Here is a 72089-nt window from a genome sequence, read left to right on the forward strand (position 1 = left end):
TTATTCATTCAAAGAAACACTTTCACCCACTTATATATAAAAAATGAGTAAGACTGATAAATTTATTGTAATGCCTCGAAATAATTACGATATACCCATCTCATAATAACCAATAAATAACAGAATAATTAGATTGAGAAGCTTTCATTAATCAAAATTTAATACACAAAAAGTGACACATGCGATATACATTCACAAACAGTACATCTTGAATCTATAGCATGTGTTACGAGATAGTGAATAGAAATGAAAGCTAAATAAATAATCATATACCCTAACGACTTACATCTTTCTAAGTCAATACTTGAGTAAATCAAAAGCGAGTTTTAAGCTCAATACAAATAAAACCCTATGCTTATACCAAATTAAATACAAAAAGACAAAAATGAAGTTCTTGCTCCAGTCCTCCCAAGCTACTGCTTGGTGAAGACATCTCACCAACAATTGAAAATGTTTTCCCATATAGGGCGAGCCAAAGTCCAATAGAAATAATCAAACATAATATATGAATCTTAATAAAGATATGAGGGTGAAATGCATATGCAATACTCATGTCAAAATGTTTTACATTCCCTTTTCAAAGACTATGCCATGCTCAAGTTATATCACAACTCTCAATTTATGTCTTTTACAACAGAAAACCAAGGGGATTCTCAACCAATGCAACCTTTCATAGATATTTCGTCTACGGGATATCGTTAAACGGCACCTATGTAAACGTAGTATATACAAGCATTACTGTTGCCATTTTACGGATATTTCGTACGCGGGAACCGACACCCATGGATACGTGCGTTTTTTGGTACGTTTACCCTGGACACCCAGGCCAACTTAATTTGGTGATACACACCTTTTTCCAATATTCACTCATTTTCCCTCAAAATCATATACATTTGCAATGTATTAACTGAGCAACAATGTTCAATGCACACGAATGAGAAATTAGTTTCAATTCACCTAATCCTCATTCAATTTCTACAACAATTATAGTTATCCTCCCCCGATAACCCAAAACAGATATAAAATCTCCAATACAAATAAACTTTCCAAAATTTAAGATGGGAGCGATAATACATATCCAACTCCACCATCCATGACAATAACCATCCCACTTCAAATTTCCAATATTAATTTCATTTATTTGTACAAAATAAATATTTGAGACATTTAGGTCAAACCCCCCTCCCCCTCTTTTTTTTCCAAATCTTACTCCAAGTATCAAAATCAATGAGTTAGTCACAACTCTACCTCATTCCCACTCCCACAACCATTTTTAATACAAATATTTGAAAACTCCTATTTTGATTTTAAACCAAAACCTTGTTCAAAATCCTCCAAAATCACAAGATTATTTTATAAAAACAAATATCTAAGTTAAAAATTATAAAAGAGTGTAGAAAATCTCCACCTCAAAGCTAGAAGATGAGATAAACACCAATGAAACTCAGATGAAGCCGAAACCCAATTCTACTTGGATGAAAATAAAGCTCTAGGTGAGCTCTACCTTTTTAACGAAGGGAGTAAGGGGGAGAAATGAGTAGATCTTAGTGTATTTGTAGAGAGAGAGAGAAGCTCTAGATTTGGAGTTTTGAAATGTTTTAGAGAGAGAGAGAGAGATGAAAAAGTGATGTAAAAAGTGAATTTTACGAACTGATATATGCACAGTCCGGTCGAGCGCCCAAACACAATAAGTTGTTTCGCTCAAGCGCAAGAAGTCTTGCTCGAGCGTAGAATACACACCCCCAGCAGTTTTGTAAACAAAAGACCAATGCTAAAGCGCAAGAAGGGCCACTCAAGTCAAGACCGCTCAAGTGCAAGAAGCACCGTCTGAGCATAGAATACATTTTTCCAGTAGTTTTGTAGACCTGCAAAAGTACTGAGAGTTTACAAAGAACACTCAAGTGCAAGAAGTGGCACTCGAGCGTAGAAGCAAAATTCTAGGCAATAAGGTTTTTGAAAAACAAGGTACTAACCTATTCTAAACACAACCAACACATCCCAATAGCCAAACTCAATGAGGGAAAAGAGGAATAAGACATGAATAACAATGCAAAACTATGAAACCCGAGTCCAGAATATCGAATGAGTCGGGTCTAAACCAGAATCGCTATAATCTCCCTCCTTAAAGAATTTCGTCCCCAATTATAAATCAAACTTCAAAACCATGATTAAACCAATTACAACAATGATAATCTATCAATCCCAATACCATGACCTATATACCGATCATTTATTCTCATCAACATGATGAACAAATTCTCAATACTAAATATACAATTCACATTTCCAAAACATATACAATGTTTATATTAAGTCAACATAACAAAAGTTTCAATACATGGTCAAACATTAACAAATAGGTCCGTATACTTCTCACAGACTTCCGACTCACATTCCTAAGTTGCTTCCTCAACTCCGTGATGTCGCCACAATACCTTAACCAAAGGAATTGTCTTGCATCACAAGACTTGGTGTTGAGTATCTAAGACTCTTACCAGTCTCTCCTCATACGAGGCATCCTTATCTACCTCTAAGTCGGTCCAATCCAACAAGTGCGACATATCCGGCTTATACTTCTGAAGCATACAAATATGAAACACATCATAAACTCTGGAAAGCTGTGGTGGCAAGGCCAAACGATAAGCTATCTCTTCAATCCACTCTAGGATCTCAAAAGGTCCAATAAATCTAGGAGACAACTTCCTACTCTTCTCAAACCTCATCAAACCCTGCCTAAGTGATATCTTCAAGAAGACATGATCTCCTATCTCAAAAGACAAAGGTCTCCTCCTACAGTCGGCATAACTTTTTTGATCTCAAAAGGTCCAATAAATCTAGGAGACAACTTCTTACTTTTCACAAACCTCATCAAACCCCGCATAGGTGATATCTTCAAGAAGACATAATCTCCTATATCAAAAGACAAAGGTACAGTCGGCATAACTTTTCTGGCGACTCTAGGTAGTAGCCAACCTCTTACAAATAAGAGTGACTTTCTCAATCATTTCTCGGACTAACTCTGGACCCAACATAGGTGCATCTCCCACCTCGGCCTAACACACAGGAGATCTACACAATCAGCCTTACAAAGCTCAAACAGTGCCATGACAATACTCGACTGGAAGCTGTTATTATACGCAAACTCCACGAAGGGAAAGTGCCTCTTCCATAACCCTTTAAAGTCAAGAACACAACCCCGAAGTATAACCTCTAGAATTTGAATGATGCGCTCTGACTGTCCGTCAATTTGAGGATGATACGAGGTGCAAAAAGTCAATCTTACGCCCAAGGCATTTTGTAGGCTCTGTCACAAACGAACCGTAAAACACGGATCTCTATCCGAAACAATCGTTACAGGGGACCCATGCAACCTCACTATGTCCCTAATAAAAAGGTCGATTAAAAAATCTACCGAGTCATTCACGCTCATAAGTATAAAGTACGCCGACTTAGTTAATCGGTCAACTACCACCCAAATCACATCACTACCTCGATAAGTCCTTGGAAGACCCACAACAAATTCCATCGTGACATGCTTCCATTTCTACTCAACTATAGACAAGGGTTACAACAAATCCACTAGTCTCTAATGTTCGGCCTTCGCTTGTTGACAAGTAAGGCACCTCGATACAAACACGGTCACATCCTTCTTCATTCCCCTCCACCAAAATTGGCGACTAAGGTCGTGATACATCTTTATGCCTCCCAAATGCACCGTAAGGCGTGAATGGTGAAACGCTTGAATTACTTCCTCTCGATAAGACTCTGGCACGAAAAAACGGTCCCGATATCTAACACTCGAATCGGGATACACATTCAAGCCTTTCTCTACCTTCCCACTAGAGATCTTCTCGCGAAGGGTTTCTACCTCAAGATCATTCCTTTGCACTTTTATCACTCAGTTCACAAGTATCGGTTGTGCAACTACCGAAAACAACGTTGCAGACTTAACGGACTCGCCAAGATACAAGTCAAACTCACCAATAGCACGCAACATCTCCTATTCCCGAATGGCAATACTAGCCACACTGCCAATGGATTTTTTACTTAAGGCATTGGCCACAACATTGGCCTTCCCCGGATGATGATGCAACTCAAAGTTATAATCTTCTATAAACTCCATCCACCTCATCTGCCTCAGATTCAAGTCTTTTTGTGTAAATAGATAGTTCAGACTCTTGTGATCAGAAAACACGTCAAACTTCTCTCCATACAAATAATGCCTCCAAATCTTCAAGGCAAAGATCACAGCTGCTAACTCTAGGTCATGAGTAGGCCAGTTCCTCTCATGTGTTTTCAACTGTCGTAAGCCATAAGCTACTATTTTCCTTTCTTGCATCAATACGCAACCCAAACCTTCCCGAGAAGCATCACAATATATTGAATAGCCCAAACCCCTCTTCAAAATGATTAATACTGGAGCAGTGGTAAGTCTAACCTTAAGCTCTTGAAATGATTTCTCACAAGTCTCACTCCACACAAATTTGATCATTTTCCTCGTCAGTCTAGTTAATAGTGAGGCTAGCCTAGAGAAATCCTTCACAAACCGACGATAATACCCAGCCAACCCCAAGAAACTACGGATCTCAAACGCATTCTTAGGTTGTTCCCAATCTTGTACTACTTCTATTTTGGATGAATCTACGGTCACCCCTCTCTTGGATACCACATGGCCTAGGAACTTTACTTCTCCCAACCAAAATTCACACTTTCCGAACTTAGCATAAAGTTTGTGAGCTCTAAGTAACTCAAATACTACTCGTAAATGTTCTTCGTGTTCCTCCTTAAAGGGTGAGTAAATCAGAATATCATCAACAAAGACCATTACAAAACGGTTTAGGAATTCGCAAAAGATCTAATTCATCAAATCCATAAATATGGCTGGTGCATTGGTTAACCCAAAAGGCATCATTAGGAACTCATAATGGCCATACCGTGTACGGAATGCCATCTTCAGGATATCCTCCCCCCTTACTCTCAACTGGTAATAACCCGATCTCAGGTTTATTTTAGAAAAGTAACAAGACCCTTTCAACTTATCAAACAGATCATCTATGTGAGGCATTAGGTACTTGTTCTTAATAGTTACCTAGTTCAACTTCTGATAATCAATACAAACTCGCAATGCACCATCTTTCGTTTTGGCAAAAAGAGCCGGTACTCCCTAAGGCAAAGTTCTAGAGCAAATAAAACCCTTATCTAGCAGTTCTTGGAGTTGAATCTTCAACTCACTCAACTCAGCGGGTGCAAATCTATATGGTGCCATAGAAATCGGTGTCGTCTCTCATTTTTGGGGACATTACATCTAACCAACTACTATCCCCATTAGTTAATATAATACAAGGAATTCCTCCTCTAATGGTGAGATCTGGTTGAAATTTAATGAATACGTGGAAGTCTCTCTGGCATCTAACTAGATTTTTCATTAATTCTGTCGGGACAGAAGGCAAAAATATCGAAGCTAAAGTGTCTAAACAGAAGGGTTAACAGAGGTAACAGATCTTGTAGAAGTGTTCGTATAAAAGATTTGGAGTTTTTTATAAAAAAATGGAAGGAGTAGTAAGCAGCCAATATTGGACCACCCTTGCGTACCGGAGGTCAAGGACACCGGCGGCTAGTGGATATAAGGGTAGTTATCGTGGTCGTGCACCTTTTAGGGCCCAGTATGTTCACAAGTGGTACGTTCAGAATATTTCTTGATATATTAAGAAGACTAAGAGGGGAGTAAAGAAGTTGCAACTGTACGATGAATAACTAAGGGACGTTAAATTTGATAATAAATGTGTAGCGAGATTGCTTAATGGTATTGAGTTGGGTAATAAAAGATGTGATCATTAATCAGACAAGATCGTGGTTAATGGTATAAAATCAATTGGGAATGTTCAATTGGGACAAGAGGCTAAAGAGGAAGCTGTGGTCCACCACGTTTTATTTTTTGTCATAAGTGATAATAGTTCGTCAGATTCTGTCCCCACACCTGACAAGATTTTATTGGAGTTGGTGAGGGTGTAACACGTCCGCGAGGGATCCCGCTACAGTTCGGACTCGATTTGTGTCACGGTTCTTAATCTTAAACCAAAGAGTCCAAATCTGGCAAATCATTTTTTTGAGAAAACAGATTTTAGGAAAGAAGCGCCAAACATGGACTGCTTTGCCAGATACAGAGTCGCTACCTAAATATTTTAAAATGGGAGAATTTAGGAAACCCTGACTCGGTGCCGAAGGCCACATGTCCGTCATCACCGGAGTTGTCTCGGCTCGAGAGCTAGGGTACGATTGGGGAAGGTCAGCTATGAGCACCCCCTCTCGCCCGATCCGAAGATCGGCCTCTACTAACCGTGATATCCGTTTTTGAAAACGTTATGTGTTCTTATTCCAGTTATTAGCCTAGAATTACTATATTATGCGCACAGCAAACAAGTATAGACTAGATTGCCTAATTTGGAAATAAGCATTGCATATCCGTTTGTTTTGGAAAAATGTTTTCGAATTTGCTACTCGCAAGTAGGCTAAAATACGGATTTTCAATGAACCTTTCCAACTCAGGCGGTCCAACCTTCACCCACAGGCATCCAAACAGTTTATCACATAAGCATTTAGCCGCATGGCAAGCATGCTATCATGTTAACATTCACACGCATGCGAGATGCTAAAGCATAAACACTTACATCGTACTCCGTGCTAAAACAATAAACTAGTTAGCCAACATGCATGGTCCTAGTTCATGTCAAATTGCCTAATGTAACACATACAGAATGCAATCAAAGTAGGCTCGGCTAACCTAAGCATGGCATGTGAAATGTGATCAATTGATGCACGTATTCAATTTGGAATTGAAGTACAAATGCAGTTAGCGTGATGTACCGAGCCTGATGCATGCAATACGAATGCATGAATGCACGCATGCATAGCATAAGGTATGCTAATTTTAAAAATGCCCTAGCCTACCATCATAAGCAGGTAAATAAAAGGGAAGAAAGACGTGGGGTTGGAAGACATACACACACTCACGCACACTTATTACAACATTGCCCTCACTCGGAGGGTCCGAATAAATATTACAGTCCGAATGATAAGCAAATAAATTATTACAGAATTTCTAGTTTACTTAACAGAACAAATGTAAAAAAGAAAGGAAGGTGGCCACAGCCCCCCGCCTCGGGATGCGCGAGTGATGCATGCTCGAACCCGTCTCGTCCGGAAAGCCCGCACCATACCATTGCTGCCTCTGTTTTTACTGCCTTGCTTCTCTGAAAAATGCCAAAAATTCTAGGACAGGTTCCTTGCGCACTGCAGAATACCACCGGCTGGAGGAAATGCCCACCGGTAGTGTATAACTCCCATCGGCTGCTAATTGAGTAATCGGCCATTCACCAATGGCCGGTCGGCATTGAATTCTGCCGATCGGCAGAAACTTCCTGCAGAAGACAGTTTTGACAGCAACAGAGGACAGACAGCATATGGCATAGGATTTCAGGCACATGTGAGCTTGGTCATGCTTCCCATCATGTGTTGAACTCAGGGAAGCATGGCCCTCGATCCTCGAGCCATCAATGGTGCATGATAGCCCAAGGGATCAAGCTTGCCATTTGATGCAAAAATGCATGCAATCACACAAATGAGGACCAAGACCCTATCATGCCGAAGTCAAGGGTCCCGATGACCGAGAGTCAAGGCGCATTACATCACTTATAGTATGAACACTCCTTGACCCTCACACTTGGTTTGACACCCCAAACCAAGTAATGCAATGCGTGTTATGCAAACAATGACTCAAAGGTACAACATGAGATTGAAAATGCAAGGCATGCCAAATGCCATGCAACTAATATGGCAAGTATGCAATGCTAGGCATGCAAGATGCGAATGCGATGCAAACATGGACAATTTAAGCAATGGGATCAACATATTACAACATTTAATGAAGCAATTATGCAATGGACATGAGAAAAGCATGCGAAGGGGCCTTAAACCATAAGGGGGGCAGACCTTGATCCACCCCAAAACAGTGGCCAAAAGTGCCCAAAAAGGTGGACAAATACTCATGCCAACAAGCAAGCCAATAGTCCTAAGGTTAAGGCACAAAAGGAGGCACTTCACTTCCAAGAACACGACCACTCATAGCATGAATTGGACAAGCCAAAACAGTAACTTAGCATGCAAAATGGACTCCAAACCTACTGATATGGCAGCTTGAATGGCTCCAATGGGATGTATGCACCGAAGCTCATTTCAAGGCATAAAAGGGCACACCCTCAAGGCATGAAAGAGGTCACACATGCACACATATAAACGTGATTTATGGACTGAAATATGGTCCTAAATGATGCCAAATCATGAGGATGGTCAAAGCTACACATGCTAGAGGCCAAAATGCTCAAAGCTTACAAGCCAAAACACAAAGAGATGACACCAAACAAGGCAAGCATGGCTGAAATAGATGGCCAACAGACCTTAAACATGGTAAAATAATGCCAACACCTTCATGAAACTAAGCCAACACATGCAAGAATCATGGCCTAAACATAAGATACATTTCTAGGCCAAATGGAGGAATGTAAAGCAAGTATGTTAAGCATGCAAAAGGACACAAATCCGACCAAAAACAGAGATTACATATGACCTAAAAACACCCAAAAACCTCTGAAAAAGGGCCAAAACCAATCAAGCATGCATGTTACCCTTTAAGCCAAAATGCAAGGAAATAAAACAATGAAGGGAGAGGGGTGTCCCTCCCCTATGCAAGACTTCAAACCACCTTCCTCACCACTGAAAATCCACTGGTTTTCCACTGGTTTTCAGTGGTGAGAAGACCAAAACACTTAAGCAAACAAGGCCTTACAAAGGAAGCACCAAAAGGGCCAAATGAGGCCTAAGAGGGTGAGTTCGAACTCAAACCACAAAAGACCCTTAATGAAAGTTCTAAAGCATGAAAATATAAGCCTTTTTTATGTTATGCACAAAAACTAAATCAGCAAGAAAGATAGGTAAAAGACTAGTGCAAGTTTGGGGAAACTAAAGCAAGATGCTCACCCCTGAAGCACACCTCAAGAACAGCCAATGCAGCCCTCTTCTTCTAATCAAAAACAGCCCCAAAACTCAAGAATCAACCCTCAAAGTCCCTCAATCTCGGAGCAAGGTGTAATAGTGTGTGTATTAGTGCAAAAGTAAGGTAAAAGCACACTTTTAGGCCAAGAAACACACACAAGGGAGGAGAGAGAGGGAAATATAGAGAGAGGGTGTATCTATATGTATAAGCCCTGGTTTTGCCTTCAAAATTTCTAACCTAGAACAAGGAGAAGACCTCTCCTCTTATAGAAGTCCCTCTTGCCAAGCTTACACAACAAGCTTGCTTAGAGGGAGATCCCTCCATACACGTGTATGGAGGGAAGCAGAGTTGGTGCCAGCTATCACAGCTGGCACAAAATATCTACATAAAGTAGATGAACAGTAGTCGGCTACTCAAAATTGCCATTTTGACAAAAATGAGTGCCGACCGGCAACAAATAGTGCCGACCGGCAATATATATTGCCGACGCAGACAAAAACCAGCCGGTGGCCTCTGGCCATGGCCGGTGGTGTGTGGGGATGCCTCACAAGGCATTCCCTACCCCTCCAAGGCAAAATGCAAGTGTTTGGTGCAAAACCAGACACTAAACGGTCGAGTTCGGAGATCCTAAGGCAAGGCGCGTAGCCGAGACCTCCGGGAACTCCAAACGAACACAATCATGGATGATCACCGAGTGTTCAAACGGTGACGTCCAAGTCTTGAGGACGGTCAAAAATGGGGTGTCTACAGAGGGTAATCTTGAGGCCTGGATTGTTGATCCTGACCAGTCCAACAGGTTTTGGATGCTAAAGAAAATGAGATTCAAGCTCGTTGGTGGGAAGGACAAAGAGTATGTTCATCACGGAATAAAGGTTGTGGATTGGTTCTTCCCAGTTGATATTTGGACAGACTACAAAGATACGTTATTGGGAAATGTTGAAAGTATTCAGAAGGGTGCTATATATTAGTGATTGCTACTGTTAGTGGAAAAGAATACAAAATTACGTTAAGGAGTCAAATATACTTTAAAATCGCTTAGAATTATAATTTTTATTTGTAATATTTAGGTGAATGGATGTGGACGATATAAAAATTGGCGTTGTTGAAGGTGTTTCAGCAAGTGATTTCAGTTGTATTGAACTTGCTTTGCCTACAACTGAAATCACTTTGTGAAACACCTTCAACAAAACCAGTTTTTATATCATCCACCTCTATTCACCTGAATATTACAAATAAAAATACATAAAATTATAATTCTAAACATTTTTAAAGTACATTTGACTCCTTAACATGATTTTGCATTCTTTTCCACTAACAATAGCAGCCACTAAATATATGACACCCTTTTGAATACTTCCAACATTTTCCAATAACGTATCTTTCTAGTCCGTCCAAACATCAACTATGAAGAACCGGTCCATAACCCCTATTCCATGACAAATATACTCTTTGTCCTCACCACCCATGAGCTTGAATCTCATTGTCTTTAGCATCCGAAACCTGTTGGACTGGTCAGGATCAACAATCCAGGTCTTAAGATTACCCTCACCAACTGCAGTAAATATCTTATCAAGTGTGAGGATGGAATCTGATGGGCTATTATCACTTATGACGAAAAACAAAAGGTGGTGGACCACAACTTCCTCTTTAGCCTCTTGTTCCAATTGAACATTCCCAATTAATTGTATACCCTTAACCACGATCTTGTCTGATTGGCGGTCACATCTTTTATTACCCAACACAATACCATTTAGCAATCTCGCCACACCTTTATTATCAAATTTAACGTCCTTTAATTGTTCATCGTACAGTTGCAACTTTCTTACTCCTCTTGTAGTCTTCTTAATATATCAAGGAATATTCTGAACGTACCATTTGTAAACATACTGGGCCGTAAAAGGTGCACGAGCACGATAATTACACTTATATCCACTGGCTGCCAGTGCCTTTGACCTACGGTACGTAAGGGGGGTCCAATACTGGCTGCTTACTACTCCTTCCATTTTTTATAAAAAAACTCCAAATCTTTTACACAAACACTTCTACAGGATTTGTTACATTTGTTAACCCATCTGTTTAGACACCTTAGCTTTGATATTTTTTCCCTCTACTCTTCGTACCCACGAACAAACTTCGTCGGAGCTGACCACCGACTCTTTTCCCATAGTCCTATTTAGCACGTCAAAAAACGATCTACACACATTTGAGTGAACTACCCGTAATTCTTGGGATACTCTTCTAAAAAGTACAACATTGTATACCAATACAGTTAACAAAAAAGAAAGACATAAAATGAGGGACAAAACAAGGTACTAGAAAACAACGTCACCACAATAGCTATCCCATTGCAAAAACATATTCCTCTATACCATCAAATATTTTATGGTATCAAATAAATAGCAAAATTGGCCTGTGAGTAAGGACAAAGATTCTACATTCAAAATAATTCAAAAGCATAATCATTTTCCTACCTTTGCAATATGTCACTCATTTTGAAAATATCTTTACTTTACAACCACGCCAACCACCACAAATGTGACACGTGTATAGCACTACCAGGCACTAAATCAATTGAGAACTAAATCTCACGATGAGGTGGTAAACTAGTGAGATCCTCAGGAAAAACATAAGGGGATTCACAAACTACCCTTGGTAAATCAACTCTGACTTCATCACACTTACTACCCAAGAAGTTGGCAAGAAGACAACTAAGCTCACTTCGTCTATGAGGATTATACACTAGTAATAAGACTCTATCGACTCTGTCTCGTATGAAATAAAAACAATCACTACTCAAGGTACATACAATAACCCTTTGACGGAAACAATCTATAATAGCCTGATACGATAACAACCAGCCCATATCCAAAATACCATCAAAACTAGACATGTCAATCAACACAAATGCAAAGAGAAGTCGACGACTGGTGACCTCTATGTCACAACCCTGACACCCTTGTTCCAAAACAATCTCACCATTAATAGGTGACTCTACATTGAGTGGAGATGCTAACCGAGCCAACTCTAACCCCAATGCCAATACAAATGCATATGAGATAAATGAATGGGATGCACCGATATCAATCAACACATAGAATTGCATAACAAAAAGGTATCTCTCACAACTAAAGGTGCTAGCACTAAGTCTGGCATGGTAATAGCATACACACGCCCTGAAGGTCTCTCTCTGCTCACTTGCTCACCCCTCGGAGCATAAGCCTGATGCACTGTCTGAGCTAAAGAGACTCCCTAATTGGCCCTCAAGGCCTAAACCGATTATGCAGGTGTAGACGCGCCTGTGGGCCTCACGCTACAGTTCGGACTCAAATTGTCACGGTTCTGAATCTAGTCTTGCAAAGTGCAATGCAAGACTGATAAATCACCAAAGAGTCCAAATCCGGCAAATCATTTTGAAATCAGATTTTTAGAAAGAAGTGCCAAACATGGACTGCTTTGCCAGATACAGAGTCGCCACCTAAATATTTTATTTTTGGAGAATTTAGGAAACCCTGACTCGTTTGCCTAAGGCCACGTGTCGTCATCACCAAAATTGCCTCGGCTCGGGAACTTGGGTATGATTGGGGAAGGTCAGCTATGAGCACCCCCGCTCGCCCGATCCGAAGGTCGGCCTCTACTAACCATGATATCTTGTTTTTTAAAACACATGCGTCCTTATTCCGGTTATTAGCCTAGAATTACTATGTGATGCGCACAGCAAAACAAGTATAGACTAGATCGTCTAATTTGGAACAAAGCATCGCATATCCGTTTGTTTTGAAAACAGTTTGAAGTTTGCTGCTCGCAAGTAGGCTAAAGCACGGATTTCGATGAATTATCCCAATTCAAACAATCCAGCCTTCACCCACAGGCATTCAGGCAGTTATAACACATAAGCAATTAGCCTCATGGCAAGCATGCTGTCATGTTAACACTCACATACATGCAAGATGCTAAAGCATAAACACTTACAGTGTACTCTAGTAATCAAATGCATGATCCAAGTCCATGTCAAAATGGCTAACGCAACGCATACAAAAATGTAACGAGAATAGGCTTGGCTAATCTATAATGGCATATGAAATGCAACAATTCAACACATATTCAAGTTAGAATTGAAATACTTATGCAATTAGTATGATGCATCGAGCCCGGTGCATGCAATGCAGATGAATGATGCAAACATGCATAGCATAAGGACGCTAAATCAAACATGCCCTAATACTAACCATCAAAAGCAGGTAAGTAAAAGGGAGAAAGAAGTGGGGGTTAGAAGACATGCATCACACACACGCACGCTTATTACACAATTGTACCCTCTCTCGGAGGGACCGAAAGAATAATACAAATTAATTAACCTACAAGCTAATTAAATATTTACAACACTTAACTAGCTAACGAATCAATTAAGCTAAGAAAAGCAGTAAAGAGGCCTCGGGAAGAGGGATGAATGCACGCGTGCTCGATTCCGCCCGGAAATCCATCGCCATGCCATAGTTGCCTTTGTTTACACTGCTCTGCACCTCTGAAAACAGCACAAGTCCTAGGGATGCTTCAAAATCACTCCCTGATGGTTGTGGGATACCACCGGCCAAGAGGAATGGTCACGGGCCATGAGGAGGTGGTCATCGGCCACAAATGAAGCTCTCGACCAACAATTCATGGTCGGCCGGCACTAAATGTGGTCGGTCGGCCATCTCTTTCTGCAGAACCCTGTTTTGACAGCAGCAGAGGATAGACAAGACATGGCAAGGCATTTCAAAGCAATGTTTGCACAACCAACCTCCCTATCATGTCATGAACTCAATGGAGTATGGTACTCGACCCTCAGGCCACCAATCACGCATTTCAATGCATGATGGTCCAAGAGGACAAAGTGTGTAATTTCAATGTCAAATGGAATGCACACAAAACACATAAAGGACCCAACCTCTATCATGCTTGATCAAGAGGCAAGGCATGCATGATATGCACAATGTTATGCATCCTAAGCATGCAAGCTAAGTATACAACATGAACATACAAACAAGCGATGTGTACTAGGCACACAACCTAAGCAAACAAGCATGCGAGGCATGTAACAACAATGCTAATGACAAACATGCAACAACATGTGTAGGGGACTTAGCATGGAACCATGTAAAGCAACTTAACGAAGAAAATGTATGCCAAATGCAAAGTGATTCAAGCATGCAACAACATGCGATAGGCCAAGCATGCAATAACACGCAAGGCGAGCATGCAACAACATGCAAAGGATGGACTTACACCAAGATGGACAGCTCTCTACTAGGTCCAAAACAGTGGCCAATATGCCAAGGAAATGAAGGCAAATGTACATACAAACATGCATGCAAACATGGTCCAATACCTAAGCATAAAGAGGCAACTTTTAAGCACACTTAAAAGGAACAAATATGGACAAATGGCATATATTGTAAGCTCTGAAATCACATGAAAGATGATGCCAAATCAACTAATCAAGACAAACATAGCATGTTAATGGACTTAAAGCTCGAATCTAGCCAAAGGAATTGAACTATGGCCATATGACACATGAAGCAAATGACCAAGGTGGACCAAAACAGTCCTCAAGCATGCCAAAATAAGCCTAAAAAACATGCAAAGACCTAAGCCAAAGCAAGCTAAATCAAAGCATCAAAGCATGAGGCATGCAAGGCTATCAAAGAGGCATTATACTACACCTAATACAACCAAACATGGCATGACTTAGGCAAATAGAATCAGAGTTATAACATGCTAAAATAAGCCCCGAAACCCACTTAGATAGCATCTAAATGGTCTAAACATGAAGGCACATACAATGATCCAAACATGGAGCATAAGACTACAACTCTTCAAGTCATTGAAAGGGCAGTAGATGCAATCATACAAGCATAGAACATGGACTAACATAGCCATAGAAATGATTCCAAATCACTGAAATAGCCTAAGTAAGGCACGCTCAAGACTCACACACCCGAAGCCAATAAGCTAGAATGCAAAGAGGCTATACAAAGCATGGAAAATATGACTAAATCAACACCAAAAAGAGCTTAAACATGTTAAAACATGACTAAAAACTTCACAAAGCTAAGTCAAAACATGCAAGCATGGTGGTCCAAATGCAAGATGCATTTCTAGGCAAAATAGAGGAATGCAAGGCAAGTGTATGGCGCATGCAAGGGGTCAACAAACCAATCTAAAACAGAGGTAAAGCATGACCAAATAACACCAAATACTCACTAAAATAGAGCCAAACAAGGCTAAGCATACAAGCTACCACACAAGCCATTTGTGCTAGCATTAAAGACAACATGGAGAGGGGATGACCCTCTCCCATTTAGGACACCAAAACCACCTCTCCACCACTGAAGATCCTCTGGATTTCAGTGGTAGAGAGGTCATGCAAAGACCAAAACAATGGCCAAAAGGTATGGCCTTAAACAAGGCCTAACAAGGCCTTGGAGGGGGGAAACAACCTCAAAACTCAAAGTAACCTTAAAAAAAGTTCTAAAACATACAAAATCAGAACTTTTATTAGTTATACACTAAGCTCAAAAACAGATGCAAGATAGGTCAAAAGCTTGTGCAAAAATGGGGAATAAAGGGTTAAGGTTCTTACCCTTGAAGACCTTCTTCAAGAAGACCACTCCAGCAGCCTCCTTAGGTCAAAACCAGCTCAAAAACTCCAAGAACAACCCTTTGGCACCTCAGCAACCAAGGTATAGTGTAATACTAGGTGTCTTAGTGCAAAACTAAGAACAAAACAACCTTATACACACACAAATCAAAAGGGGAGGGAGATATAGAGATAGATAGATATAGGACTTCTCTAACCCTAATATCAGACCTCTGGAACTTCTTGGAACCCTTGAGGAGGGAGGAGAAGCCCTCCCTTTATAGGAATTCCAATCTTGCAAAGCTTACAAAACAAGCTAAGCCAGAGGGAAATCCCTTCATACACGTGTATGGAGGGGGTGTATTGTGGATGCCAGCTATCACAGCTGGCATAAAGTATCTGCCAAAAGCAGATGAACAGTGGTCAGCCAGCCAAAAATGACAAATTGACCAAAACAATGGTCGACCGACCACAAAGAGTGCCGGCCGGCCATCACCAATGGCCGGTAGCAACAAAACATGGCCGGTGGCCTCAAGCCATGGCCGGTGAGGTGTGGGGATGGCCAACAAGCCATTCCCTGCCCTCAGAAGCAAAACAACAAGTGTTTGGTGCAAAACCAAACACAAAACAAGCAAGTCGAGAGATCCTAAGGCAAGGCGCGTAGCCGAGACCTCCGAGAACTCAAAACGAACACGAACATGGATGATCACCGAGTGTTCAAACGGTGACGTCCAAGTCTTGAGGACAGTCAAAAATGGGGTGTCTACAGTAGGCTAGTGACTCTGTGTCTGACTCAAACCAGACGCACTAGGCGTACCACCCAACTAAGGGCAAAACTTCTTTAAGTGCCCTGCCTGCCCACACTGATAACAAGTGAGCGGTTGCCTTCTCCATTGACTCTGGCCCTAAGAACGAGCCGCAGAAGAACCAGACCGTTGCCTTCCTCCCCTTTGCGGGCCTTGAAACAAGTAACATCTCCCTTACCACCTTTACCAGGACCCGAACTCGGCACTGGAAAAATTGGCATTATCTGTGCTCTCTGGGACTGTTGTGGAGAAAGAACCCATTTACCTCTCACTATCCCCATGAACATCCTGACTCCTACTGGAGCCCCTCATCCGCTCCTTATCCATCTGTATCACGATCTCAAGATGAGCTACCAACTCTACAAGTCGCCCGTAATCTTTAATCATCGACCTAGCTACTTTGAAAAGAAGCCCAGTCCTCAGTCTCTTCTTGAACTCGATACAACGGCGTTCCTCTGTCACCACGAGTTTTGATGCAAATCTAGAGAGGCTTGTGAAAGTTACCTCAAACTCAGCTACTGGCAAACTAAGCTGCTTGAGCTTCAAAAACTAGTCTCTCAACTTCTTCCTAGCAGTGGGAGGTAAGAACTTTTCCTTGAAAGCGTTGACAAAAGCCTCCCAAGTCAATCTAATGCGCCCACGCACATACTTCCACCATTGACCCGCATCTCCCTTCAGCTAGAAGGATGCCAATGTCACTCTTAGTCCATCATCCTAGATGCCAAGCATCTCTAACGTCTTCACTATTTGCTCCAACCACTCATCCGCCTTCAGTGGCTCCCTAGGATCACCCACAAACTCGTTTAGATTAGATCGGAAGAACTCCCTCTTCAAAAAGGATGACCTTGTCTCGGCAACATAGGCTTGGACTTGATTCTCAGCTCTGAGAATGTCCATGGATTCCAGCAGTGCTCCGGCCATCTTGCGAGCTAAGGCGCCCATGGCTTGCTAATCAACTGGTTCGACCACATTAGCCTGACCAACCCCTTTTTCTTGCACCGGAATCTCATCTAGTAAAGGCACCTTATGCCTTCTTGATCTACCACGCCTACCACCACCACGTCCACATCCTGACATCATAATAAAGGTAACAAAAGAGATTAGCATATTTACAAATGTGTCAAAGCTAACTCACTCGCGTCCTAATGCGGTGGACAACGGTAATTCACTCCACACAAGCACATAGTCACATAAACACATTCGAATTTCCTTCCTGGATAATGACCATCCCACGGCGTTGCCAAAGTTCCAATTAGAAACAGTAGTGATCAGATGTTTTTCTAATAGGACTTCTAGAAACCCGTAGACCCAATCAGTACCCTAGAAATTAAATTCCATACCCATATAATCACATTAGCGTATTATCACATGGTATACCATACATACAAATGTCTCTATCAAGCGAGACAAACCCATTGTAATAATAACCACTTCTCCACGTACCCAAAGTATTCAAACCCGGTACGCTCTAATACCAAGTTGTAACGCCTTGAAATAATTATGATTTACCCATCTCATAACAACCAATAAATAGCAAAATAATTAGATTGAGAAGCTTTCATCAATCACAGTTTAATATACAAAATGTGACATATGCGATATATATTCACAAATAGTATAACCTGAATCTACAACATATATTACGAGGTAGTGAATAGAAATGAAAGATAAATAGATAATCATATGCCCTAATGACTTATATCTTTCCAAGTCAATGTTTGGGTATATGAAAAGTGAGTCTTAAGCTTAATACAAATAAAGTCCTAGGCTTGTACCAAATTATATACAAAAAGACAAAAAATGAAGCTCTTGCTCCAGTCCTTCCAAGCTACTGCCTTGGCATAGGCATCTCACCAACTTCTGAAAATGTTTTTCCCATATAAGGTGAACCAAATCCCAGTAGAAATAATCCAACATAATATATAAATCTTAACAAAACTATAAGGGTAAAATGCATATGCAATGCTCATGTCAAAATGTTTTACATTCACAACTCTCAATTTATGTCTTTTACAACAGAAAACCAAGGGGATTCTCAACCAATGCAACCTTTCACGGATATTTCATACGCGAAAAATCGTTAAACGACACCTATGTAAACGTAGCCTATACAAGCACTACTGTTGCATTTTACAAATATTTCGTACGCAGGAGCCAGCACCCATATATATGCGCATTTTTCGAGACATTTACCCTAGACACACAGGCCAACTTAATTTGGTGATACACACCTCTTTCCAATATTCACCTATTTTTCCTTAAAATCATATACATTTACAATGTATTAACTAAGCAACAATGTTCAATGCACACGAATGAGAAATTAGTTCCAATTCACCTAATCCTCATACAATTTCTACAACAATCATAACTATCTTCCACCGATAACCCAAAACAGATATTTGTAAATAGATATAAAATCTCCAATACAAATAAAATTTCCAAACTTTAAGATGAGAGCGATAATACATATCCAACTCCACCATCCATGGCAATAACCATCCCATTTCACATTTCCAACATCAATTTCATTTATATTTAAGACATTTAGGTCAAAACCCCCTCCCTTTTCTTTTTTTTTTGTTCCCCAAATCTTACTCCAAGTATCAAAATCAACGAGTTAGTCACAACTATACCTCATTCCCACTCCTACAACCATTTTCAATACAACCATTTGAAAACTCCTATTTTGATTTTAAACCACAACCTTAGGTTTGTTCAAAATCCTCCAAAATCACAAGATTGTTTTATAAAAACAAATAACTAAGTTAAAAATCATAAAAAAGTGTAGAGAATCCCTTCCGCAAAGCTAAAAGATGAGATAAGCAGGGATAAAACTCGGATGAAGTAGAAACCCAACTCTACTTGGATGAACATGAAGCTCTAGGTGAGCTCTACCTTTTTAACAAAGGGAGTAGGGTGGAGAAATGGGTAGATCTTGGTGTATTTGTAGAGAGAGAGTAAGTTTTAGAGAGAGAAGCTCCAGATTTAGGGTTTTGAAATGTTTAAGAGAGAGCGAGGGAGAGGGAGAGATGAAAAAGTGATGTAAAAAGTGACTTTTACGTACTGATATACGCACAGTCCACTCGAGCGCAAGAAGTGACACTCGAGCGCCCAAACACAATAAGTTGTTCAGCTCGAGCGCAAGAAAGGCCGCTCGAGCCAAGACCGCTCAAGCATAGGAAGCCCTGCCTGAGCGTAGAATACATTCTCCCAGTAGTTTTGCAAACCTACAAAAGTACTGAGAGTTTACAAAGATCACTCAAGCGCAAAAAGTAACGCTCAAACATAGAAGCAAAATTCTGGGCAACAAAGTTTTTGAAAAACAAGGTTCCAACATGTTCTAAACACAACCAACACATCCCAATAGCCAAACTCAAGGAGGGAAAAGAGGAATAAGACATGAACAACAATACAAAACCATGAAACCCAAGTCCAGAATATTGAATGGGTCGAGTCTAAACCAGAATTGCTATATTTATCATTTTAATAGATTTATCTAGATTTATCTTTGTATCAATATTTATCAAACAATTAATCACTTACTCTCTTTCACTATCACACTCACACTTACATACATTCACACTCCTTCAATTATTCAAAAAAACACATTCACACACTTATATATAAAAAAAAAATAGTTTCCACTGTGATAAAACACAAATTCTTTCAAAACAAAAGTTTACAAGCAATTCATAGAGACAATAAAATAGAGAGGTGTGGTTTGAATAATCTTTGTATCTTTCATCATTATAATCATCACATTACAAAACAAAAAAAACCAAAAAAACCAAAAAAAAATTAATTATTAAAAAGTAAATCCAAACAAAACCAAAAACATCTCTAACCGGGAAGTTTTTTCAAATTCCGGCGTGATTTTCAAAGTTTGTCCAAAAGATTTTTTATGATAGAGTATAAATTGGCGATGGTGGAGTATAGATCGGAGAAGATAAAGTGTAAATAGAAGATAGTAAAACGTAATCAGAGAAAAAAGTGTAGATCAATGACAATGGAGATAGATCGGCTATGGTGGTGGTAGATCGATGATGATAGAGTATAGATCGACGATAATGAAGGTGATTGATGACAATGGCAGTCGGCTATAGATGGTAGTGGTAATGATAGCTGGCGTAAATGGATGGTGACAGTAAGTGTGGTGGCGGTGGTAGTGGTGGTGTAAAGCTTCAGAAATGATTAAAAGAGAGAGGAAGAGAGAGAGAGAGAGAGAGAGAGAGCAAAAAGATCTCTACCAAATATTTAAGAGAGAAGAGAAGATATTTAATGAGAGTAATATAGACAGTTGAGGAGTTATTGGTGCATCTAAAGAGTCAATAGGATTTAATGATAATTAAGTTCACTTTATGGGACTTGCCCGTAATAAACCCTAAAATTTATGCACAGAATGTATAGAAACTCTCATACAGGGCTGGCTTTGGCCCAAAGAAGACAAAGCGGCCACTTTGGGCCTTCAAAAATTGAGGAGAAAAAAGGCCAATTTTGAAGTTCTTGATAAAAGACCCTCATAAAATTTGGTGCAAATTCAAAACTAATAGATGGTCGATATAGTATTTAAAACTCATGGATAATTGTTTTTATCGGGAAAAAAATTAGAAACTCGATTGATATTGTGAGTTATTTGAAATTAATAGAGGGTTGTTTCTCAAATACATGAATTGTGTATGTAATACAATTATTTATACTAGTTACAGTTATTAATGGGAAAAGAACTTTTTGAATTTAAAGTTGATTAAATATTACTTTCGGTCAATTATGACACACACAAAAAAAAAATATGAATGAATAGAAATTTTATCCATTGAAAATGATTTAGTTGATAAATTGAATTATGCAAGCTTGATTAGTAATTTTGTAGTTAAAAATATGAGAATGGTGATACTCAAGTGATATTTTGTTACATTTGTTTACTTTTTATTTAGTTCTCGATTTTGGAATATTTTGAATTTTTTTTTTTTTTTTAGGGATTGTTGGCTTTGTATATATTTAAGTAAATTTTAGGACCTAGCTCATCTCTAGTAATTGAAGGGTGTTATTCGACACTATTGGGCCTTGATTTGGGACCATAGCAATAATCCAAACCATTCAATGCGTAAAACTCATCGAGTATATCATTCCTGTAAAAAATCACGTTGATCGGATATCAATAACTACTTAATTATATCACATTTTAAATAATTTTCAAAATAAATTAATTTAAAAATTATTTTAAAATGTGATCTTTTCAAGTGGTTATCGATATCCAATCAATGTGATTTTTTTTTTTTTTTTTTGCAGGAATAATGTACTCGACGGGTTCTACACATTAAACGATTTGAATTATTGTCACACATCCAAATCAAACCCACTAGTGCCGCCAATTATTGGAGAGGAGCAATTATATATGGAAGTAATCTTTTTATAGGGGTTTTGGTTTAAGATTCCTAATATTAAGATTTTATAAGATAAAAGACATGCAATATTTTTATAGTAGTTGGGACCCCTCAATATTTTTACAGAAAAATTCCGCTACAGAGAAATTTTAGAACAAATAAATTTATTTTCATAGAGAAATTTCAACTTTTCAAAACGAAATTTAAGCTCAATTTGTGAAATTTTTCTATGACGAACTGAAATTTCTCTAATAAATATATTGATGGATCTTAACTAATAAGAAAAAAATATATTGAATCTCTTCTACTATCAAAAGTTGGAAAATGATGTTCCACTAATTTCATTCTTTTTAGAAGCAGGATTAAAATAAAAAGGGTAAATTACACTGACATCCCCTAAAGTATATGTTTATTACAGTTCCTCCTCACCTTTTAGAAATTATATCTCCCTCCTTGAGATTTAAAGTTTCATTACAGATTCCCCCCTCAGCAATTTAATTTTTTTAAATACCAATTTTGCCCTCACTAGGTAAATTACGTTGACAACCCTCACATTTTAGAAATTACAATCACCTCCCTAAGGTTTAAAGTAGCATTACCAATTGGCCCATCGGTTAGTATTAGTTGGAAAAAAAATTCATTGAAAAAAATTAATTGGAAAAAAATTATTTTAAAAAATATATTTGAAAAAAAAATTAATTGAAAAAAAATTTGTTAGAAAAATTTTTAAATTTCTGTTTAAAAACCAACGTAAACTCATTTTTTTGAATTTACGTTTTTTTCTTCAAATTTACAAACTGAGACAACAATTTATAAACCAAAAAAAATTATCAAACCAGTTTTTATGACAGTTTTTTAAAATTTTTGTAAATATAAATTAAAAACTGAAAATGAAATGGTTACCAAATAGGCCTCAAATGGTAAAAATGTCATAAAATTAACAAATAATTAAATAAGTTACCAACGTAAAAAATAACTTATCAAAAGATTCTTAGGCTATGTATTGTTTGATTTTTAGAATTTTTTTAAAAAATTTAAAATTAATTTGGTTAAGAAATAAAAAATAAAAAATAATTATCATTTAAGAGTAAAAAATAATTATCATTTTAACTTTTGGACAGGTTATATACATACGTATGGTTGTTTCAATTTAATTTGTAAAAACTTATTTTTAGCCACTCGAAAGATAAAAATTATATAAATATGATAATAATTTTATACTTTTTATTTCTTAACCAAATTAATTTTTAATTTTTAAAAAAAAATCTAAAAATCAAACCATATATAGTCTCAGAATCTTTTGATAAGTCATTTCTTACATTGGTAACTTATTTAATTATTTGTTAATTTTACGACATTTTTACTATCTGAACCATGTTTGGTAACCATTTCGTTTTCAGTTTTCAATTTATATTTACAAAAATTTTAAAAACTATCATAAAAATTTGTTTAATAATTTTTTTGGTTTATAAATGGTTGTCTCAGTTTGTAAATTTGAGGAAAAAACGTAAATTCAAAAAATGAGTTCACATTGATTTTTAAACAGAAATTTAAAAATTTTACTAATAAAAAAAAATTTCAAAAAAAATTTTTTTTTAATTATTTTTTTTTCCCCAATTATTTTTTTTTCAATGAATTTTTTTTTCCAACTAATACTAACCGATGGAGCAATTGATAATGCTACTTTAAACCTTAGGAAGGGGATTGTAATTTCCAAAATGTGAGGGGTGTCAATGTAATTTACCCAGTGAGGGTAAAATTGGTGTTTAAAAAAATTAAATTACTGAGGGGGAATCTGTAATGAAACTTTAAACCTATGGAAGGGAGATGTAATTTCTAAAAGGTGAGGAAAAATTGTAATAAATATAAATCTCAGAAGGTATCAGTATAATTTATCCAAATAAAAAAAAAAACATTATTTTCTAACCATAATTTTTTTTTTAAATATATAAAAAGGCCTATATCAAGCCTTAAAGCCGGCAGAGCCGACCGTAATCTCACATCAAAACAAAGATAGGTGACTAGTCTTTGTTGCTGGACCCACACCCGCTTATTTCCTTGGGTTGGTAGCTCGTTCTTGCCGCTGACCGTCTAGCGGCAGATGACCTTCGGCAACTCCACGACTATTTGTCTTGGTTTTGATTGATTTTTTTGAAATTAAATTTTTCATTTTTTGTAATTTTTTTTAATATTTTAAATAAATTTTTTACGGGTAAATTGTGCTTACATCCTTTGAAATTTGGGTTTAATACATATCACTCCTGACGTTTGGGAAGCTATACTAATCCCTTATCATTGTAGATATTTAGACGGAATGAAGATATTGAACTCGTACACTCTCTTTTCTTATTTTGCTTTGCTTCCTCTATTTTTTTATTTTTATTTTTTTTTAATGTAATTTCCTTTGTTTTCTATTAAGAGTTGTTACCTTTTATATAAGTAGGACGTTTGTGAAATGAGACTATTAATCACAGAAGGTGAAAATGTAATTTTCAAAATGTCAAGGGGTGTTAGTGTAATTTATCCATTTTTTATTTTCTAAATACACATAGCTTATATGCACTTAAAAAGTAAGTGTTTGTGGAAAAAAAAATATTTAAAAATTTTAATAAATAAACAAGAATATGATATGTATTAAATTTTTATATTTTTGTATTTAACGAATTTTTTAAAAATTTCTTCATAAATATTATACTTCTGAAAAGTTGACTCAATTTTTTAAACCAAACAAGGTGATTTATTTAAAAAAATACTTTTAGATTTTTAATTTGTATTTTTTTTTTATTTTAATAGATTTTTTATAAAAAAAATCACTTAATATTAAAAATATATATAAAAATTGCAAGTTTTCATATATATATATATATATATATTTATATTTACTAAATTTTTGTAATATTTTTTTTTATAAATATTTTACTTTTCAAGTACATCTACATTGGATGCATATAGAAAGTTAAAAAAAAAAAAATGACCAATATATTTTTAAAAATTCACTAGAAATAAAAAAAAAAATGAATTCAAGATTCAAAATCAAATAGAGACTTTCTTTATTATAAACGACAACTTATTTGATATATTATTTTTATTTTTAAGAAAATAAAATTGATTTCAAAAATTTTGGAAATAGAAAAAAATGTTTTTATTTGTTTTCAAAACAAGTTTTTAATCTCTCATTCTTCTTTCACTACCCACTGGCACCATCAACCACCTCTGGCTAGCCACCAATGATCCTACGACAAGCACCCTATGATCTCCAACGGCACCCTATTACCAACTCCAACAACCACTGCCAGCCACCCCAAACATCAATTACCACATCAGTCCATTGTCTACCGTTGGCCACCACTTTTGACAACTCACGAAACATAGGCTAACAAAGTATGTTGTTTTTCTTTTTAAAGAACTTTTTTTTTCCAAAAATTGACAATGTGACCAATTATTTAAATATATATATATATATATATATTTAATCTCAAGTACGAAATAATAAGATTTTGAAATTTGAAACAAAACGCACTAAAATAACATGGAGGTGTTGTAGTACTTATACCCTTTTAAAACTTTTGAGAAGTTTATTTGAATCCTTTATTTTATTTTGGGAATCCTTGGTGTTGTTGTATCTTGGTTTTGGAGGAGTATAAATTGATTTAAATTTGTTGAGATTGTTCGTTCACGCTTGTTTACGTTAAAAAGTTGTTTGGGAACTTAAAAATCTTGTTCTGGGGTCGACACCGGTCTTGGTGGTATTGACACCTGCCTTTTATTGTTGACCTCAAGGGTCGATACCAGTCTGGGAAGGGTTGACCCTTGTCCTTGAATTGCTTGCTAAAATTTGGTATCGACACTAGTCTAGAAAGAGTCGACACCTTGCCTGTTGCACACTTTGCTTTTCTACCTGAAGGGTCGACACCTCTGTCCGAACGGTCGACCCTTGCGTGTAAATTTCAGCTTTTTGGGTCAGTTTGGGCCCTACTTTTGGGGAGTTTTTGACTTGTTCTTTCCATTTGACTTTGGGACTATTGTTCTATTATTACATTGCTACTATAAATAGGCTCCAAACACTTGTTCATTTCATTTTTTTTCCTTCTCTTTTCCTTCTCTACATCATGACCTCTCTCTTCTCTCTCCAAAACTTCACTTTTTCGCCCAAGATCTTTAGATCTACTCACCTAGAGTGATCTTTTCGCCTTGGTCCTTTGAGAAAGATTAAATCTCGTCAAGGGCTTTCTTTTGATCCGAATAGTTTATGGTTTCATCGCCGGTGATTTTTTGATTGTTTTCTCTTCGCTTCAAGAGGTAAGGATTTCTTTAATCCTTTCCAATACCTCGTCTATAGATAGATATGTGGTAAATTTTATTGCATAAAAATCATATTTGAGAGGGTAATTTTTGGTAAAAATTGGGCCGAGCTATGTGGTGGGCTTCGTGGCCCAAAGTACCAAGGACTTGGTGAAAAGGCCGCAAAGTTATTCCGGCCCAGGAGAGACAGGGTTACTCCGGCCGAGGAGAGGCAAAGCTATTCCGGCATAAAGAGGGACAAAGTTACTTCGGCACAGTGACTATAGAGGTACTTCGGTCCGAAAGCAACTTGGAGTTGTGCCGGTCTTGGGGTTATACCGGTCGAAAGTCGTTGGTTCGGTCTAAAACTGTACTATGGGTTCTACATGGAAAGCCGAGGTAAGAAAGGGAAGACAAAAGAACCGAACTATGAATGAGTTCGGTCCACTCGGTGGTTCAGTATAGCCAAGTTTTACTTCGGTCAAATGGTAGTTCGGCCATAGAGGAAACCATCCCACTTTGTTTAAGCAGTGGGGGAGGGTGTAAAAGGATAAGCATTATCCTTAGGAGAATGAATCCTAGGAGGACTCTGCATGGAGAAATACAAGTCCTACTAGGATTGTGCCACGGGAAACTTATAAAAGCCCACAAGCACCACCTTGGAGGAGGTAATTGAACATAATTCTTTCTGAGAGCATAAAACTTTGTCTATTTGTCAAGCTTACTGACTTAGACATCGGAGGGGTTTCCGGCACACACCCGCCGGCTAGCTCACGTTTGTGTTTTCAGATAACGAAGCGACGTCGTACGGAGGAGCGTGGACTTGGTCAACAGGATTATACGAGGAGAATTATTTCCTCCCCGTACAATATTCATTATGGATTTTCTTGAAAGCCATGAAAGGGGATCTAGGGTTTGATATTTGTGATTGGAGTTGTTAAGTTGTTTGTTGTTTGGGTTAATTGAGAAATGATTTAATATGTTTGTGAAGAGATGGAGGAAAGGCCGAATTTAATACTATTGATTTAATGGATTTAAAAGGAGGAAGTTGAATAATCTTTGTATTTTGCTAATATGGGTTGTATAATTGTGTTTAGATCAAAAGAAAATAAAAAGAGAAGTAACCAAGGTATTGGTATTGTTTTAGACTAATCATGTGTAGTTGAGTTGAGTTATGGTTTTGATACCAATGGAATCGGTTTTGTAAAATAAAGAGAATGGATTTGGTTTTGGTTTTGTAAAATGACAAGAATAAATTTTAGAAAATGGTTGGATGTGGGGAAAAATGGGGTTTTTCCCTAATAATGTTTCACACAATTATTTTGTATAAACCATGAAATTGGTATGGGAAATGTGAGATTGGATAGATATATATATGTAAATGATGGAGTTGGATACTTGTCATCTCTTATCTATGGAAATATGGTTAGTTTACCTATTGTGGACATTGTATATTTGTTAGAAATATCTATTTTGGGCTATCGATGGAGAATAGCTATGATTGTTGTAAAAATGGCATGAGGATTAGGTGAATTAAAAATAATCTCTTATCAATTGTGATTGAATATGACTGTGTTTTTAATACATTGTATATGTCTGATGTGTGGGAAGAGAAAGGGGATGTACTCCATGTTCGGGAGGAGAAAAGGGATGGACTCCATTAAATTAAGTTGATCTGTGTGTCCAGGGTGAAAGTCTCGAAAATCGTGCGTACAGACATGGGTGTTGAATCCCGCTGACGAAATTTCCGTAAAATGACAGATTGATTTGTTTGTGTGATGATTGTATTAGTAGAGGACCACTAGGTTGTAATCTTAGTTGGGTGGTTTGAGTTGTGGATTGAGATGAAATGAATTGTCATGAAATGAAGTAAGACTAAAATGGCTTGAGGTGTTTCCGTGGCCTGGCATTTCGTTATGGAAATGTGTATCCTTAGTTTACTGTGTTTAAGGCAGGTAAAGTAGAACTTATTTATCATTATTGTCTCAGTGTATCTGTGTATATTATGGGTGATGGTGGTTATGGTTCTGAAAGGCCGAGTTGCCTCATTCGTTAAGTAGATAGTTGTTGGTTGCTTGTTGTTTTCCCTTCGTACTGAATGTATATACGTATAGATATGAATGTGTTGGAAATGGACGTAAGTACTGTATCGAGATTGTAAATAATGTGAAGAACATCAAATACATATGAACATGTTTCAAAAAGACAAATCAGGTGTACGTCCAGAAAGTGGGAGAAAATGTAATGGGCTTTGTGAAATTGTTTTCAGGAACTTGTTATTGTCATATGAAATTTGGAAAAAGGTAACAAGAAGAAAGAAAAGTAAATTGCTTATGTTGTTGAATGAAATGAATGATTTTGAGAAAAGTTCTTATATAAGTATACTTTTGTATAAAGCGTTACATTATGTATATGATATGATTTAAAGCATTCATGATCATAGCTATCTGTATGTTATTATTGTTCAAGATCGAGGATCTTCTTTATGTGTTGGCCACAGGACCTTTTATTTGTAGGCAGACTGCCATTGATGTAAAAAGGTTAAATCCTTTCTTTTAATTTAAAAGATGTAAGGCTATGGGCAATTTATATATTTTTAACTCATGTTGCATTCATTTCTTATTCGAATGAGAGAACCTTTAATAATGGTACTCGTTATTGCATTGAATTTCCGCGCATGATCTCTGAAATTGTGTTATAAAGGATTTGGTAATGGTATCTATTGGCATAAAAAGTGGGGCGAGACAAAACAACTCAAATACTTTTTTTTTTAATTTTTTTTTAACAAAGTTTACTAATTTCCATAATATTACTCGAAACGATATAATTAGACATTCAATAATTCAAATCAAATTACGAAGCTAAAATATTGCGAAGTTTGTACTAAGTTTATTTTTATTATATTTTTTTGTAATTTACATTTTCATTTCATTTTTCTTTTGAATTGTATGTTACTAAAATTTCTCACCAACTTTTGTCACTATTTTGACACTTCCATATGTGAGACTTGCAATCTCACAGAGGGCACTGATATGTTGCTTCTTGAGCTCCATGCTCCATCATCGATAGGATTGTTCAATGAATCGAATTATTTGATTTTGACTTATCTTCAGTTTATTAAAAACTCATTAAAGATTGAGTTAAGTTGAAATATTATTTTAAATTCGTTACGTTTTCAAGTCAAACTTAAACAAGTTACTACTTAGCTCGATAAACTTATATGTACAATAAAAAAAAATTAAGCGATTCAAACTTGATTCTCGTTTGACTCATTAAAATTTCATTCGAGAGTCAACAAGCCAAACTAAAACATATTTTAAAACTTGCTATGTTTTTAAACTAAATTTGAACAACTTTATTGCATTGTTCAACTAGGCTTGTTTATAGTCACAACCGTTGAGTCACTTGCATTCAATACTACTGAGCACTCCTACGAGCACATAACCTACTAATAGTGGTGTTGGTGTAGTTACCACCATAAGATAAATTTAGGGAAAAAATAAATATTGAAAGTAAAACCATCACAGTGAGAACACACAAAATTTAATATGATTCGGCTAATTAAGTCTATGTTCACATATCTTTCCACGTTGTCCACAATAAATTATGTGATTACACATCATTCACTATCACTAAAATAACATGTTAATATTATTTTCTCTGAGGAGATTCAAGTTCTCTGCGATTAGCAAATCTTTCAAACCATCTGACGTAGTAGACCATTTCAAATAAGTTATCTCTCCCAAGATACAACCCGATTACAAATCATGTGGGTTAAACCATCTATGTACAAGAGTTAAATCCAAAGCTTCACTATAGAAACACCTTCACAAGTTGTTTGAAAATTTGTATAAATTACATAACACAAAATAATAATAAAGAGACAATTGAAACAAAGAGAAGTTTTTATCTTGATCAATTACTCCATACTCTTTTGCAAAGCACAACAAGATATATATAGAACATGAGTGCAACTTCACCGGGACAAGCAAACGCGGAATAAGAAATTCTAATTAGGGGGATGAGGAGTGTGCCAAAAAATAAAAAATAAAAATAATAATAATAATAATAAATAAATAAAAATTGATGCATAATTAATTGGAAATAATTTGTTATATGAATATTGTGAAAATAATATTTCATAAATAAATAAAAAAAGTTAAATAAATCTTGAAAGCCATTTTTTTCATTCTTTTCTAAAATTTTGAACTATAAATTAGAACTCAATATATAATTGATTAGACTAAAATTTTGAATTATAAATTAGAACTCAATACATAATCGATTAGACTACATTTTAAATCATTTTGTTAGTTTGCATTATCTAATAAGTAGTGATGGACATGGCCTAGAAAGGCCCAATCCATGGTTGTCCTGAGTTGTCCAAACAGTCACTTAGCTAAAGCCCAGCAGCAGGCCCAATAAAGAACCCACAGTGGTCCAACCCTAGTTGTAGTTAGCCATGTGTCAAGAAAGGAATTAGCCATGTAGCAGACAAAGATTCTATAGAGTTATTGAGCCCACGCGCTAGGCATTAAATGAGATTGTCATGGCATTAAATGCAACAAGACCTCTTGCTCTAGGGAAAGGTGAAACCACCATGGCCGACAACAAATAGGCTGTAGACTTTCGGCCAATGGGGACAACATGAATGGATAAGGAAATGATTAGTAAGAGATATAAGGAAGTTTTTGAAAAACATTTGGTAACAAGTTACTCACTCTCTCTCTACCCTCAGCTTTCTTTCTAAGTTCTTGTTCATTCCATACAGTCAGCTAACTTGATCGTCGGAGGGTCCATGGGAAGGAACCATCCCCACTTCGGGACCTTCCTACTGGACTTATTGCAAGCGCGACTGGAAGACGAAGGCTAGTTGACCTGTGGAGTGCTTGGATCAGTCCGACCCATCTCTAGCCGATCTACCTACATTATCAGTTGGCGCCGTCTATGGGAAGCAATCCGGCTAACAGTCGTGTTCATTATCGCCGAAAACAGTGTTCTTCTCACTCACCTTCGAAGTTGGATTGAATGATTACGACCAGATCCATGGCTTCACAACATAATACCGAAAACGCTCAAGCCAAGTCCTCCAACCCAAACAACCCACCTCCACACTTCACAGAACTCACTAATAGCATCAACTGTCTGACTGAACAGAACCAAGCCCTGATTAGCGCTTTACTCCAGTGTGATCGACCTGCTCTCATCGTCCACCACTACTAGACATTCCTCTAAATCAAGAATAAGCCCAAAATCATCACGCCTACCAACCACATGTGTCCCAAGGGCCGTTTCTCCCACCATTCACCCCACAAACTCAGTCGTCAAACCCCGAAGGTTTGCATGCCCCTCCTCAGGGCTCGCAACTTAACTAGAAGGAGCCTCCACTTTTCTATAATCACCATCCACAACACCATGCTGCCATCCATGAAGGAGAAGCCATCAGTGTTTAACCTCACCCCTCGTTAGAGGAGACAATATTCCCATTTGGGATGAAGAATTGCGGGCCATGAAACTTCAGCTTCAGGGGGTCATACAGAACATGCAAAACAAACCGTCCTCCACCTCCAACTCCCTTTTTGCTGCTTCTATCAGGGATAAACCTCTATCTCCCAAGTTCAAGATGCCATCAACTGACACCTTCGACGGTACCACCGACCCTGTTGATCATTTAGAGGATTACAAAATGCTCATGATCCTTCATGCCTTCCCTGTCGCGTCTTCCTAGTCACATTAAAGGAATCAACACGACTCTGGTTTAGCCTGCTTAAGCTGGACTCTATAACTTCTTTTGACCAACTGAGCGAGTCATTCTTTAGCCATTTTATTGGCACTCAGCATCAACGACGACCCAGCTGCTAAATATTCGACAAACAAAATGAGAGTCTTTTACGCAGCTTTGTAACTCGCTTCAACACAGAAGCGCTACAAGTCGAGGAGAATGATGACAAGGTCATCCTAACAGCCTTTATGACTGGTTTGCACCCATCCAATTTCCTCTTTTCCCTCTCTAAAAACCCTCCGACCACCATAGCAACCCTCATCGCCAAAACCCAAAAGTATATGAATGCTGAAGACTCTTTGGTAGCTCGCCAAGATTCTACCCTTAGCCCTTACAGTCCAAAGAAAAATGAAAAGAACCTGAGCCTCGACACTCTCAATACTCCAACCGACCTCCCTGCTTTTTCGACCGACTTCCGCGCTCTGATCGATCGGCCCCCTCTTGCCCACCAGGCCACTTCGAGCGGTGCACCCCACTCAACTCACCAATGGAACAATTCTAAACCAAATCCAACATGACTATAACCTCAAGTGGCCCCAACCCTTAAAAACCACCTTAGCCAGGCAAGACCAGTCTAAGTATTGTCACTTCCGCCGAGTCCATGGCCATAACAGAGAGGAATGCATCAACCTTAAAGATAAAATAGAAGAGTTGGTTCGCCAAGGCCGCCTGAGCCAATTTACCACGGCTCGACCCCACTAGAGGGCTAGAGGTGACACCCTGAGATGGAACGGCAGATGAACCCTCGCTAGGTATGTAGATCTGCCTAAACGAAATGATGATAGAACTCAGCAACAACCTCGAGCTCAAGACGGACCCCCATCTCCTTTGGGGTAAATCAGAGTCATTGTGGGAGGGCTCACATGCAGTGGACCCTCACGATCGACACAATGAGCAGCTCTCAAGAAGATCAAATAAGGGTTGGATAAGGAGGTGACGACGGTCAACCGACGCCATAAGCAACCCAAATAATTGTCAGAACCCATCACTTTCACCGATGTAGATTGCTCAGTAGTATGATACCCTCATGACAATCCTTTGGTCATTTCCTCTCTCGTCTCCAACTACAAAGTCAAGCGTGTACTCATCGATAACGACAGCTCATCAGATATCATCTTCCTCACCGCCTTCAAGCAACTCAAGATTGGGGAAGAAAAACTGTTGCCCCTGAAGACCCTCTTGGTTGGCTTTACCGGTGACCAAGTAACCTCCGTAGGGTCAATTGATCTCCCAATCACCATAGGGGAATACCCTAGGCAGGCCACCAAAATCCTTACTTTCTTGGTCATTTATTGCCCCTCCACTTATAATATCATCCTTGGACGCACAACTCTCAATGACTCCCAAGTTGTGACATCCACTTATCATTTGGCGATGAAATTTCCTATCGAGCATAGGGTCGGTATTGTAAAGGGAGAACAGATCATTGCCAAGGAATGTTATGCTACCTCGTTGAAGGAGGTAAAAATGAATGAGGCCATGATCATTAAGGACCTTGATGCTAAGGACGAAGAAGAGGTAATTCGGGGTAAGACATTGGAAGAGTTAATCGTAGTATCTATTAACCCTATAGACGTTATGAAAACAACCAAGATAGGTAGCCAACTAAGTCCCCAGGCCAAAGCTGATCTTACAGCTCTCCTTACCAAGCATAAGGACGTCTTTGCTTGGACTCATGCAGATATGCCTGGCATTGATCCCTCTATCATCACTCATCGGCTGAGCATCAAACTGCAGTTTAGATCAGTCCGCTAAAAACAGCGCATCTTTCACCAAGAGTGCAACAATCTCATTGTTAAAGAGGTAGACAAGCTATTGAAAGCCAAATTCATCCAAAATGTAGACTACCCTAGATGGTTATCAAATATGGTCCTAGTCCGTAAGAGTAAAGGCAAGTGGCAGCTTTATGTAGACTATTCAGACCTCAACTGAGCCTGTCTAAAAGATAGCTACTCGTTGCCCAGAATAGACCTGCTAGTTGATGCAATGGCAGGTCATCAGATGCTCAGTTTTATGGATGTTTTTTTCGGGTGACAACCTGACCCTTATGTACGCTGCAGACCAAGAGCATACGTATTTCATTACGACCGAGGCACCTACCACTACTACGGGATACCATTCGATCTGAAGAATACAAGGGCCACTTACCAGGAGCTGGTCGATGCAATGTTTAAAAGTTAGATAGGTCAGAATATGGAAGTTTATGTTTATGATATGTTAGTTAAAAGCAAACTCATTTCAGATCACTTATCTAACCTGAAAAGGACCTTTCAGAACTTGTACAAGTATAAGATGAAGTTAAATCCAGAGAAATGTACCTTTGGCATAAGATCTGGCAAATTTTTGGGTTACATGTTCAGCCACAGGGGAATTGAAGCCAATCTAGAGAAAATCAAGGCCTTAATGGAAATAAAATCTCCTATAATTGTAAAGGAGGTCCAACGGCTCACTGGTAGGGTGGCCGCCCTTAATCATTTCATTTCTAGGGCTACGGATAAGTGCTTTCCATTCTTCAAAGTGCTCAAGAAAGCTTTTACTTGGAATGATGAGTGCGATAAGGCATTTCAACAACTGAAGTAATGCATGGCCAATCCTCCTCTCCTCTCTTAAACAATCCTAGGGGAGGCACTCTTTCTTTACTTGGCTATTTCCAACATCGCGGTCAATGCTGATTAGAGAAGAAGGTTTAGTCAAGCGCCCAATTTACTACATTAGTCGAGCGTTCAGAGGGGCAGAGCAGAACTATCTCCTGTTGGAAAAATTGGCATTACCTCTAGTCATCGCCTCTAGATGACTCCGACCATATTTTCACGTCCATTCCATCATGGTTTTCCTGGACCAACCTTTGAAAAAAGTCATGCAACAACTGGAGTCCTCTGGCAGGCTCATGTAATGGTTTGTTGAATTAAGCCAGTATGAAATCTCTTATATACCTCGGACAACTGTCAAGGGCCAAGCCGTTGTAGATTTCATTCTTGAGTTCACCAATGTCACCCCAGACCTACCTCTCCCATCGGTCAGCACATTGCCTTAGGAGATCGACCCCCACTCCTGGACTCTGAACGTTGATGGTTCTTTCAGGAAGGAAGGAAGTTGAGCCAGACTAATCCTCACCACCCCAGAAGACGAAGAGTTTAAATGTGCTCTCCGCTTCCAGTTTGAAACAAGTAATAATGAGGCAGAATATGAAACTTTGATAGCCTCAGGTTGGCAAAAGATATTGGGGTCCACCGTATTCAACTATTTAGTGAAATGGGGACTTTGATACGAAAGAGAAGAAAATGAGATCATACAGGGACATTGCTCTACCCTTCACACATTTTTTTAACAGCTTCCACATCAGACAGATCCCAAGATCTAAGAATTCCAAGTGGATGAGATAGCCCAACTAGCCTCGGCCGACTAGTCAAACCTCAGTCGTGGAGTCAGAATAAAGTATTTGGCACACCATCAATTTCACAAGACTAGCAAGAAGTTCATCTACTCCAGAATGAACATATCCCCTAGGCACAGGACATAATCCAATTCTTAGAGCAGGGGCGAACTCAACATCGCAAATGTGAAAGACACAATCACAGGCACAGACAACCATTCCACGGGCAGGATTCCAAATCGCAGCCTACCCCTTTTCAGCCCCTCGCGAGCCACACAACTTCTCCATACTAAGGACCTGAATGTATGTTTTGGTCCCAGGTGAAAGCGCAAGTGCAATCACATGGATCGCGACCTGGGCCACCACAAGCCACGCAATTCTGCTAGGCCAACAGACCTTAAGGTCATAATTGGTCGCGGCCCTGGTTACAACCTCTAACGAGAGCGACCTAGCGCTATCGTGGGTGCAACCTTCCAAACAGGTAAAAAATTCTGCTAATGTGTTAAGTACAAACCAAGGTTCCCTGTGACAATAAACTCAAAGAAGAGACAATACAATCCAAAATAATCACCAACCCAATATCAAAAATATAAAAAAAATCGGGTGTAAACCCGAGCCGCCATGTCAGATCTCTTCGTTGAGATCGTAGGAACTAAGTCGTAGAGCACGTGCAAGAATATAGAAGCCCAAAACCTGCATACAAAGAGAAACAAGACCGGTGGCTCTTCCACCCAGGGGCACTCCGACGACCAAGTCAGTCAAACGATCTCACAAATATCTCGGCTCAAGTAAACAAATAACTCTAAAGTAAAGTGTTCCTTAGACCCATGGCAGTGCCTTCTTTATAAAATGTTTAGTATCCACTTCCCCCTAAAAGTCTTACTTCATAAAACTCTATCCCTTATAAGGATAAGGACTCCTCCAATTTGAAATAGCATTAACTCTCTCAAAAGTTCAACCTTACCCAAACAAGTAGTTTGATATCATCTAGGACTTTTGTCCTCTATCCGAATATCTTAGATTTTAGTATGATCGCATCGTACCTCAACAACCCTGCATCTTGGCTAACAATCTAGGCCACGTGGATAATCCAGGCCACGTGGACAACCCAAAATTATATCCCCACACAGTCATCATCACTATGCTAAAATGAAAAAGATTTAAGAAAAAAAAATAAACAAAAGGCTTTAAAAATAATAGAAAAGAAAATAGTTAAAAATTATATATATATATATATATGTATATGTATATATATAAGAATTCTCTCTTCTACTATAACTTCTACTTTTGGCCAAGCCATGAACAATAGCAAGGGAGGTAGATGGTAGGAGAAGGATAGGGGTGGATTCCCATGCATAATCACTACTGTACAAAAAGAAAAAGTGGGGCCATTTCCCAATATAAGCCATTTTTGTATTGTATTTCCAAAACTAGGCCAACTTCCGACGGAATTCCAAAACTAAGTTAAAACGCCATTACTATTCGCGCTTTTACTGTTAGGAGCGTAAAAGTAGGTGAACAGTAAAATCGCTATTACAAATAGCGACTTTGATTAATAAGTCGCTATTACAAATAGCGCTTCTAGTGTTTGTTAAAAACGCTTTTCCTAACAGCGCTTTTTTTAAAATTGCATAAAAACGCTATTCGTAATAGCGATTTTAAGAAAAAATTTTCCCCGGAAAAAACGCTATCTCTAATAGCGATTTCAGTTCAAATTTTGTTGCCAAAAAACGCTATTTGTAATAGCGATTTCATTTAAATGAAATCGCTTTTTAGATCAGCGTTTTCAAAGTCCTCATATATACGAACAAACCCCCCCCTCATTTGCATACTCAGACTTAGGTTTTTGGCTCTCTCTGCTCTCTGCTCTCGCTCGCTCTCTCTCTCTCTGCTCTCGCTCGCTCTCTCTCTCTCTGCTCTCGCTCCATCTCAGCTCGCTCTCGCTCTCTGTCTCTGCTCTCTCTCTCTCTCCGTGGTATGACATTAACCCTAATTTTATGTATTTACTTTTTGTGTTTGTAAATGTGTTGTATTTTTTTGTCAATGTTAGGGTTTTACTTGTGAATTATTAAATGTGTTAGGGTTTTTATCATTGTGGTTATGAAATTAGGGTTTGGAATTTTTTGGCATACGGGTTAGGGTTTTTCTGTCAATGTTAGGGTTTTGAAATGAAATTGAATTTTTTGGAATCATGGTTAGTTTTTGAATTTTTCTGAATTTTTTATTGGTTTATCAAAATAAAGTATTTTTAATTTGAAACATATACTGTCATTATATAATTTTAAATAAAGTATTTTTATTTATTTGGTTTTTTATTTTTTGGAATAAATTGAAATGCTTTATTTTTTTTGTAATATTATAGCATCAATGGATTTTATTTTTTTGGTTCTAATATTATAAAATTAATAGATTAAAATCTAATTGTAAGTGAAATTCAATAATCTATTTCAAAGAATTGTTTCAAGTTAAATGAGCTTCCAAATAAAGAAAGTAATATTATTTATATGATTTATAAATTTATATTTTATTTATAATGAAATATTAATGTTTTTTGTTTTTTTATTCAAGAGGATACTATCATTTTATTTTGTTATGTTTTTTTTTATAAATTAGTTAATTTCATTATTTCAAATGTGAGAACATTTTTGTCTATGTACAAAAATATCTAAGTTTCATCATATTTATTTCTATTTATGTTTTACATTCTCCTATACAAATGAAGATAGTTAAAATAGAAATCAAAGCATGTAAATGTCATTAATTTGGGAGAAATTGTAGAGGTCAAGACTCGAGACCTGCATTGTGATACCCAAGAGACAAAGGATCCATGTTTCTTTGGGACTATTTAGGGGTTTTGTTTATTGGGTTTTGAATGTGTTAGGATCACATATGGATGACCTACCCCAAAAAACAAATTAAATTAAAATTTAAAAAAAAAAAATAGGAAAGTTTTGTCACATATGTATACTCTGATTAATTTAAGGCAGAGAGAATTACATGGAGGATCAAAATATTTTACATATCCTCATCTCTTGAAAACGTGATAAGATTCACTAAATGCTAGATTTAATATAATTTGATCATCCCAAAATTTCATGGACCGTTACAACAAAACCAAAATATTAATAGGGCTACCCAAAAATAAAATAAAAAATAAAATGAACATAAACAAATTTCAAGGTTTCAAGTCAAAGAAAGGGCACAACAACTCAATCTGGCTTTGCTCCCGTTTGGGATATTAGTTTGGGCGTGGGAGAGATTGATTCGCATTGCCCCGGCTAGGCGGCAAGTAGTTGCTCCTGGTAAGGTTCCCATCGGGCAGGGAGACATGCAGATGCCGGCCGGACCTCGAGGTAGCCGATGGAGGGTTGACATGAGCCACGAGGTCGTATCGACCCACGTAGTGGTCGTGTATAGAGACCAGCTTGACCGGATGATAGACGGCGAGGTATCAAATTTAAATACCTAAATTTTAATTGTCATATGGACTGTATACGTTTATGACCGATTTTTAATAGACTTGTCGTTATTGTAGTTTATCTGGCAGCCTTATGCTGATGTCCTCCACACGCTCCCAGACTACTGCCGCCTAGGTGAGGATATATGGATGGCGAGAGTACCACTCATTTGTTATGACGTGGTTGAGTGGCATCTCCCTGATCGTGTCCTCCGACAGTTTGGTCGGGTCCAGCCCGTACCGGATCGATGTGACACCGAGTGGCGGTTGCATGCGACGGATAGACGTGGCCGAGCCAGCACTGACTGGAGTCAGCATCATATGCGATACATACAGTTGTGGGATGCCCGTCGCGACACTATTGTACAGGCTGACTGGAGCGATGGGGTCCTCCCCTCTCCCGACCCTTACATGTTGTGGTATCGGCGACATACACACCTACTTGTCGGTAATCCGAGCCACCTGTCCGAGGACGGATATCAGGGAGTTGGGCCTTCTCTCGAGTCATTGGTGAGTAGCGTACTATATCTCCGATAATTGTTAATATCATAATTGATTATTTTCAGTCAACTATAGCCTAATATATCTATTTTTTTGACAGGTGGTTCGAGCTGGGAGGTCATATCACTTGGCTGAGGATGCTATTTTCAGACGTGATGGACAGCTTGGTCTGCAGGCCCTTGTAGAGATCAGAGAGTTATTGTACGAGGGGATCCAGCATGCCCATCGGGTAGATCGTCTGCATTTTGGGGACTACGGTGTACACACTGCAGCAGCTGCTCCAGACACATCAGTCCCGTCCACGTCAGTGCCTTCCAGTTCAGCGCCAGCCACAGCAGGTCCTTCGACTTCAGGCACCCCACCACATGATACCCCATACATTTCTCCATATTCCCCACACGTACATCTTACCCAGCATGCTGACCCTGACCCTGATTGGTCACCGCCCCGCTTCATACATGATGTTATTACCCCATCCACCTAGTTACATCCTACTTTTCTGGGGAGTACTTCGACCGCCCCCCGGTTCATGCATGATGTTGCTACCCCACCCACCCAGTTACCACCTGCTTTTATGGGGACTACTTCGACCGCGCCCAGGAGTACACATGATGCAGTTCTCACTGACATCTCACACATTGATGATGAGGGCCATATTGAGCCCCCCCCCCAGAGCGCGAGGGAGAGGTTATGGTCGTGGGGGACGTCGCGGCCGAGGTCGGGGTGCGGGCAGAGGCAGAGGTCGTGGTCGATCTGCAGATCGTGATACAGTTGCACCAGACGAGGGAGTGGGAGTTTCACAGCTCACAGCAGTATATGATCTACAGGCACAGGCAGGATCAGGGGCATCAGATGCAGGAGAGGGGGGGTCACACTCACACTCACAGGCTCCGCAGGCAGTCAGTGGAGGGCAGCATGCAGGGGAGAGAGTGCCAGATATTCAGAGAGTCTACCGTAGGAGACCGAGGAGGGAGATCCACGGTCGGGGTTGTGGGACTGGGGGCAGGTTAGGGCATTAGCGGTTGCGATATGGACTATATAGGTTTTTTTTTTTTTCTTTTTTTTGTTTGTATGTGTCAAACTTGTACAGCTGATGTAAGTGTCATACTTATTTATTCGCAATTATCATTTCACAATTTTTTATTCTTATTTATATTGATGAATCACACAAATCTGTTTCACATCTCTACCCCTCTCTCATTATCCGTAATTTAGGAGAACATAAATTACAAACGCGTTTGGTTTGAACAAAATGTGTAAAGAAGCTATAAAAAATATGTTCGTTGAAGGCTAAAAATAATTGAAATATCTCGCTTTATTGATAAGTCATGGATAAGCATTACAAATTGCATGCATTACAGAAATGCCCTGGGCATTCATCCAAACAATTTCATTCATTATCATCATCATCTGACATCTCAATATCAGATTCATACATAACATCCATGCTCCAGGCGTAGTACTGGTGTGCATCATCCATTAACCCATCTTCGGCACGCTCATTTACGGTCTTCATTAGTTCAGACCTCTGCAAACGTTGGGTCATGCGATTAACCTCGTCGCGGATACGATGCAATGCCCTTTGCAACAACTGTGGAGTGTCAGTTGGCATACGCATGGCTAACCGGCGAGGAAATTTAAGATTAACTTCACGGCATAGCTCAACGAGAACGTTTGCTCGAGTTTTGCGAAATTCCCACTCAGCTCTCATGGTATTGACGGTGGCACGTGAGTAACGCAAATTTGGATTTAATGGGTATTGAAATTCATCTCCATCTGCAACCCAATAGCGACCCATTGCTGAATATAGATCAACCACCGTATATGTCATGATCATATCGGTAGAAATAGCTGTAAAACTTTTGTTGTGGTATGCTACGATATTTATACCATATACACACATGGTAGCTGTGTGTATGCAATTTCCTGTTCGATCACATGCATGCCACTGACCTTATCCAGTGGATACGGCTGTCAGGACTCGACTTTGTGCAGTCATGAACGAATCAACGGCCTGTAGCATCGGCTATTGTGCCGCAGATGCAGCGATGCCTGTGACTTTGTGCATAATTGCAATGGGCACAGTACGTAGGAGGTATGTGACTTTGTGCAGCGATGCAGGGATGCATCTGACTTTGTGCAGTGATACAGTGATGCGTGTGACTTTGTGCATCACTGCATCACTGCATGTGACTTTGTGCAGTGATGCAATGCTGCATGTCACTTTATGCAGTGATGCAGTAATGCATGTGACTTTCTTACTTTGCCATGCTTGTATACGTTGTGACTTGTTTCTTGACATTACGTGATGCATGTGACTTCTGCAGTGCAACTTACATGCTTTGTTTTTTCCGCACATTTCAGAATTCATCTAAGTCACATTATTATGACTGTGAAAAGAAGCAGAAATGCTATTATGTTGGTAAAAAAATATGATGGACGATTGTGTAATGACAATAAAAATCGAATGACTGTGAAGTTCATTAACTGAAAATAAGATAAAATATAGGCACCAACGTTCCAATCGTGTTTACCTAGCAGGTGACCATTTTCTTATGTTGGTGAGAAAAACAATGATAGTTTATGAACAATATTACTTGAATACAAAGAAAATTTCATTTTTCGATTTGATTTATAATTTCTCGAAAACACTTATACGTACTGAAATCGTCAATTCCAAGTGAGTACTTATTGTATTACAAAAGTAAGCATGACAAAATAGTTTCATGTGCCGATGTGACAACTCACTGCATTTTGTTTTATTTGACAACGCACTGCTCGAATATGAAGGGATAGCATTGTGATTCTATGGCCTACAATTATTATTTTATCTTACAACCACATCCGTGACTACATCACAGGTACACAAAGTCACGGGTAATCAAAATTACATGAAATGAATAACATCAAATAATATCACGTGTATCACTTATTCCATAGTGCCCTAGCACCACTATCATGTCTATAAATACCCCAGTATGATGTTTGTTGAAGGCATAACAATAGTAATAGATATACAATTACTATTATTATTATTATTTTTAATTTTATTAACAATGTCTTCAAGAGGTGCAGGAAGTTCACGCCAGCAAAGAAATCCGAAAGTGTGGCTGCTACCTCCATTTATGTATGACTACAAGAGCGAAAAGTACTCAAGTCCGAAGGATTATTATGCTGGTATCCGAGCAGAATGGGCGTTCAGGGTAACGGAGCAAGAAGGATTGTATAATGATCTACGTAACTTTGGGGCACCGGTACCTCATCGTCGTTCATTGACCATGGCTAGACGAAATGTGAGTGACTATGAAAAAGCAGTTAGCAGAATTAAGAAGGAGAACAACAGGATGTTGATGCGGAGATGTCGACATTTCATGCTTCAGCTAGCCACTGAAATGGCAGAAGCAAGCAACAGAGATTTGACAATGGTTGAGCGAAATAATGTCTTCAACAATGAAAAATATCTCTCTGACTACTACATGTCAGATGATGAATAAGAAATCAAACACCGTTATCTTTCATATGTTCGTTCCTGGAGTGTAAGACAACGTTGTTGTTGGTGTAACGTACGGATGTATTTCAAGTATTTTTGTTATGAACCTGAAGTTTATGAAATACCTACATTTATAAGTACACATTTATGAGTTCATGACTTTCTTTATTGAATTGCAATTTGTTCATGAATGTTCTGGATTAATTAATGGATTAATGTATGTTCAATTATGTGAATACTTAAAACACATAAAATAGATCAGGCAACTCGGAGAAAAGGTTCCCTTAACTGGGGCTGCTGAAATAGGGATGAAATTACAACGAATTTCAATCTCCATCAGGAAAGAAGAAAGAGTCACCTTACAATTATTGAAAGTCCAGTAAAAATTATGACTCCGGTAATGAATGAGGGGTTGACAAAAAACTAAACTCGGTGAATCGAACTACCGCCTTCAACAACACATAAAACATAACAGGTAGGTCGGTGAATAGCTTCCCAAATGACAAGAACAATTCAAATAGTCATACTTTTCAATGAAATACAAATAGCGGGTCGTAAGCTTCATAAGCTTCATTTTTTCACACATTGAGTAGTCAAATCGTGGAGAGACTTGTCAGTATATGCAGATAGATTGTGAAGTCATGTGACCTGGTGCACAGTCTTCGGTTTTATTGATTTGTTTATTACAGTCACAACTCATCTCTTATTTACATATGTGGGATTCTCAACTCAGAAAGTCACATGGCAACAGTGAATTCATTGATTTACCTTATTGTCAGCCTGCCTTTATTTTGTCTGTATATGCAGATGGATTGTGAAGTCATGTGACTTGGTGCAGAGTCTTTGGTTTTCTCGATTTTTTGCTCGATTTTTTTTATTACAACTCATCTGTTATTGATATATGTGAGATTCTTTGTCATCTGTTAACAACAGCATGCCTTTATTTTGTCCTTATATGCAGATGGATGGTCTTTGTCATGTGAATTGGTGCACAGGCTTTGGTTTCCTCGATTTGTTGCTCGATTTTTTTTATTACAGTGACAACTCATCTGTTATTGATATATGTGGGATTCTCAACTTAGAAAGTCACATGGCAACAGTGAATTCACTGAATTACCTTACAGTCACCATGCCCTTATTTTGTTCGTATATGCAGATGGATTGTGAAGTGATGTGACTTAGTCCACATGCTTTGGTTTTCTCCATTTTTTGCTCGACTTTTTTGTTACAGTGATAACTCATCTCGTATTGATATATGTGGGATTCTCAATTTAGAAAGTCACATGGCAACAGTGAATCTACTGATTTACCTTACAGTCAGCATGCATTTACCTTACAGTCAGCATGCATATATGTGGGATTCTCATTTATCCGTTCATAATCAACTATATAAACGAGTAAAGGTGAAGACACAACCTTACAACTCAAGGTGAAGACACAACCTTACAACTCATTTCGCCCTACGAAATTATTATTCATTTGTTTTAAAAAATTAGCATGGCTACATGGTTCATAGGAGGGAGTGGGGGTCGCAGAGGTGGTAGGAACTTGCAAAGGGGTGAAAGTTCACGACGAGGAGGGGGAAGGGGAAGTGGCGATGCTGAAGATGAAACACCATTTCCTTTCTTGGATGCCTCTTGTGCTTATCATGATAGGTTTGGGAAGCGACATTTCGTCATGCCCAAGTACTATCGAGATCCATGTGGTTTGGTGGAGGATCCATCAGAAAATCAAACAGGATATGGTTATGCAAAGGCTAGACTTCTTAAGTGGCCCGCACTATTTATAGAGCGAGTGCAAAACGAAAGATTATGTCGGGAAAGAGGACTGAAGGTGCCAAAAGCACGTTCTGTTGAGATCCAAAAGGAAGATCCTGATAATGTTGATCGACTATGTCAAACACTAGAACGTGAGATTTCTCAAATGGGTCGTAGATTGGCCCGCGATATGCAGCTACTCATACTTAAGAAGGATGCCCAGAAGAACAAAACAGAACCAAATGTTGCGGCTATCAAGGCTATCATGGAGGATCCTGAACTTGTCTCTGACGCTGAGCTTTCGGATTGTTCAGATTCTGAGCCACCTGCCGATTTAAGCGCGAATTAGGTGTTAATGTCTACACTTCGGCAATATAACAACTTCCATTAATATGTAATGTCTGTGTTAGAGTAAGTATAACTGTTATGTTATGTTATGTTTATGTTTAAGTTTATGTTTATGTATTGTGTCTGTCAAATGTTACGGCTATTAATATGCAATATTAGGTCATGAATTAGGTGTTTCTCTATCTAACTGTTATGTTTATGTATTGTGTGTTCAGTTAAGAGTGTCCAGGATGTATGTAATGTGTGTTCAGTTCATGGTGTCCATAATATATTTTTGTGGGAGAATTATGTCTGTACTACCTACGTAACTGAAAACTATTACATTTGCAACTTCAGTTATGTTGTTTTCATACCCGTAAGAGTATTTTGTAAAGTACTGACTTCGTATATTATGTATTAAGTATTATTACAAAAATGTTGAGAAAATTTATTTTAGGAGCTCTCGCTGTGGCCTTTGTCTTCTTGGCCTACTCCGCGGTGGTCTTCGCGTCTCACCCTTCGTCGTTGCTCGTCGAGTTGCACAATGTGTGGGTGTGCTTCGAACTGTACAGCATGCATATCACATTCTAACCCATAACAAAATAAATTTAAATGAAAACGGGTACAAAACGGTTTTACTAAACTGGTTTACTAAACTGATTTTCTGAATTACATTCTCACCTTCTAACCCAAAACAAAAGAATAAATATATATTTATGTTTAAATGAAAACGGCTTTCGTAAAGCCAAAATAATTTTCTAAATAACACCTTCCAACCCAAAACAAAGACAAAAGAAAAAAAAAATTACATGAAAACGACTTTAGTAAAGCGAAAAAAAAATAATTAATTACACAAAACAATAAGCAAAAAAATATTTTACATGAAAACAACTTTAGTGAAGACGAAAATTTTTTTTTAATTACATTTTCTAAAACAATAGCGATTTTAACAAAAAAAATTTTCCCAAAAAAATGTAATTAAAGCTCATTTAACTTGAAACAATTCGCTATGAAAAAATGAAAAATCGCTATGTAAAATTAATATACTATTCATAATAGCTAAATGAGCTTTAATTACATTTTTTATAATAGCTAAATCGCTATGTAAAATTTTCCCGAAAAAAATTCAATAATCTACATGAATATGATTTTGAAATTATATATATGAAAAATAGTATGTAAAATTAATATATGAGAAGAGGTTTTTTTTCATATTATGTAAAATTTATGAATTACACATTCTAAACAAAAACAAAAGAAAAAAAAAACATATTTTAACATGATAATTGCTTTATGTTTTTTTCTTTTGTTTTATCTTGAAAATAGCGTTTTATTCCAACAAAGTTTATGTTAAAAAAAAAATTTCTGTTAAAATCGCTATTAGAAATAGCGTTTTTTTGGAACAAAATTTGAACTGAAATCGCTATTATGAATAGCGTTTTTTCTGCAAAAAAAATTTTGTTAAAATCGCTACTATAAACAGCGTTTTTTGGGAAATTTTTTTTTGTTAAAATCGCTATTGATAATAGCGTTTTTTTGCATTTTTAAATTTGTGTGAAAAGCGCTGTTAAGAACAGCGTTTTTTATTGGGAAAAAGAATAACCCTAGAAGCGCTATTTGTAATAGCGACTTATTAATCAAAGTCGCTATTTGTAATAGCAATTTTACTGTTCACCTACTTTTACGCTCCTAACAGTAAAAGCGCGAATAGTAATGGCGTTTTAACTTAGTTTTGGAATTCCGTCAGAAGTTGGCCTAGTTTTGGAAATACAATACAAAAATGGCTTATATTGGGAAATGGCCCGAAAAAGTGTACCAAAATTGAAAGTCCAGCAAAAAAATAGTCAGAAATTTATAAAGTCATGAAAACATTCTAGTAGAGAAATAGGTAATTTCTATTATGAATGAAAGTACAACATTTTTTATTTAACTTTGGCAATCAATTATTATAGTCAACTTATTCAAATTTATATAAACAGAGAATCCTTCATTTTGTGCATAAAATAAGGAAAGAAATGAAAAGAGATGGGGAGTGAATTGCAAAATATTTAAGAAGAGAGAAGAGAGAAAAAGAATAGGGAAAAAAAAAGAAAAAGAAAGAAAGAAAGAAGGTGCTAGGAAAGTGTTGAAGCTTCTTGGGATGGGAATTTTATTTTTGGTCAAGCGAATCCAGTCGTTAATCTCATAGATGGATTGATCTCAACCGTTCTAACCAATTGTGTGAGAGAGATATTTTGAAAAATCATACTACTTTATTATATAGATAATAAAAATATATATGGATTGATCTCAGCCGTTCTAACCACTTGTGTGAGAGAGATATTTTGAAAAATCATTCTACTTTATTAAAAAAAATTGAGAATTAAGAGTCTCGGCCAAACAAATTAGTGCAACTTCTTCTAAAAAAGAAAAATTAAATTAAAAATTTTATTTTGACATTAGGGAAGAAATGGTTTTGGTTTTTATTTTTTATTATCAATTTTTAACTTGCAAGAAGTTGCACCAAATGAACCTTTTTATTTTCTAAAAAAATAATTTCTTATATAATAATTTTGACAATTAAAACAATTTGGATAGGTTTTGGCCTTAATTTTTCCAATTTCTACCCAAATCCAAAATATAAATAAAGTACTTTACTCTAATCATGTGACATTTACTTATTATTTTTGGGATTGGCCATAAGCCCTCCTAATTTCATTTTCTTGTTAAATGGACCCAAAAATAAATAAAAAATTAGTACTTTTAAAACTCCCTCATAATTATAAAATCTTATATGAAAGACAAAAATTTGTTATTTGAATATTTTATTTGACAACACATTCTCTCTCTCTTGACCAACTCGATGGTTGTTCATCATCTCTTCCATCTTCATCATCTACTGGTGTTGCTCATCCTCACCATCGGCCGGTAATCACCATTTTTACCGTCAAACCACCACCATCTTAGATTTAATACATACGAACTCGTATTTGAGACCAATAATTTTAGATCTAACATATAATAAAATGAAATAAAATAAATTTTAAAAAAAAAAACCTTAGATTTGATAGAAAAATGAGAAATCAAGATATTACAATGAAAAATCAAGAATTTTTTGTTTGTTTGTTCATAGATCTAAAAATAAAATTTAACTCTGGTTAGTTCATTTAGTATGTACTCTATTTTTTCTAACAGTAAAATTTTACTCTAGTTAACAACATACTGATATGCTTAACGACATTAAAATTTTACTTTGAATCATATTCAGAGTAAAATTTTACTCTTTTTTTTTTTATTACAGACAAGCTACGAGAATGGCTTTACAAAGAGTGTTGTATCATGAACCAGAGTAAAATTTTATTGTTTGAAGAACAAAGCTTCATGAGAAGAAGAAAGAGAAATAGGGGGGACAGAGTTCAAAAACAGAGGATCATGAGAAGAAGAAGAAGAAAAAGAATGAGAGAAAGATGGTGTGTCACACACACACACACACAGATAGCATGAACCATCAGAACTAGATAGAGTGTTTAGGATCTCAGATCTTAGGTTTGTGAATCGTCAAAAACCATCATTTTTCAGCGACGACGACTGTGAATAATCTCATATCTAAGGTTGTAGATGCGACGAGTGATGATGGCAATGAAGACGGTAGAGAAAGAGTTCCATGGTGAGCGGCGGTAGCACCATTAGAGAGCAGCGATGGCGTCGATAGAAAGCGACAGTGATAAGAGTGAGACAAAGAGAAAAGAGAATGAGATGAGAGAGAATGAGTGATTGCAATTTAATACACACATATATATATAAGGGTATTATAGTAAAAGAAACAAATTTTAAAATATTATGAAATTTTGAAAGGATCCATATAATTCTTGTCCTTTTAAAAGATAAGTTAGATTGAGAGATCTATCACCAAATCGCCCTTATTTTTTTAGCATAAGTGATGTTTATTTGAATTGTATAATTCAAGCAGATTTTGGTAAAGCTGAGCTCCACTACATGCCCAAACTCTCAGCCTTAGCATTGGGTTTAGGTCCAGTCCACACTTAGCTTTAAAAATTAAAAGTTGAAATAAAAAAAATTGTCACTCATGGACACGATCAATCCGTCAAAACAGATTAACCCCACCCAATCCATCTGATTTTTAGCAGTTTTGATAGTATGAGTGAATGGATGCGGATGGAAATTTTCAAATCCGAAGATGAATGAGAGGCCATTCGACCCAATTCAAATTTCCAACACCCCCTAAAAATGATGTTATGTTTTTATACTTTGTATTTTAGAAAAATAACATTTTATTTAGTAATAATATTAGCTACTTATGAAATATAAAAATTTGGCCTTTATTTTAATTATAAAAAATGAAGGATAAAAAATTTTGGACTCAAATAAAGGCTCAAAATAGTAAAAAAAATACTCTAAAATAGTTTCAAAAAAAGCATAAAAGAGTAAAACTCAAACCGCCAAATCGATCCGCATCCACCCGCCAACCAACACGGCCTACTCAATCTACATCCACTAACTAAGCAGATGGATGCAAATTTATTTTTTCCAATCTACCCAAATTTGGACAGAAGACAGATGAAAGGCCACCCGACCTAACCCGATCAACCAGTACCCGTAACTCTCACTCACACTTAATGAATAAGAAGAAAATTAGATTGGTTGTAATTGAGTAGCATAAATGGCATAAATCCATCCAAAACACCAATATTCATACCTAAATTATCTTCTTCCTTTTTTTTCTTTTTTTTTCCTTCTTTTTTTTTCCTTCTTTTTTTTTTTGAAAAATTCTAGAAAAGCAAATTTTGAAAACGGAACCCAATAAAGCCTTTTAAGTTTTTTTTTTTAATTTTTTTTTTAAATTATGTTTGTTAAAAAATAAAAATGATATGAAGCAATAGTATTTATCAAACTAAAATTATAATTCTGTATAACATATGTCGCAATATATTTTTAATTTAACTTTATGTGTATGTACACATAATAAACATATATATATATATATATATAAATTTAACTAAATTATCACATTTATTTAACTTACACTTTTGTAATACAATATGATTAAGATTATTTTTCTGCATTGCATATACATTGCAACATACATTTAATATAATTTTATGTGAATATCTACATTGACATACATATAAATAATTCAACTAAAATTTATATATGAGTTACAATATTATTTTGACAAAAATTATATTATTATGTGCATCACACGAGAGTCAACTGCTAGTGAATATACTAATTGCCATGGGAGATTAGCTAATGCAAAATATACTTTTATTAGTTATGGCATTTAATCTGACGCAAACCAGTGAACTTTGTTGTTGTTATTATTATACTTTTTTGTGGACAACATATGGTGTCTCAAATAAGTCCATGCTAATATCCATTTTTATTGTTTTGCATTGTTATACCAAGCTAAACAGCATTGTTGCAGCATTAGTATTCATAGGCCTGAGTTTGGGCCAGCCACCTGCAGTGGTGGAGGCATGGGTTTGGGTCGAGTCACAGTCGGTTGTGGTGCTGGTGTTGTACCCTTTTAGGAAATAAAGTTACACCCTTACTACTAGCTATAACTTTATGTACAATGGGAGAGTCCTTGATTCTACAGTACTCAGCAACGCAGTTCCATATACTTGGAAACACTTCGCTAAATTGTTTCACATATTTTCCACATGATGTTAAACTAATTGGAAAAAAGCAATCAAATCAAAATTTGAAGAAAGCTCACATTGATCCCCAAAAAAATATGACAAACGAAAGTTAGCTCATGTTCAGAACTCATAAACTATGTATGTACAAATTAGAGAAGCCAATGAAAATTGACTCACCAATCACATAACCCAGAAGAATAAAAAGAACAAAGAATGCAATGACACTAATATGAGACTCAAGATCACCTTAAGTCATTGATAAATCGCACTTGTGTTATTGTCTTTAGATGTTGTATGTGTTCTAGGAAGTACAAAATCGGCTCTTCTTTCTTCAAAGGAGTATTCGATATCTTCTGAAACCTCTTCAATTGGCTCGGTACTTGGCATTACTTTAGGAGTCATATTCTCTTCTTCTTTTGTATTGTTGCTTCGAAGTGTATTCTTTTGTGACGTGTCATTTTGATTTCTAGTCCAATCTTCTGTTTCATTTGTTGTGTTAGACTTAGATGATTCTTTGGAAGAGATGAGTATGAAGGGTTTTCGCTTCATGGGTGACTCTACTTCATGAGTGTTTACTGCATTCAAACAGTGCTCCTCTTTAGAGGGAGGTCAGCAATATTCTAACCTTTACCTAAGAAAATGAAGTGAAAAAACAATGTGAAAGTAATCTTTTGATATGAAGAGTAGGACACATTGTTGTCATAAATTTGTACTTATTTTTATCAAGTTCCTAAAAGCAGCATCATAAACTTTTATAAGGTTGTCATGTTATAAATATTTGTTTATCACTTTTTTACTGGTAAAAAGATTTTACAAAACTATTTCAGAAGTCTTTCATAAATGCAACTTCTTTGGGAATTTGCCAACTTCCCATCTTAACCCCAAAGAACAGAAAAAAACAAAAATGAATAAAAATCAAAATATAAAAACCTAAAAAAGTGTAGTTTGAAGAATATTACCATTTGATGAAGTAACAGATTCATCATCTTGGGGTTGATTTAACTGATCATTTGGGAGCAAACGATCATTCTTCTTGGCTTGGCGTGGTGTATTAGGATCAGATTTTCCTCCAACTGTGAGTCGTTTATTGCTCAGTGAAAATCTAAGATCCTTTTTCCCACCTTGCAGCTTCATAGGACTACTTGGTTTTGAACATTCTGCCATTAAATGCCCCTGAAATTTCTTCTGGTCCTGAAATAAAATCAATATTTTTGCACAGGCCATAACTACACAATTTGGATAAGAAATACCCAAGTGAGTCCATTGTTGAGTAAAATAATAAAGTCCATACATACCCTCTGCCTCTTGCGCTCTTGCTCTTTCTCTTGTCGTGAAATGGTATATTCTTCAAGCTTAGAAAGAAGACGAATCTGGACAGACACACAAGTTTGCTTAAAGAGAGTAAGTAAAAAAAATATAGAGGAATTGAAACCAACTTGTTTCAAAAATCAAATCTTTTTTTTTTTTACAAATGGGAAAACACTAACACCATCATAAGTGAACTCAATGCCTCTCTCGCTTTCCCATGATGTGGTTTTCGAAACCAATGCCTCCACCATTCCTGTACCAACACAACGCTGAATTAATAAGTACATAATATTAGGTCAAACTGAACTTTGACAAACATAAGTACAAAAAATTGACCCACTATTGAACTTGGCTTCCAAGTGACATGATGGTTGCCAAGTGAGGATTCTCTTTTTGAGGATTCTAGCAAAAAATGGTTGCCAAGTGACATGATGCAATCTATACCTGGAAGTTTGTTAACTAAAGCTCGAGCTTTCTGAGCACGCTTTAAAGTAAGATGAGCACCTCTTCCAGCATTGTATCGATTTTCATCCTATACAAACATCAGGGTGGCAGTTAAACAAGAAGGTTCATGCAGAAGTAATGAAATAGAAAGGGAAAATTACACTTCTAACTCCTTTAGTATGACCAAATTTCACTTTAGTAGCTACTATTTCAAATTAAACAGTTTGATCCCTACACTTCAAGTATAATTTCAATTTGGTCCTTCCATTCAAGTTTGATGTTAAAATTAAAATTTTTGGAACACTTGTCAAACTCCTAAGGTGTACAAATAGGAAGAATTAATGAAAATTTGAATGGATTAACCAAATTGAAACTGGACTTGAAGTGTAAGGACCAAATTATTCAAATTAACCATAGGAATCAAAGTAAAATTTGTGTCAAATCATAGGGGTGGAAAGTATAATTACCCGAATAGAAAATACAAGTACAAAGAAAACAACCAACCATGTTATACTCATCAAGCCAACATTCCTCCTCACATGTAGCCAACCATTTCTCAACCTTTTCAAGTATGTCTTTTCTACTAAAGGCTTCCTCTTTCACTTTAGCAATTTGAAGCTCAATTTGTTCAAGGACAAAAGCAGAGTCCACGGTCCCTAAATCAAAAAATTAGATGCATAATATTAAAAGACATCACAGAGATATTAGATCATGATACTTCTCTTATAACAACTTAAATACCTGACTCAATAGCTTCAATAGCAATTTCCAATGCACTATTTGATTCTGGATTCACATGTGTATTCCGAAAAATCTCCTCTAGCTCTGACCTTTTCTTCAAAACAAGTTCTTTCATTTTGCTCGATTTCAACTCTTCCAGCCGACAAACTTCTGCCTCAACCTACATGATAAGGTTTTTTTTTCAGTTCCCCTTAAAAGAAAAATGTATTTTGATTGTTGCAAACAAAATTACCATGAGAAGTAAAAAAAACATTGATCATGTTCAAAATCAATAAGACTCACATTATTGATGGAGTCCAAAGAAAGCATGTTGGGCTCCGTTATCTCGTGTTCTGAAGCAGCTATGTTACGGGTAACGTTCTGAAACATCTGTTGCTCTTCAATTGGTGTGTCCATCAAGTTCCAAAGCTCCAACAAGGAAGTTGCAAGATCTTGGAGCTGCCACACTTTGAAAGGTAAATAGGTCTACAAATTAAAGAATAAAATAAATTTGAAGTAATTGGAAACCAATTTAAACCATTAATTACCTGTTGCATCCTCTGTATTTTAACCTTTCTCAATCGTTGTATTACGATTCCCAACTGCTCAATAGTATCATTACTTATGTTTGTCGTTCCTTCAGAATTATTACCTAAACTATGATGAACCTCATTAACTGTTTCCTTGAAATCTATACCAAGGACCAAGCATAGTGAGTTCAAAGTATTCAGGAGGTCCAAGACATGCTTCAAGCGATCACTCTACATGTGAAGAAACACCAAGATAAGTAAGAGAACAACATTTGGAAGAGTAAAGGAAATAAAAACAAAACTAAATAATAAAAAGATTACCTTTTCCTTTTGAAGTGCCATAAGCTCTCTGTGCAATTCTTCAAGCTTTCTTAAAGACAAATCAGTTTCGTCTACAACTATGCATGGCGGAATGTACTCACAAGACATATTTATCTCATTTGACAACTTCTGAATTTGATCTAGAACCTCAACAAGTTGATTCCTTCTGTCACATTTCCTATTCCGCATCTCCTCTAGTTGTGGAAGAATAGCTCTGACCTCTTCCTTCAAGCTTCCAAGGCTTTGATTAGACTGAAAAGAACCAATTACAAATTTTTGTAGCTAAAATTTTAATCAATCTTTTGAATTTCAACAAAATTTCTATATTTTTTTAGGTTTGTTTAGCTCAAGGAAATGGTTTAGAGTCTAGACCTTGTTAGTCTCATAAATAATCTTTCGTTATGCTTTAACTGCCATGCACCAATTATCAAACCAGTGCAACAAGTTGCATCAAATTCAATCGGTTTTAGATCTCTTACTCACAGTGTTTGTTAGTTTTTCTGCAATCGTCAATGACTGTTAATTGCACATTCTATATAACTAACATTAATTGCATATTCAATACAAGTGATTTTTTATTAGAGCAATGCTACACATCATGAAAAGAATATCATGAAAAGTTTCATGAAACTAATCTAAGGGTGATTGTATAACATACAATAAAGCATTACAAACACTATAAACTAATCCAAGGGTGGAGATTCTTCATGAACACTTTTCATGATACTTCTTTCATGATACCTAGTATTATTGTTTTTATTATTATTTTTTTTTTTTTTGGCGGGGGGGGGGGGGAGAGATTTAGTTAACTAGTACCCTAGGGCACTAATTAACAAGCTTGGAATGTGGGTTACATTCTTTATAAAAGTGTGTGTCATAAAGAATGTATAACTATTTTAAGCTTTGTTTACAAATAATGCCCTTAAAAAGCTCGTTAACAAAATCTTTTTTTCTTTTTTTTTTGGGTCATTAATGATAGTTAATTGCACATTCTACTATCAATATTAGTTGTACATCATGATTCATAATAGTGATCATGCCATAATCAGCATGCCTGTTTCTATCTAACATAAGGCACCATATCATATTTTTCAAGTTCTCTGTAACTCCACTTGAACTTCCCAAAATTGTGTATAACTTTTACATGACTTAACGACGTCAAATTGAGGTTAGAAAGTGTCACTTACAATATATATATATATATATATACAATAAAAAAAAAATTAAAAAAAAAGGATAAATTATGCAAATGGTCCCTATAGTTTACACAATGTATCAATTTGGTTCTTGTTGTTTTAATTTGTTCGATTTTCTCCCTTAATTTAACGGATTACGTCATATTGGTCCGATAAATAATGGCAGTTAGGTTTGGTGGGCGAAAACTCAAACGATGTGTCAATTTGGTTCTTGTAGTTTACTCGATGTGTCAATTTGGTCCCTGTCAAAATCGAGCGAATTAAAACAACATGGACTAGATTGATACATCGTATAAATTACAAGGACTAAATTGACACATCATTTGAGCACATGATAATTTTCCATCCACTAAACATAACGACCATTATTTATTGGACCAATATGATACAATCCATTAAATTAAGGGGCAAAATCGAGCAAATTAAAACAACATAGACCAAATTGACACATTATATAAACTACAGGGACCATTTGCATGATTTACCCTACAAAAAAACTTTCCAAATTTCCAAATCTTTATTCAGCCAAAGATAAACCAACCTGCCTGATATGCACCGGTCTCTCCCCCATTGCAGAGCAAATATCTGCGAGCTCTGCTTCAAAATCAGCAATTTCTTGTCTTAACTGAGCTCTACTTCGATTTGCCTGATCTACCTTTTTTCTGTGTACTTCTAGAATTTCTTGTTCAAGCTCAAGCAAAATTTTATCCCTCTCAACTTCAGACTCCCCAACTTCATCCCATATTATCTGATTTTATCAATAAATGAGAAACATATAAACAATTGCAATAACATTTTCTTACAAGGAAAAAAAAGCAAACAAGAAATGAATCATTGAGAAGCCAATAAAACCTGGAGTTCATATAGAAGAGATGTTGTTTCCACTTGCGAAATTGGATTGTTTTGGACCTTAGACATTTTAAAGCAATTATACCTGTAACTAACAATTTTCTCTATAAGCCATCATCAACTATATGCACCTAATTAAATAACACAACACTAAATTGGACAAAAAGCAAAACTAGATCCACTTTAACGCTAAAAACAAAATACTACAAAGGCATTTCTTTAGATGCATAAAATTCGATGAATTACGGATTTTGTCACACAAAAGAAAAGCACCTTAAAAATAGAAAATATGTCATGGAAAATGTTTATCAAGTTAATGAACATGAGTTCTTTTCTACTGTTAAAATAATCCCGTAGGGGGTCCAAAATGAATAGTAGATAATGATAATACTTAGAGAGGCAAAGCTATGCTAATGAGTCAATAATCTAAGGATGACCGGAGAGTGAGTAGCTGGGTGAGAGTGGAGCAAGTAATCCAGGATAAGCATGTGGCAGTGCAAAAATGGGCAACATATGCTCCCAAATCCCAAGAAGTTCTCATGAATTTTGGGAAATAGGTCCTATTTATAGGCTTTTCCCTGGTACTTGAATATACCAAGCGACAAAATAGTGTAGCGACACGTGTCGCAGGATATTCTGTGCTGGACCACCAAACTTTGGTAGACACGTGTCTTTCTGCATGTACTATCTATTTGGTACAAGTACTATTTGTTTGGCACAAGCCTCAGCATGTACCTTTTTTGGCGCGAATCTCAATGAGTGTTGTTTTGGTACGGACCGTAGAAGGTGCACCTATTTCGGTGGCACTCTCTGCATTGGTACTCGCTACAGCATCTGCCTTCTCAGTTTGGTTTCCTAAGACATGCACTCTCAAGACTCATGACTTGCTATCAGTCATACTTGTGTCTACCTCAGTGACTCCTCCACCCTTAGCCACCTAACCGCAAACTCCCCAACTTCCCAAGGTGTAGGCCACAACAAGAGCTGTGCTTTATACCAAGTCCAATGGGTCTTCCTTGATTCTTCTTGTGCGACCAAGGCAAGCCTAAACCCTAGGTAAATTGAAAAGGGAGTCCCTCGCTATTAGGCTACCCTACTCCCATCTTTGCGGGGTCGCTGAGGTATACCAATATCTTTGGGGACTACAATCAGCTCTGACTAATAGCATTAAGGCATGCTATTAGTGCCAAGCATTAGCCCGCGTTTGTATGGGGGAGGCCTCCCTCAGGGGTACCTATCACCTTGGGGAGTCTTGCCTCATAAGGTAGTTGTAGAGCCTGAAGTTGCCTCGGTTTCCCTTCCCTTAGCAAGTGCTACAATGTTCTGGTAAGTTGGTGGCGTTAAGGTGGGCTGTCTCGGCTACTTTCTTGTAGCAAGTAGAACCTCAGCAAGTTCCCTTAGATATTTTTACTGCTGAGGACCCATACGAGTCTAATGGGTCAGATCTGGTTCAGCCTTCTAGTTGGCCCGTGTTCATTTAATGATGCCTATTCGCCTAACAGAGGCGACTTCAATAATTAGGTTAACACTTTAATTTTTGTCCCTCTACAAATCATATCCTAATTTTTCCTATACTACATCCAGTCTGTGAAGATTTTACCACAGGGATGCCGACATTAATTGAAGTTAAATCTTGTAGTCCCTTTTTCGTTTTGTTTTTACATATGAAGAAGAAAATGTAGGTTTCGTCTTCTTCGTGAAGTACACCTTCGCAAAACCTTACCTTTAGCTCTGACAACAAGGTTGTTGCCTACTAAATAAACAGCATGTCGGAGATATTTCTTGAAAATCTTTATCAAGAGTATTAAAAGATCAATGTTTAATTGCAATTTTTTTATTGTGTACCCTATTGTTATCCACCTAAAAATGTTATTCTCCTGTCATATAGACCGAGGGGGTAAAAACAAACTAAAAATACTTGTTCTAATCAAGTTAATATCATTTTTAAAATTCATCAAACTAGCTCTACCAAAAAAAAAAAAACAAATTGCAAATAGATGGAGCAATTACAAAATAATTACATTATAGCTAAGAATCTTTTTCAGTGTAATTGTGACACACATGAAAGACTTGCGCCATGCACACATAACATTTGCACTATCATGAAAGTACAATTATTTCTTCACTACTCAACTGAAATGCAATTTCCTCCCCCCACCTAAAAAAAATCCTAAATCCTCCTCCAATGATTCTCATTCGAAGGCAAGCTTTTAAGACAGGTCCAACTCAATCAAATCAAAATCAAGACTAATTCAAATCATTATACATAAACCATTCAGAGAAACACAAAGGCAATGTGTTTGGATCATTGGGGAAAAAAAAATCTAGGAAAAATAATCAAAGTCCTTCATATGCCATTGTTTAGTTCCCTATGAAAATCAACACGCAAATAACAAATTAATTTAATCATGTCCACGGTAACCAAAAATTAGGCATGTATGTGGATCTCAATTCACATTTTCTTTCATTTTGCTCTCATTTCTCATCGATCAAACAAAATATAGAAGAGGAAATCAAATGAAACAATTTGGAAAAAATAAAAATATAAAAAGGAAGAAGGAAAATAAAATAAAAACCTGAAAATATATAAAGCTATCTGGCAATTGCTTCAATTGATTCTATCAATGAATTTAATTATGAGAGGAATTGAATATAAAGATTGGATATCTTTCGAGGGCATTAGGTATGAATTTGATGAGAGGAGGAGCAGGAGGATTAACATTTTGAGAATTTGACTGTTGAGAGCACGGGTTATGGTTTTTTTAGAATGGTTGGGCGTTGAGTGAATGAAGAGGATTTGAATTTCCAAAGAAAAGAGAGACAGAGAGGGAGAGGAGAGAGAGAGAGAGAGAGAGAGAGAATGTAACTGTAACAAGCACCTTTCAATTTAGCATATATGGTGAGAATGGACTCAACGGTGAAAATGAAAGAACAACAGAGTACCTCGGAGTCTTGACGTTGTGGACCTTCCATTCCAAACTTGGTACATTTCCACCAAATCCAATAGTACAATGACTCATATTTTTATGTGTTACAAATTTTTATTTTTATTTTTTTGGAACTTCTATGTTGTCTCATGCCATTTAAAACAACAACAACAAAAATGCTACCTCCGATGAAAAATATATTACGAACATGTCTCAAAGTTGTGACCTGAAGACCAAAAAAGCTTAGAATCGACAAACTGGTCAACCAACAAAGACTTCAAAATGATTTTTGTAAAACCTTTTTCATAATTTGTAGTATTTTTGTTTAAAAAATGACAAAAAGAATACCCAAAAAAAAAAAAACAAAACAATAAAAAAAATAAATTGAAGAACGCAAGTCATTTTTATCAATTTTAAAATATTTTTCCATTGATTTTAGATTTTCTTTTTTTTAAATTACATAATTTCAAAGCACTTTTCATCGTAATCTCAGTATTAAACGTGTTAAGAGACACATATTAGTATTTGTTTACATTATAATGATTGCTTCTGTCACCACTCACCACCTCCCAGTACGTTTACATAATTATAATGGTAATTAGTTAAGGGTCCAGATGGTCTCCGGTCCAGATTTGGGATAGTCCGATCCAATTCGACTCATTGGGTTCACTTTTGGGTCTTTTTTGATAATTCGAACCGTTCACATTTTAAGATTTGTTGAGTACATTATTCCTGTTAAAAATCACGTTGATCAGATAACGGATACTATGTATTCAGATCACTTTTGTCTTGAAAAAAAAAAAGATGATCAAAAAATTAACGGTTCATAAAAAAGTGATCCGAATAGATAATATCCATTATTCGACGTGATTTTTTACAAGGATAATTTACTCAACAAATCCTAAAATATGAACGGTTCAGATTATCAAAAAGGAACCCAAAAGTGGGCCCAATAGACCGGATTGGACCCTTCAGTTCAAATGGTAGATTAAAGGTAAGCCCCAGCCATTAGTTAATATGTATATCTTTTCATGTCAATATCTAGTTAGAATTGGAATCGATGCTGGACTCCATTGATTGTAGATAAGCTTCATCATCAAGTCAGGCTAGGCTGTAAAACTAGAATCCTAGTTTGCCCTTTTTTTTTCCGACTGGCTTAGGCCGGGCTTAAGCCTTGTCGAATAAACTTGCCACAAATGGGCTCGTGAGCAAGGCTAATGTGTTGCCCCAAGAATTTAGCTCAACAAGCTGAGATTTTAATCATATATTTCTTTTTTTCATAATTTTTCATGAACTCACGCTAGCCGACAAGCAAAACCTACGGATTGGCCAACAAAAAGGCCCATAGGTTGGGTTGGGCTTCAAACCCAAGCCCCAAGCCTAGTTTCACTCGGCCAAGCAACCCCGTCCAATCTAATTACAAGTATCATATGTTTCTATCTAAGGGTGTATACGGTGTAGTTCGGACAGTTTAAAAGTAAAATTATAAACCAAATGACAGATAGGCGAATTGGCAAATCGAGGTTTGGGTGGTTTTAGGTGAATTGGCGAATTAAAGAATATTCTGACCAATTATCAAGTATTTGCATAATATATAATACTGAGCATAAAGCTTGGTAGCTCGAAAAAACAATGGCCCGAATGCCTCGACAATCCAAAATGACATCATTCTGGGTTTTCTTTTTCTTTTTCTTTTTTCTTTTACTTTGTTTTCTCTTTAAAACAGACCAAAGAAGAAGAAGAAGAAAAGAAGGAGAAGAGAAGAAGGAGATCGCCATGGACCGAGAGGCCGTAGGAGATGCCGAAGCTAGATCTTGATTTTGTGGGTTGATTTTGATTTTGGAATTGATTTTGGATTTTGATTCTGTGGGTTGATTTTGATTTTGATTTTGGGTTTGGTTCAATCTTGTTTTATAGATCATCCCGAATGAAACATATCAATGAATCAACTTCTTTTTCTGTAAGTAAACCAACTTCTGTATTCCATATATATATACAAAAATCTGTACACTCGTGTGCCTGAGAAAGATCTCTAATCTAAAAGAAAGATGGGATGATAATGATGAAGAAATTGGGGTGTTGTTGTTAGTTATATTGTTGGGTTTTTTTTTTTCCTCTCTCTCTCATCCCAATAAAGTAAAATTGGAAAGAATACCAGAAATCCTCACACTCAATTAGTTTGATGAATCAACTTCTCTTGTTTTCTAGATCATCCCATTAGAATTCATCAAACTACTTTTTCTGGAAGTAAATCTGTAAGTATTGATTTTGATTTGGAAGAGTTGTTAGAAGAGTTTGCAATATTTCACCTCTTATTTCAAATTCCTGGTAAATTTGGAAGAGTTGTTGTTGCTTGTATTGAAGAAGAGAAAATACAGAAGAAGAAGAAGAAGAAGAAGGGAAGAAACAGAGAAAAGAGGAAAAGGGGAGAGAGAGAGAGGTGAAAAGTCAAAGTCGGGCCACTCCAGCCTCAACTTTTTTGAGCTACCAAGCGGGACTGTAATACTAATATATATAATATTTTTCATATATATAACACAAATTAATTTTATATAATATTTTTCATATGTATAATTATTAATTTGTAACAAATTTCACATCTTAAATTTTCATTACACTCATTTTTATTTTGATATTTTATTAGAAATTAAAAAATATATATGTATTAACTTTAGTGGATCGGAACGGTTTTGAATGCGGATTATAAAATTTAAAGTTTAATCCGCGATTAGTGGATTAAACGGTGAAAATTAATATGGATCGGTGCGGTTTTAATGAATTAGCAGGTATTTTGCACAATTTATTTCTACCATCTTATGTGTCACTCTAATTGTTAGCGTTGCATTGGAAACATACATGAGTGGTTAGATCTATTACACCAATATGGTGTTGATAAGTATGATAGTAAGTATAGTATAATATGGTATAAAAACGTGTAAGTGTACTATTATTATTTATATAAGTATTTTCTTATCAAAAGTTCCCCTTACAAGCCATGTTTTATTATAAGAATAACTAGAAGTTTATTATTTTTGTAAATTGCTCAAAAATTGTGTTTTTCTTCTACAAGGACATAAACCACTAGGGGGTGGTGGCCTAGTGGAGAAAGCATTTTTCTCCACAAGCATGACCCATGTTCGAATCTTGGGAGGGCGAAAAACGGTTGCTTTGTCTCCAACTCTCTTTGGAGACCTCGCCCTACACTCCCATTGAAATATGGGCTCGTCTGTAGTGTATGGTTGAACTTTGCTGGTGCTTTGTGTTAGATATATCTCTTCAATGAATAACGAATTTACAGAACATTAAAAACATAACAAATTAAAAAAAAAAAAAAAAAACAGAATTTTATTCTTAACAGAATAATAAAACAGATTATAAATCAAGACAGAACTTACAACTTTTCTGCAGAATCAAACTAAGAATAAATTTGTGATTGAGGCCAGTGTTTGGACACTGTGTCTTTAAGACAGAAATTCGTCCTCTCCTAGGTGCTTGAGAATAACGGACGTCCTGCCTCCAGGATTCAACAATCACCCCAAACAGATGCAGCACTGCAAACTGAATGTACTACGAACCAGATTGTATTTTCGAACTTACAAAAGATGCAAGAAAAACAGAGAGTTGTGAAGACAGTTACGGGTTCAAAAGTATTTACCAAAGGAATGGAGGGTTGATATATATATAGGCTTGAGAAGTGCCTATTCCGGAATAGAAGACTGTTGTAAAGAACAGTCACCAAGTTGAAGACGCGACTGTTGGAGAAGAAGAGAAGTTGCAACCGAATAATTTTAAATTCAAAAATTCAGATTTCGAATTTTCCTGCAGAAAATTATTTGAAAAAATTCAAATAATCTTGGTGCAAAAAATAAATGACGGCCTAGACCCACACCCGCGCCCGCCCCGCCCCGGCCGGACGGACGGCGGCGCGCGCGTGTGGTGATGGTTTTGGGTTTGTCCATAACTCCTCCTCCTACAAAACTTGGGTACCCCTTGGGGCCCAACCCAAGGTCTCCAACTTAGAGCTTATAAACTCAATGAAACTCTTCTAAGTTTCCTATGTGGGACAAGGTTTTGGATACCAACTCAAAGGAACCACACAAACCATTTTTCATGTTTATGAGGCTCACTTCGGTATCAATTTTTCATTCACTCGTAAATGGTTTCGACCACCCGAATATATATTCTTGTTTACCACATGACAAGGAACGTATTGCCACTCGGACCCACCCAAACCGAGGTGTGGGACCTACATTAATTAAAGCTCAAAATTACCAGAAATTAATGGTGAAAATACCATTTCTCTAACAATCCCCCACATGAATGAAATTGAAAACGAATATGCAACAACATGCAGACACTGAGAGTACAAAACTGAAAATATCCTGCAAAGGATAGGTAGCTTTTGGCTTTGAACCTTCACTTGTGAAAGACGATCGGGTTTACTGGCTGATTAGTGAACATGATGTCTTGAACTATTCTGCCATTGGTGTAAACCGAGACAACAGTCTGTCACACAGTTTTATTTCCTTACACAATCTGGTTCTATCGGTTGTGCCCATTTTGGCCCTAGACAATACCTGGTTTTCCTGAGTGCTCTAGAGAATTAGCCTTTTTCCAATTCCCATAAAACCGGCCCAGTTCACACTCATATAGGTGATTTTCATTAAGAGTATTCTGCTATACCCCACTTGGATTTCCAAGATATGAATATCATTAAAAGCAAAGCTTAACCTGATTAGCGCTGCAGACATCACTATGTTATCATAGGAAAGGGTAGGAAAAAATTTTTCCTTAGTGATACTAATGAGTCACACATAATTCGGTTGTCCCTTTGAACCTAGATTTTGGGATCTCCAGTCAGCTAGGTTGAGTTGCCATTAAGGCGACTCTTTAGTTAAAAGGCTTTAAGCCCATTCCCCTCGATGATCTTAAAACTTGCTCTCTGGTCAAACCTTTGGTTAACGGATCCGCGATATTATCTCTTGACCTTATGTACTCAATGGAGATCACTCCATTTGAGAGCAGTTGCCTAACAGTATTATGTCTATGTCGAATATGACGAGACTTACCGTTATACATATTATTTTGTGCTCTTGCCATTGCTGTTTGACTATCGCAATGAATGCAAATGGCTGGCACAGGTTTTGGCCACATTGGGATATCCTCTAGAAATTGACGAAGCCACTCTCCTTCTTCACCTGCTTTATCTAAAGCAATAAATTCGGACTCCATTGTGGACCTTGCAATGCATGTCTGTTTGGATGACTTCCATGAGACTGCTGCATTTCCCAGGGTAAAGACATAACCACTAGTAGACTTAGAGTCTTTAGTGTCTGAGATCCAATTAGCATCACTATAACCTTCTAAAACTGCTGGATATCTCATATAGTTCAGCCCATAGTTTCGAGTATACTTTAGATATCTAAGTACCCTAACTATTGCTGTCCAGTGGTCTGTTCCTGGATTGCTAGTATACCTGCTTAATCTGCTAACTGCATATGCTAAATCTGGACGAGTGCAGTTCATGAGGTACATTAAGCTTCCGATGATCCGGGAGTATTCTACTTGTGATATACCTTCACCCATATTCTTCATCAAATGAAGATTAGCATCTATAGGAGTCTTAGCGAGACGATCGTCATGCTTGTTAAATTTCTCAAGTATTTTATCAACATAATGTCCTTGAGACAAGGTATATCCTTCAAATGTCTTTGTAATTTTTATTCCAAGTATAACATCTGCTATTCCCATATCTTTCATGTCAAATTTAGAGTTCAACATTTTCTTGGTAGCTTTGATCATTTCATTATTACTACCAAGGATGAGCATATCATCTACATATAGACAAACAATGACATATCCCTTTTCAGTGTTTCTCACATAAACACATTTATCACATTCATTAATTTTAAATCCATTTAACATCATTACATTGTCAAATTTTTCATGCCATTGTTTGGGTGCTTGTTTTAGACCGTAAAGAGACTTCACAAGTTTGCACACTTTTTTCCCTTGCCCTGGAACCACGAACCCTTCTGGTTGTTCCATGTAAATTTCCTCATTCAAATCGCCATTCAAGAATGCAGTCTTAACATCCATTTGATGGATCTCAAGATTATACAAAGCTGCAATAGCTATTAACATTCGAATAGACGTTATTCTTGTTACAGGTGAGTAAGTATCAAAATAATCTACTCCTTCAGTCTGCCTGTAACCTTTAACTACAAGTCTCGCCTTGTATTTATCAATTGAACCATCCGGCTTCATCTTCCTTTTAAAAATCCACTTGTAACCAAGAGGCTTACAGCCTGGTGGAAGATCCACCAATTCCCATGTATGATTTTGCAGGATTGATTCAATTTCACTATTGATAGCTTCCTTCCAGGAAGGAGCTTCAGGAGTAGATATTGCTTCTTTGAAAGTTCGAGGCTCCTCTTCCAGTAAGTATGTTAAGAAATCAGGACCGAAAGATTTTTCTGTCCTAGCTCTTTTACTACGTCTGGGTTCCTCCTCGACTTTTTCCTCCTCAACTTGCCTTTGATCATTGTCAAAAGCAGTATCATATGTCCTTTTAGGCTCTTGCGTCAATTTACAAGGAAACACATTTTCAAAAAATGATGCATTCCTAGACTCGATAATTGTATTGACATGAATCTCTGTGTTCTCACTTTTATGTACTAAAAACCGATAGGCACTGCTATTGTTTGCATATCCCATGAAAATACAATCAACAGTCTTGGGTCCAATTTTAACCCTTTTCGGTTCTGGTACTGCCACTTTAGCCAAACACCCCCACACTTTCAAGTATTTGTAGAAAGGCTTTCGACCTTTCCACAGTTCATAGGGTGTTTTATGAGACTTCTTATGAGGAATTTTATTGAGAATATAATTAGCGGAAAGAATAGCTTCCCCCCACAAGTTCTGAGGTAACCCTGAACTTATTAACATGGCATTCATCATTTCTTTTAAAGTACGATTTTTCCGCTCAGCAACTCCATTTTGCTGAGGTGTATAAGGTGTAGTGGTTTGAAGTATTATTCCTAATTGTGAACATAAGTCACCAAATGGTGCTTCATATTCACCACCTCTGTCACTCCGTATAGCCTTTATTTTCTTGCCAAGTTGATTCTCAACCTCAGCCTTAAATTCTGTGAATTTTTCTAAGGCTTCATCTTTGCTTCGCAACAAGTATACATAGCAGTACCGAGTGCTATCATCAATAAAGGTTATGAAATATTTTTTCCCTCCTCGTGTTTGAACAAATTTCAAATCACAAATATCACTATGGATTAGATCCAGAGGTTCAGTATTTCTTTCTATTGATTTAAAAGATGCCTTAGTCAATTTTGATTCAACACATACTTCACACTTATGATTTGCATCAATATGAAATTTGGGTAGATATTCTAAGTTAATTAATCTACGCAAGGTACCAAAATTAACATGTCCTAATCTACCATGCCACATATATAAAGACTCAACAAAATAAGCAGAAGATGTGTTATTCTTATTAGAACTAGGAACCACTGTCATTACATTAAGTTTAAAGAGCCCATCGCTCAAGTACCCTTTCCCCACATACATCCCATTTTTAGAGAGTACAAATTTGTCAGATTCAAACACAAGGCGAAACCCGTTCTTGCTCAGCAATGATCCTGATACCAGGTTCTTTCGAATTTCTGGTACATGCAGCACTTCTTTCAAAGTAAGCTCTTTGCCTGATGTCATCTTGAGTACTACTTGTCCCTTGCCTTCAACCTTGAAGGTAGAAGAATTGCCCATATAAAGTTGTTCCTCGTTATCTACCATTTGATATGTGGAGAACATCTTTTTCTCAGAGCAAATGTGACGTGTAGCACCTGTGTCCACCCACCATGTTTTGGGGTTGCTTACCAAATTCACTTCAGACACCATTCCAGACACATGTAATCCCGAAATCATTGCACAAAGATTTTCCTCCTCTGTTATGTTGGCTTGAGCAGGTTTCTTTTTCATGGTTCGTTGAGTCCGACGCTTGTAACAATCTTTGGCACGATGTCCTTGCTTGTTACACACATAGCATTTGCCTGTGAAGTTTTGAATTTCACTTGTCTTTGAACCAGAGCTACGTTTTGAACTCTCACCAGGGTACTTCCTCTTCTTACTGTTGTGCTTAGGCTTCTGTTCCACCACATTAGCCTTGGCCTCCATCAGATTATGCCCATTTTTCTTTTCCGACCCACGGTTGTCTTCTTCAATCCTCAACCGAACAATCAAGTCCTCCAGTGACATCTCTTTGCGTTTGTGCTTTAAATAATTCTTGAAATCCTTCCATGACAGCGGCAATTTTTCAATCATAGCTGCTACCTGAAAAGACTCACTCAGAGACATATCTTCTGCATGAATTTCATGCAAGATAAGTTGTAGATCTTGGACTTGACTGATCACTGTCTTAGAATCCACCATCTTAAAATCCAGGAAGCGGCCAACAACAAACTTCTTTGTTCCTGCGTCTTCCGTCTTATACTTGCGATCCAAGGATTCCCACAATGATTTTGCTGTCTTGATCGGACTATACACATTGTAAAGTGTGTTGTCCAATCCATTGAGGATATAGTTCCTGCAGAGAAAGTCTGCATGTTTCCATGTATCTACTGCAGCGACAACTTGCGCATCACTCTCATCTTCTTTCAGAGTTGGCGCATCTTCTCGTAAAAACCTTGCCAAATTCAGGGTGGTTAAATAAAATAGCATTTTTTGTTGCCACCTTTTAAAATCGGTACCACTGAATTTTTCAGGTTTTTCCCCATGGTTCACTGGAACATGTCCATGACCCGGGCCATGAGTCACAGTTGGAGTAACGACCGGAATAGAAATCACCAGTGGAGGCACAATGGGATTAGGAGTAATAACAGTACCCTCAGTTGCCATCTTTAACTTTAACTTTCTGATTAATAAAATAAATTAATATAAACAGAAATTATTTTCTAAACAGAATTCTTGAACAAAATACTGTATAGGAAAATAAATAACAATATAAAAGTGAGGAGAACGAGATTGGAATTAAAACCAAAACAGATTGTAAAGTATGAACAAAACAAACAAAAAATCTGTCAAAAGATTCAATTAAACTGACCAAATTAATTGTCTACCCAAGTTAATAAAATAAAAGAACCAACAGAATAAAACCAATTTAAACTAACCAATCACAAATTCATACTTGTGTAAGAACACTACAAAATATTAAAACTAGAAAATTCTAGTCATACATATTAAACACTAAACCAGTGAATAAAGTTACTGGAGTCTGGAAAAAGAATAAACAAACTAACTTAAACCCAAATGATTTGATTCACCATACAGTGCATGTATTAAAACTACTTGTGCACTTATGGAAAAAAATAAATAAATAAACATTTTATATAACAGACAGTGCATGTGATAAAACGGAACTTTCTGTTTCTATGAAATAAAGAACAAACCAACAACTCAAAATATTATAATACACAAAAAAAAACTGGAATCTACACACAGACAACTTTAATATTCTGTAAATTTATTCTTAATCGACGAATATATGCACTGGGTTACCGAAGTAAAACAGGAAACAAAGAAAATAGAATTTCTGTCTTAAAACTGTTAGATATATCTCTTCAATGAATAACGAATTTACAGAACATTAAAAACATAACAAATTAAAAAAAAAAAAAAAAAAAAAACAGAATTTTATTCTTAACAGAATAATAAAACAGATTATAAATCAAGACAGAACTTACAACTTTTCTGCAGAATCAAACTAAGAATAAATTTGTGATTGAGGCCAGTGTTTGGACACTGTGTCTTTAAGACAGAAATTCGTCCTCTCCTAGGTGCTTGAGAATAACGGACGTCCTGCCTCCAGGATTCAACAATCACCCCAAACAGATGCAGTACTGCAAACTGAATGTACTACGAACCAGATTGTATTTTCGAACTTACAAAAGATGCAAGAAAAACAGAGAGTTGTGAAGACAGTTACGGGTTCAAAAGTATTTACCAAAGGAATGGAGGGTTGATATATATATAGGCTTGAGAAGTGCCTATTCCGGAACAGAAGACTGTTGTAAAGAACAGTCACCAAGTTGAAGACGCGACTGTTGGAGAAGAAGAGAAGTTGCAACCGAATAATTTTAAATTCAAAAATTCAGATTTCGAATTTTCCTGCAGAAAATTATTTGAAAAAATTCAAATAATCTTGGTGCAAAAAATAAAGGACGGCCTAGACCCACACCCGCGCCCGCCCCGCCCCGGCCGGACGGCGCGTGCGCGTGGTGATGGTTTTGGGTTTGTCCATAACTCCTCCTCCTACAAAACTTGGGTACCCCTTGGGGCCCAACCCAAGGTCTCCAACTTAGAGCTTATAAACTCAATGAAACTCTTCTAAGTTTCCTATGTGGGACAAGGTTTTGGATACCAACTCAAAGGAACCACACAAACCATTTTTCATGTTTATGAGGCTCACTTCGGTATCAATTTTTCATTCACTCGTAAATGGTTTCGACCACCCGAGTATATATTCTTGTTTACCACATGACAAGGAACGTATTGCCACTCGGACCCACCCAAACCGAGGTGTGGGACCTACATTAATTAAAGCTCAAAATTACCGAAAATTAATGGTGAAAATACCATTTCTCTAACACTTTGGTGGTAGGTCATTTCCTATGAGTTGGGTCAAATCAGGTCGACAACTGATTACCCTGGGACCTGGACCCATGGATACCGTGATGACACATCAAAACATCTTTTTTTTCTTCATCAAATTGTGCTTCTATGGAGAACATAGATTCAATTTTTATATTTTGTACGAACAATTTTCTTTTTTTGATATATATATATATATATATATATCAATATTTTGATTGAGATTCACAATCTCCAATCTCCAATCTCTCTCTCACCATCTCATCATTTCTCACCAAACTTAAAATCAAAAATGTAAAAGTAATTCCTTTCCTTTCATTTCTAATAATGTCTCACCAAATCACATAATCTAAACAAAATGTTAAACTACTTCTAAACTATTGATGTTTAAAATTACAATTAATAATTTATATTATAAAATTATTTATTGTACCAAAAATTGTTGTAGGGAATCTATACATCCTTTTTGGGGAAAAATTGTGTCGTGATCTTCGGATAATGGTGCTTCAATTTATTTTTTAGTTAAATTTATATTACTTCCTTTACTTTTTAAGATAAATTATAAATACATTCTTTGAATATTACTTAAAATACAGATTACCTTTTATGACTTAGAAAATTATAAATATTCCTTTGTCAGAATTTTTTATTTAACAAAATTAATTGAAAAAATAAAATTTCTAACTACTCTCCTATATAATATAATAAAATTACCTGAATTATTAATTGAAATAAATTTTTAATAACATTAAAAATTATTAATTAATTTGATAATTTATTCATAAAATGAGCCAATTTTTATGAAATTTAAAATGTCAAGGGGCAAGATATAATTTTTAAAATCATAAAAAATAATTTATATTTTAAGTAAAAATGTCAAAAATTGTAACTTTTTTACCAAATATGGTTTATGTAAGTCCCACATAGGTGTATGTCACGCACCCATGTGAGAAACCCGAGAAGGGGTTGTGCCTCTAATGCACGACACTCTGTTCTAATAATGTTAGGCATTATGTTAGAGAGTTCATCAAGTGTGGAATATTCATAATAATAATAATAAAAAAAAGAGAGTATATTAGGCATATATAATTTATAATAAGGCTACATTTATATTTAAAAAAATAAATAATTAGTATAATTTTAATAATTTTTTTAAAACATAATTATAGTCTGATCATGGGCTATGTATATTTAATTAATCTATTTTTTTACATAGATGATATATAGTCAATAAATCCTATAATATAAATAATTTAAATTATCAAAATAAAATCGATACAAACTTTTGTCCCCATATAAGTATTTGATAAAAATTACATACCTCTAACATTATTTTTTTAGTAACTATCAAATGACAAATAACGGGGAGCTTCTATTTGCACACATTACTTTCCCTTTTTTCACACACTTAATGATATTTTTTTAATTACATTTTTATTTTGAAATAAAATTATCAAAATATCTCTTTTTTCTTCAATCAAAACCCTAACCATAACCCTTACTATTTCCATTGTTGGCCGCCACCCCCTCTGGTCGTCCCCTTCCTTAACACAATCTCTTCCTTCGTCGCCTCCCCCTCAGCTCCCTCTTCTCGAATCGAAACGCCTCCCCACCCTGTCGCTCGTCGCTCACCCACTTTCCTCACCACCCCTGTAACCCCCCACTTCGCAACGCAACACCACTGCCACCACAGCTCCCACCCCTTCGCGATCCTCAATCCAGAGAGAGAGAGAGATGCATTGTGGAACTTAGATATGGGAAGAAGACTCATTTTCTTACCATTCAGACTACTAGTATCGAAAGAATCGCCTCAATTCGAAAATCAACCATCGAACCAATGAATTTAGTTCGACCATCAACATCCGAAACCTCATTTCGTTTGTGAACTGCTACTGTCATCATCGCCTTCCTTTTCGTGACTGAAAGGAGAGAAAAAAAGAGAGAGGAGATCTAGTAGATGAGGTAGGGGTCGTGATAGTGTCATCGGTGGGTGGAAGAAGGGTTGGGGATGGCGACTGGAAGTGAAAGAGAGATAGTAACGGTGGTGCTGTGTCACCGTCGGCGAGGTGGTTACTGGTTAGGATTAGGGTTTGAACATTGTTTGTTGGTGTGTGGATTAAGAGGGTTGGAAAGTTGTGTATATGGGAATATAATCGGAATAAAAATATGTATAATGAATAAATTTTATTTTTTTAAAATGTTTGAACTAAAAAGGATGTGGACAAAGACAAATGGTGTTCAGAAATAGAAGCTCCCGAATTAGCGTGAATTAATGTTTCAAAATTACCAAATAATCAATATGTAGGAGGAGATAATACGGGTTTCGCAGTGGTTCCAACTTCTATCTTTTTAAGAGCTCTATACTATTCATCAAGTGTTTTCCGGAAAGTGTAGAGGTAGACAAATCAATGTATATGCAAACAATACATAATACAAACTAGTAACCAAAGCAATCAACACAGAGCTTTTCCTCACGAAACCTAGGGTTTCTTCAAATTAATGGCCACTAATACCATATCACTACTTCCAATTCCTTCTTCTTTTAGGAAATCCGACAATTTTCCATTACCTCATCCTCTGATTCTCAAACCAGACAACTCGCTAAGCTCTTTCATCGGAACCCATCTCTCAATTCAGCCCACCAACCCCTGGAATCGCCTT

The 72089-nt window shown here is 36.8% G+C and overlaps 4 protein-coding genes across 11 annotated transcripts in view; 3 read left to right on the forward strand and 1 right to left on the reverse strand.

Moving 5' to 3' along the window:
* LOC114294666 (receptor-like protein EIX1) overlaps positions 1–10017 on the forward strand; it is a 15811-nt gene extending 5794 nt beyond the window's left edge. Inside the window, exon 2 of the mRNA XM_082900060.1 lies at positions 9846–10017. Coding sequence (XP_082756186.1) covers positions 9846–10017 — 172 coding nt within the window. The remainder of the gene's footprint in view (positions 1–9845) is intronic.
* Positions 10018–38624: 28607 nt separating this feature from the next.
* On the forward strand, positions 38625–39739 carry LOC145804856 (serine/threonine-protein phosphatase 7 long form homolog). The gene is made up of 3 exons (XM_082900119.1): positions 38625–38745; positions 38833–39264; positions 39356–39739. Exons 1-3 carry the CDS (start codon positions 38626–38628, stop codon positions 39737–39739), a joined length of 936 nt encoding a protein of 311 aa, XP_082756245.1. The 5' UTR covers position 38625.
* A 10782-nt stretch (positions 39740–50521) lies between these two features.
* On the reverse strand, positions 50522–58829 carry LOC114294661 (65-kDa microtubule-associated protein 3). Of its 4 annotated transcripts, none has more exons than XM_082880451.1 (13): positions 58783–58829; positions 55843–55924; positions 55532–55738; positions 53795–54046; positions 53492–53704; positions 53247–53402; positions 52965–53124; positions 52728–52879; positions 52224–52311; positions 51959–52032; positions 51767–51841; positions 51431–51662; positions 50522–51046 (listed from the first exon to the last, which is right to left on the reverse strand). In XM_082880451.1, the coding sequence occupies exons 2-13, from the start codon at positions 55906–55908 to the stop codon at positions 50724–50726; spliced, it is 1998 nt and encodes a 665-aa protein (XP_082736577.1). In that variant the 5' UTR covers positions 55909–55924; positions 58783–58829; the 3' UTR covers positions 50522–50723. The 4 variants fall into 4 exon arrangements, with proteins under 4 accessions (XP_082736577.1, XP_028094590.1, XP_028094592.1 ...); XM_028238789.2 differs by having other exon boundaries at positions 58416–58806; XM_028238791.2 differs by having other exon boundaries at positions 50522–51102; positions 58416–58806.
* A 12835-nt stretch (positions 58830–71664) lies between these two features.
* LOC114265550 (ATP-dependent Clp protease ATP-binding subunit CLPT1, chloroplastic) overlaps positions 71665–72089 on the forward strand; it is a 6153-nt gene continuing 5728 nt past the window's right edge. For 4 of the 5 annotated variants that reach the window (XM_082880470.1, XM_082880473.1, XM_082880472.1 and 1 more), the window contains exon 1: positions 71703–72089. This exon is cut by the window's right edge and continues 53 nt beyond it. In XM_082880470.1, coding sequence (XP_082736596.1) covers positions 71928–72089 — 162 coding nt within the window. In that variant the 5' untranslated portion in view covers positions 71703–71927. The other variant, XM_082880468.1, reaches the window with a different exon arrangement.

The sequence above is a fragment of the Camellia sinensis genome, chromosome 1 (assembly GCF_055761805.1).
Source record: "Camellia sinensis isolate YWXY chromosome 1, ASM5576180v1, whole genome shotgun sequence".
Taxonomy (NCBI): domain Eukaryota; kingdom Viridiplantae; phylum Streptophyta; class Magnoliopsida; order Ericales; family Theaceae; genus Camellia; species Camellia sinensis.

What these genes read in the sequence shown, in the direction of transcription:
- LOC114294661 (XM_082880451.1), bottom strand. Translation starts at nt 55,908, where the DNA reads ATGTCTAAGGTCCAAAACAATCCAATTTCGCAAGTGGAAACAACATCT. An exon ending in CTCTTCTATATGAACTCCAG is followed by an intron (nt 55,739 to 55,842) that starts GTTTTATTGGCT and finishes TGATAAAATCAG; the next exon opens with ATAATATGGGATGAAGTTGG. An exon ending in TATTGAAGCTATTGAGTCAG is followed by an intron (nt 52,880 to 52,964) that starts GTATTTAAGTTG and finishes TTTTTGATTTAG; the next exon opens with GGACCGTGGACTCTGCTTTT.
- LOC145804856 (XM_082900119.1), top strand. Translation starts at nt 38,626, where the DNA reads ATGCAGATGCCGGCCGGACCTCGAGGTAGCCGATGGAGGGTTGACATG. An exon ending in ACCGGATGATAGACGGCGAG is followed by an intron (nt 38,746 to 38,832) that starts GTATCAAATTTA and finishes TCGTTATTGTAG; the next exon opens with TTTATCTGGCAGCCTTATGC. An exon ending in GGCCTTCTCTCGAGTCATTG is followed by an intron (nt 39,265 to 39,355) that starts GTGAGTAGCGTA and finishes TTTTTTTGACAG; the next exon opens with GTGGTTCGAGCTGGGAGGTC.